Raw genomic sequence first — 72,089 nt, 5'->3', positions numbered from 1 at the left:
AGAGATGAGAGGTTTGCAGAAGAGGAGAATTATAGGGGGGTTTGTAGAGAGTGATGGCTCCTTGTTTGGGTGGGTTATCCATAGAAAGATGTGAGGTTCGCAGAGGGTTTGGGTTTGGAGAGAGAGAGTTACGGGGTTTTGTAAAGGGCACGAGTGAAAAGTAACGCCTTACATGAGATTAGGAAAATATATTAAGAAAAAGAGAAGACAAGCGGTTGCCTCAACCGGTGGAGGTAGTTGCTCTGACGCCAATCTCGACGATCTGCATAGATGATTTGTGACCACCTTATTTGAAAGGTAAACGGTCTTATGATATACATTCCCGTAAATTATTATATGATATTTTAAAATCGAGAAAGTATAGAAGGAGATGATTTACTTTTTGTACAATTATGTGACTATCACTTTTGTTTGATAGATTCCAAATCAGGTGGTTATGGGTGCGATATTGACTAAGTTCACAATTCAAAGAAATTTTTCTCAAACTTTATCACACAACTCAAGCTCTTCAATATGAAATAGCTAGAGGTATTTGTGACCTCCTTGTAACAAACATAAAAAGCCTCATAGTATACAAACCCTTTTAGTTTTTCTACAAGGAGGTCACAATTACTTTTGACCATTGGATATAAAATCCAATAGATGAAATTGCAACACAACATTCAAGAAATTATGTTTTTGAATGTGCCCATAAAACGATACACCCTCAATTACCCAATCTCAAGTCTAACAATCCATGATAGTTGTCAGTAAAAATAATCTCATTATATCCAAAATAAAAGATTGTCTACAAAGAGACCATTTAATTTTTATACAAGGAGGTCACAATAATTATTATTCATTAAATATTAAAATAGGTGGTTGTAAGAGTGTCATTGAGTAGACTCAAATTTTCAAAAGGAATATTCTCAGACTTTATGACTCACCCCGAGCTATTCAATTTGACATCTAATGAGTGCAAATGATTGTGACATCCATATACAAAAATTAAATTTGGTCTCTTGTAGACAATCCCTTAAAATAACTCATTAAAATTAGTACAACAAAATAAGTAAAGTAAAAAAGATACAATTGTAATTATAATTATTTCAACTAAAAGTATACATGGTACTCATTCAATAAATTAACTAAATAAATTTTTTACAATATATAATTATATAATGGGAGTAGCTAAGTTCAAGCCACTTGCTAATGACCAAGATTGAATATATAGACTAATCCAATAGTCACAATTGCATTTTATTTTTTTCACAAATCCAAATCATTTGAAATTTGAAGCGTCTACTTTTGAAATGTATGCAAATTTAATAAAAATATAGACATATAAATCATAAAAAATGAATTAATCAAATATCCCCAAATATTTTAAGGGTATTTTGGTCAATTTAATTTTTATAAATTATTTTTCAATATTTCTACTAGGTGTGACATAATGAAGAGAGTGGACGTTCCAAATTTTATATAATTTGGATTTATAAAAAATATTAAAATTTAAATATAAAATACATTCATAACAGTCAAATCAATTAAGATTCAATCTGGGTCTTTGGAATTATACTATGCCATCAGCCCTTGCGATGACATGATCCTCTCTCTTATATAATTGTACTTTATATGACTATAATTCATAATAATTAAATTAAATTATAATTATTTTTCAATTTAGAATGAGCATTTCATTATTACAATCACATTATTACTATTGTTAACAACATCCATATCTAATTTTTATACTGTAATAATTATGATTACGAACAATTATATCATCAAAATAATAATTAGTAATAATTTCAGCTATCACTAAAGAACTGTATTGTATATAAATAAGAATTATAAATAAAGATTAATAATTGAAAATTAAATAATATAGTATAGTTATTGTAATTAAAATTGAAGAAGCTATAATGAATATTATTATAATAAATTATATTAATTTTAATAATGAGAAAACTATAATAAAATTATATTATCAATTAAGAAATTGACGTGCGATGATCAATAAGCAAGAATCGGCAAGCGAGTTGAGCAGGGCAGCGAGAGTTGAGAAGATAAGAGTATCAAGTTGCGATATCAATAGCGATAGCTATTGAGATTTAGATCAGAGAGAGAGGCCAGAATTAGCGAGAAAGGCGAGAAGCGAGTTGAGCAGAGCATGGTGACTGGTCAGTAGTCGATCAAGCGAGGATGCCTATCGGTAATCCCTCTTAAGCTCTCCGTGGTTCTCTTCACTTTGAAATGGGTAGTTACGGTGACTAAAATTGAAGAAGCTATAATGAATATTATTATAATAAATTATATTAATTTTCATTATAAGAAAACTATAATAAAATTATATTATCATTTAATATTTCTTATAATAAAATTTAAGTTTTATATTGTTAATATATGTTATAATCCTACCATGATGTGACTTATATGTTAGAAGTCATAATCGACATATTTATAATGTCAATAAAAAATCTTTAAAAATAAAAAATACATGTGAAATGGATAATTATAATTTATTTATGTACAATTTAATATTGTATATTTATATGACTATATTGTATATGTATATGACTACATTGTATATGTATATTTATATGAAATAGTTAATTATATAATATTGTATATTTATATGATTATATATTTATAGTATTTAATTATGATTCTAATTATTTGGGTAATAATTTAATAGCGATTACAATATTATGACTATATTATGAATTTGCATAATAATATTTATGTTAATTATAATTATTAATTTTATAATAATTATGAGTTGAATGAATCAACATAGTTAATTATATTATTATTGATGAGCAATATATATATAATGGATAGGAGAGAGTTATTTCATACTTGCTTGTATATTTGATAAATATGAGAGAGTCATATTAAAAATAATTAACTAAAGCCAATGTAGGAATTACTTAAAAAACAATAGGACAAACGAAGAAGAGAAAATCACACTTATCTTGGCACTTAATATATAAAACTAGAGGGTTTAAGTTCATTGCACGTATTATGTAATGAGAGATAGAAGAATAACAAAAGTAATTATCCAAGGTTAAAATGTCATTATTTTACTATTTGGGGGCATTTTAAAAAAACTAAGTCACCGAGGGGTAATCACTGTGGCTATGGAGCAGTACTAAACTACAGTCATGAGGAGATGAAACCCTATGTTTCTACATTGCGGCCCTTTTTGTCATCCTAAATGGGAGAAATAAACATATAAGCTGAAAAGCGAAAAAGATCTGAGTTCAATCATATGCCCAAATAAGTACTCGAACTGATGCAAAAAAAGTTTGAAAAATTAAATTCGACATTCTTTCGATCTTAAACATACAAAAATTTAACAATAATAGAGAAAAAGATGTGACTATAAATTAAATCATGGGAAAAAAGAGCTATGAACGAACTCACTCTGGACAAATATCAAGTCTCTCTTTGCACATAAGTATTCCTCTTTTATAGAAGCTAAAAGGAAAACCTAAATGAAAAAAACCTAATGGCTCTCTCTCTCCCCCACGTCCATCAATCTCTCTCTCTCAATCACTTAACCACCCCATGCCATATCTCCACTTATTATTTCTCCTCCATTCTTTTATCTCCTAAACTACTTTAGGCTCAACTATGTACCTCACGTAACTTTCCACTCTTCTTTCCTTCTTTAAAGCTGCTCTCATGATTTAGGAAGCACTTATAATCCCATGCTCGAAATCATCAAATCCCTTACATGTAATCTCTTTAGATAAAATAAATAAGGAATGATTCTACCAAATCTAAAAAGCTAGAAAATCAGCTGTCATACCTAATTAAAAAAAGGTAAATAAAAGTCTAACTTTTTTTCTATAAAAATAAAATAAAATTCAAATTAAATCTATTTTTAACAACCTAGATGCCATTTGCATCATGGATCCACAAGGAGGTGTCGTCCGACTTGGTCAAATTAGGTCGAAGTCATAATTTGGCAGTTGAATATTCAATCTAAGGCATCCCGAGGCTACCCTCTAATATTTAGGTCAATCAGGGATGACCAAGACAAGGCTCAACGAAGCTCTACAATACATTTGAAACGACCCTTAGGACGGTCAACTTAAACCCAGGAGTCACGCATGAAATCATCACCAAATTCCTTCGGATAAAAGATCCCATAACGGAAAGCTTAAATGAAAAAGTCGGGATTGTTTCGACTACAGATCAGTGAGATACAATCGTCTGAACCTGCAACTTGCCGAATCAGAAGGCAGGTCAAAATTACAAATGAACACCAAGGAAACTGCATCCAATCGGCTTGAAAAGTTTATAAAATAAGGAACAGGAGTTTAAGATAATATGATCCAAATTTGAGTCCAATCTGACTTCATAAAAACTAATTTTCAGGGTGATATGTGGGGGAAGGAGAGATCATATTGTAGAAGTGGTCCATCATCTTCATGGAAATTGCAACCCGCCAAGAAATTTTGGCCAAAATTCGGAGTTCATATCTCCCGATTCTCACAGCCAAATGGGTCCAAAATGCTGTGTGTTGCTTCTTGCTATATGGGATTTTCATCTATATATGAAATTATGAAGTTATGCACTCGGATCGAGGTCAAATCAAGCTAAAATGTTAAGGTGTGCAAAAAATAGATGTGTATCAAAAAGCTTTGCTCACTCTCGGAGCAATATCTCGCGATCCATGCCATTCTAAAAAAGGGGGCCATTCTAGAGAGAAGTTGCCTAAAAGAATAAGACCGCAGAATTTCTATTTTTAGAAAAGAAAAATCACTATAACTCGACGAAACAATGATCGTTGCACCAAAATTTTGGTCAAATGATAGTTTTATGATTCCTCACAAAAATTTGGTAGCAGATCGTCGAATGGTTGTCAAATAAGGGCTTAATGAAAAGGCTTGAAAAAGAATAACTTTTTTGTCAAAAGTGGAAAACTGAAACTTGAAATTATCATATCTCGCCAAATAACTGTAGTTTTCTATCAATTTTATCACAAAACAATCGTGGTACTTTGATCTATGATTTTCTAAAAAAGATTAGGTAGAAAATTGACGCAGATCAAAATTTGATGGCTACAAATTTTAATTTGTATTTTTATTAATTTTATTTTTAAAGATGTGGATAGGGTTTTTATTGTTATTTATTAGGGTTAATTACCAAAAATATGAGTTTTAGGTTAGTTTGATTAAATCCATTTTTATTAAAAGTTTTAAAAATATTAAGGTCCAATTTCTTTAAGAAAATTAAAAACAATATTTTTAATAGGTCCATACTTTTTAATACTTTTTTAGAACGTCCGTACATTTTTTTTAGTAGGTGTATATTTTTCATTGAGAAATAAGAGATTAGGTTGTTTTTTTAAGAATAGATTAGGAAGTGAAAAAGATGGAGTTATCTTTTATTTTAGGAAACCATTTTTTGTTCTCAGAATAATGTGGCAGATCTTAAAAGTCTATGTTTAGTTAGAAGGGAATAGGGATTTATATTTGGAAATTAACGTGTAGGAGGCATTATTACATTTATCTATAAGAGGTATTGGTTTTAGATAAGTTTGCATGGGGCATATTTTTAGGATGAACGTCCGAGTATGATTAAAGAGATAAAAGGCTTTTATCTTTTTTTTTTTTTTTACGGGATATATATATATATATATATATATATATAGAGAGAGAGAGAGAGAAAAAAGATACTATAAAACGCCTATAGGAAAAAATGAACAGTGATTTCGCATACCCTCATCACCATCCAAACTTCATCGTACGGTAACAGTTGTCCGATAATGTTTCATTTTTTAATTTTTTTTACTAATTAGAATGATATGAAATTTTGGAACATGTGTACATCTTAGTGAGGCGCATCTAACAAAAATATAAAAAAAATAATTCACAAAAAAAAATAAAAAATAAAAAAACAAAAAAAACTAAAAAAATAAAAAAAATTACAAAAAGCGATACACCAAAGGATCTAAATTTTGTCGCACTTCACATTTATGACATTTCAAATCAATTGATTCAAAAAAAAGAAAAAGGATGAAAATGTTAAAAGAAAAGCAACATAACACAGTGAATATGAACTTTATCACACATGAGGGAGAAATCTCCTGCATAGACAAGCGCATCAACAAAAATTTAGTCATGAATTGACATATAAAATTAATAAAAAAAAATTTAGAAAGAATAATTATTACATAACAGAAAATAGTTATTAAAAATATTACTAAATTGTGTAAAAGGATTAAAAGAGAAAGATGCAAGAAAAGATGAAGAGTGAGAAAGTTCTCTTTTTCTCAAATCTCCAACTCTCTCTAACCCACGTCCCCATCCCCGGCCTCGGGAAATCTGTAGTCCTTACAAAACAAATATAATAAAATGAAAATGGATTGATAGGATTACCAGCACTTGGATTTGTCCTCAAACTCCAAATGTAGTATGGTCTGCTAATCCAAATAATGTAGGCCACGTGGCTGGTAGACTAAAAGTGAGTCAATCATTGCCCTTTTTTTTTCTTTTTTTGCACTCCATTCCTTAAGAACTCTATTTTATAAAATCTCTACCTCGTCAAATTATAGGAGTCTCACCAAAAGTGTGCCTCGTAACTTTATTCAAACATAAAAGGTTGGGAGTTTTTACAAGCTATCACCTAAAATTAAAACTTCATTAAGATTAATTAGGCTATTAAAGACTTGGTAATATTTACATCTATATACGACTTTTTCAAGTCAATACCACGATATTATTAGCCGACATGTTTATGCACATTTTCATTAAATCTCTTGGATAAACGAGTTTAAAAGTCCATAATTTCCAACATCTCGCATTTGGCCTGGCCCTTTTAGTATTTCTTTAATATCCAATATTATCTTATGTTCTTCGTATGGGATATTAGTATATTGTAGTATGGATCAATACCCATGCATCTATATGGCATTGTCTCCTATCCCTAACAGTGGGTTTCATATATATAGAAAATACCAATATATCATATATTCTATAATTAGATTTCTTTCGACTTATTGGCCTCGTATATAATATGAGTAGTGATATTGTAGGACCCTGCCACAAATAGTGGCATGAGACCCCTATCGATCGCCATCGACCCTAAGCTTCCAATCTCGAGTTGAAATTTCTCAAACCCTAATTGCAAAAAGACCCAATAGAAAACCCAATCTCAAAGCCTGTAAAACCTATTTTTCAAAAGTAATCCTAATAGTATGTTGTAATAGAGTGAGAGAGAAAGGCGATTTCACCTTGTTCGAGAGGAAACATCAGACTCTAAAGCACTAAAGAAAATCCATCCTCCAAATTACAGGAGGAAACAATTTGTCAAAGCTACCATTAAAAACAATAACAAACAAACAAATATTGCAAAAAGAATCATATTAAACAACCACAGCAAGAGTTTAGTGCAGCAAAAACACATAAAGACTTTGAGCGAGCGGGCGGGCGGGCGGGCGGGTGGGCGGGCGGGCCGGGGGGCGGGTGTGCGAGGAGGAGAGAAGTTGCAGGGCTGTGTCTCCGTGGGCCGAGCTAGGTAAGTTGCAGGGCTGTGTCTCCGTGGGCCGAGCTAGGTTGAACCGCGGTGGTCGGTGGGGCAATAAAAGCATTTTCACTTTAAAGACAAGAGAGATAGAGATCGAGGGTGTCCTCTTTAGATGGAGAAAGAGAGAGAGAGAGAGAGGGGGAGCGATAGGATAAGTTGTACGCGAATAGGTAGTACGCTCTCTGAGATTTTTACGGGGAGAGAAAGAAAACGGGGATAATTAAATTTAATAGTTTTAACTCGACATTCGAACTCAAAATGGACAGTGATACACAGGGGTCATCCCATTATTTGTTGCAGGGTCCTATTGGATCATTTCTCCTATAATATTTGTCCCATGTTACCTTTGATATTTCAATAATACATTATCAATTTTGATCATACACATAAATTGGATTTCATGACCTAAATAGATTTATATATGGCATTGTATCATGCTACCGTCATGAGATTGCACATATATCCTACTAAATTAATCAACACCAATACTTGGATTTCTTGGATAGGACGGTATCATATATAGCATTGCCTTATGCTACTTATATGGGATTTCACATATACACCTTCAACTTAATCATATATTGTAATTGTATTTCATGGCTCGAGTGGCTTTGTGTATGGCATGGCCTCATGCCCCTTACAGGGGATTTCACATATATGCCACCAAAGTGGTCATATATCGCACTCAGATTTTTTGACCCAGGGCTTTGTGTATGGCAGAGCCTCATTGCTTTTTACATAGCATTTCACATATAGTTTGCCAATGTGGTCATGTGTCATACCTAGATTTATTGGCCTGAACACCTTTGTATATAGCATTGCCTCATGCTACTTGCATGAGATTTCATATGTAACCCATTAATATGGTCATATATCAAACTTTGGTTTTTTTACCTAAATGAGTTTGTATATGTCATTGCCTCATGCTACCTGTATGGGATTTCTCATATATCTCACCAATTGATGACTACCACATTGTATTTTTTTTACATCTATTTTTTCGCCATAAAAGGGCCATTGCTTTCGCCTGTTCCTCAAGCATATCATCCAACCATTGGTCTTTAATTTCAAAGCTTAGATTTGCTCGTAGGTCAAAATAATAAGAACAATAATAATTTAACAAATTTGTTGGTATTATTATAAACGTAAAGCAAGTATAGTCTCCACTTTGACAGTTAAATAAATGTATTAGCATTTTTGATAGAAATGTTTAATAAGTTTCAAATTAAATATATTATCAAGCTATTCGATAAGCCCCCATTGTTCTTAATATGTTGTTATCTTCAAAATGACAAAACTTAGTCCGAGATAGTCTAGCATGCTAGATTGCCAATTGCTCCGATTTTCTTATTGTGTACTGATAACCATCAAGATACCAAACGTAACTCTAATTTGGTAAAAGACAATTTACTCCCATCATTTTATTGAAAATTTATCACCAATACAATAATTCCGTCTAACATGTTACATCATTAAATATTTTTAATTTTATGTGGACATGCCTATAAATAAATGATGAGTTGCCCATGATTGTTGCATCTCAATGAAAATAATAACTTAGCATTGCATACTCAATGGTATAAACTTAGTTTTTGAATTAAAAGCAAGAATCCTAGGCAAAATAAATACTCAAAAAAAAGTCAAAACTTGGTTAAAAAATAATAATAGTGCTAGTGAACATTATCATCAATGCTAAAAAAATATTCTTACACAACATAACAAATAAGCTTTAAGCTTATTAATGGAAAAGTCTTTTCAATGTCTATAGGCGAAAATGAATAGTGATTTCACCTATCATCATCACCGTCCAAAGTTCATCGCATGGTCACGATTTTTGGGTAGTGTTTCATTTTTCATTTCTTTTCTATAAATCAGAATAACTTGAAATTTGGAGCGTGTATACATCTTAGTAAGGTGCATCTAATAAAAATATAAAAAAAATAATTTACAAAAAATAAATTGACCAAAATGCCTCAGAAACTTTTTGGGGGCATGTTTTAATGTAAAATATTTGTTTTCGTAGATTCACCTATTTTTTATGAATACGCACTCCAAACTTCATACCAATATGATTTGTAGAAAAAAAATGAAAAAATAAAACACTACCGCACAATCATGACCGTGCGATGAACTTTGGACGGTGATGAAGGTATGCAAAATCACTGTTTATTTTTGCCCATTTAATAATACCAACAAGAAGTTGTCGACATTACTCTATGGATGCTTTTTCTCTCACACCAAATGTTATTGCTTGTGGACGAGGCGAGCCAAAGGTGTTGATTAATAGATTTTAACACCAGCAAATAAACAAGAAGTTTCTCGTTTCTCTACATGGGCAGTGCATATCTCTCTCTTATTTGGTTTCACACATGCTAATGGGTAGATGAATGGGCACACGCATGGAGCTTAGGCATCATCGGCATTCAATTGCTTCTCATTTGCAGCATGGGCCATTAATCACAACATGCCCACCATCATTTCCATACCATACCCATGCCTATCTATCTCATAATAAAATTAAAATATTAAAATGTAGATGTTGGGTGATTTCTGGAGCCTAATACGTAAATATGCAAATTTGCCTCAAGAAATACTCAAATACCCAAATTTGCCTCAAGAAATACTCAATACCCCACCATGCCAGGTGATTCTCCTTGGGCATATCTTTTTTTTTTTTGTTGTGGGTAAATTGGTTCCAAGATGTCCGTAGATACATTGTTAATTACATTCATACATCAACCAATAAAATGACCAAAAACCTCTGTTTAATCGGTTAGAGATAACAACAACTTAGAAAGGGAAATACAAGATAGTTTACAACATATTTCTTTTGCATACCAAGGGCCTTCTACTTCGCTTCTCTCAATCTCTAGGTTTGAGGTAAAGAACTATGGCTATATCTATATTTGTGTATATGTTTCTGCATCTTTTTGTCTATCAAAGTTTGGGACTATTGCTCTCTTCTATAGAGTTGTACTAATTAGTTATACCGTAATACCCACTAATCTTGTTATATGCTCATTATGGTAACTGAGTGCACTAATTTTATGGAGATCATATGTTGACATGTGGTTTTTTTTATCAACAAGCAATGCTCCTTGTGGTATCACATATCGTCCGAATAAGTCTGAAGTAGGACACCATATGTCACTCCTGCCATGTAAGCTTATAGCTCACGTTTTGATCGAAAACTTCTGGTAGAAAGTGCTCATACATACTTTACAGGAGCTTTCGTAAGGTTAAAACCTTTGATTTCCTTCCGAAGCATAGAATTTCATTTGTGCTTGTGCCTTATGACTTATCTCTTAAGAATTCATGGATTTAAAGAAAAATATTACCAAAAGAAGTTTTAGGTGCAAATAGCCTATTTCTGAGGTTTTGACTAGAGGAAAAAGTACCCAGCTCATCTGCCAAAGCATATTTGATGGGAGAGGGACTCATTTATACTTTTCTATAACATAATGATAGAATAAAGACATTAAGAGGAATCACAGGAGTTATCCAAATGTATAAATAAGGGGATATGTACCGGGGTTTTAAAAGAGTGTGCTAACCACCTGTGACTAGTTTCAGTTAATAAGTGGTTCTATTTTATTGCTCGTCATATTGTCTTCTTCGCTCATTGATGCATATAACGTAGCCTTGTGTAATACGTTAAAAAATATCTCTAGTCATTCTCGAGATGGACTACCAGAGAAGTTTTAGCTAGTGTCAAATTTTCATTAAAACAATAGAATGTATGGACCAAGGAGTTCTGTGTCGATGCATAAAGATAGAGAGATGTATAGGAACAGCACTCTATTGCATTAATTTTTAAAATATCCTACTGTTAAGACAAAATGGAATGTCAAAGCAGTTATCTAATTTAAAGTATTAAACTATTAAAGAACTTCACACAAATTTTTTTGTAATTGACAATTATTAAATATGATTGACATTCAAACTTACCAAAACCAATTTCGAATGAAAGTTATCATTGTGGAACACGAACTTGTTGGGTTTATGTGGCCTTTAAAGGCATTATGAGTGCTCGTAAAATGAAATGATATAGTGGAACATGAACTCAATAGGAGTATGGTCCCTCGGGGACCATACTAAGCAAACGATGGTTTGCTGATACCGATCTGTGTTTAATGATCTAAGCCAGTCGGTTGGGAAAAACTCATGTTACCTGGGCATGAAGAACAAACCGATGAGGGTTTATGGGTTAGCCCTTGATGAAGTCGAAGAACATGCCAGGATGAGTGAGCCGAGGGACTGTGTGACCCTTGTGTGTAATGGTGGCCTACAGAGACAGGGGCCAAAACCTCATCCATGTACCATCACATGGCATGCATAACGCTATATCGTTCGGGAAAGCTAGAAATCCACCTTTTAGGGTGAAGCATATGCATGTGCAAGAGATACCCCTATGCATCATAGAGTTGTGGTCGCATAAGGGCTTGGTGACCTTGACTTGTCTCTAGGGGAGGATCTATAATCCACAGACTGGGATTGCGACCCCTTGGCTCATCCGCCAGACTTTGGTGACCCGCTAATGAGCCTCTGCTTAGACTGTGGGTCATAAGAAACACTGGGTCGGTTCAATAAGGCAAGTGTGGTCTGTCGTCTATAGCTGAAGGTGGAGTGTCCCATGATTGCAGATTAAATTCCTTAACCATATGAATCAATTTCCCATCAAGTTAATTTAATTATGTTTGTTTTATTATAAAAATTATTTTAGAATTATTATTTAAATTTTAATGAGTCATTTGATATTTTATTTATAATTTTTTTGGACTTATAAAAATGAAGATATTGATTTTACAAAATTATAAAATTCAGATAATGTTTTAGAATTTTTTTTTTGATAATTTAAAATTATATAAAATATCATGGACGGGCACATAGTACACATGAGCCCACCATGTGTCAAGTGGGTGGGACCTACATGTGTGGCACGCCCCACCCATTGGATTCTTTCTTGGAGTTTAAGCTATTTCATGTTTTGGTAATATTATGTTATGGCATGTGGTCAAATAAAATATGAAATATTTTGACCATATATTGACCAAATATTGAAAGTGTATATTGACTTGATATGTCTTTGGAATATTTTGTGAAAGACTATGAAATGAATAATATTTTAATTAGATTTAATTTATCTAATTTATATTGATGGGAAAACGGTTAAGGAAAGAGGGATAATGGTCCATGCACCTTCCATAATGTTGATAACTCATCTATGGAATAGATGGCTCAAATCTCTCACCCCACAAGTCATCTTTGATCGACGGTCTATGTTCAATCTCACACGAAAAGACAAGCCAAGGAAAACCCTAAGAAACCCTAATCTTGTTCAAGCCTATAAAAAAAAGATTGTCTCTACCCAAAATCTCTACACCTTATCTTTCTATCTCTCTCTCTTAAGAAAGTTTCTCTCTCATGTTTGATCTCTCTCCCACATTGTGAAAGAACCTAAAGGTTTAGGTTATGGAGTTATTTTCTCTCCTATCTCTTAAATATGGATTTATGGCTAAGGCTTTTAGGGTTTAGCAAAAAGAGAATCCATCTCTCTCAAAGCTAAGAGAATTCACCTGGAGGTTGAGTTTGTGATCAAAGGGGTTTATGTTCCATTGATGTGGCTTAACCGAAAATTGTTTTCCCGATTCGATATTGAAGCTAGACCGTTGATCCCGCGCCATCTGATGGTGGTGACTTGGTGTGGGATGTAATAAGCCAGCTTGAGGTAATCTCCGGCACTCTTCATTTTGTTTCTTGCAATCTTATCTTTTATTCTCAAACATAGTGCATAGTTGTTTTAATAGCATCAAGTTGTTAAGATCTTGGTTTTATTGTATGTTGATTTTATTTTGAAATTTATCTTATTATAATAAAGACCACATGTAAGTGATCTTTTACCAAAAGAAAGGGGTGAAGAAAAAAAATATATATATATTCCTTGGTAAAAGATCACATAGGTCTTTCTTTCACAACTAACCCATGGTATTTACAGGATCATATTTTGAAAAAAAGAAAAAAAAAAAGTTTGGCACAATTAGGAAAAAAAAAGGCTTACCAAGAAACACAATAGATCAATTCTATGGACATTGAAGACATAGAAATCTATAATGCTTATTGTCAATCTTCCAAGCAAAAAGTTATTCATGAAGACTGACGGCCATCGATATGCTTTAAATCCATTGATCATTACATAATATTAATATCTCTCTCTGAAGTTGCAGAGAGAGAGGAGCAAATTTATCTATTGGAGATAGTGCCTTAGGGCTATGACAAAATGTACCCTTTTACCATAGTGTAGATTCAAGCAACCTAGCTCTGACATCATTTATTGGTCCCTGCAAAACAAGCACAATAAAACAAGAACACATTGATAGACACTTAGATATGTCCCGAGACTATGGAGTACTAATCTAAATCTTGTAAACCAAGCCCAATAGTAACAGGTAGAATGCTTGATATTTCCAACATTGGACAAATGGGAAATTTAGTTTTTTTCAAGGCCTATTCGATTTAAAAAACACCAAACACATAATCTCTTGGTCTGATTGATATTCATGATGTTGGATAGCTTTTAAAACCACAGTATGTTTGACATCATTGATTTTGGACATCTCCAAATCCTTCGTTTGGGTTGTCTGATGTTGCTAACACCAAACATCTCATCCCTTAGCAAGAGACCTATCTAGTGTTAAAAATATTCGATTGCCCAAAGGCAAGGATGTGGAGATGTTAGGTTGTCTGATGTTTCTAACACTAGACATCTCGTCCCTCGGAAAGAGAGCAATCGGGTATTGAAAATATCAGATATCCCGAAGGCAAAGATTTGGAGATGTCAAATATGTGTCGAACACACCATGGGTTTTAGGGCTATATGACTGGTTAGATGCCTCAATCTTGCCCTCCGGATCTAGTTGACCTGGTGGCACGTGTCTCGGGTTTCAAGAAAAACCCGAGAATTGAGACCGCTCTCTCGGGAACCTTGTTAAGAAACAAGGGCAAGCGCCTCAACTGATGAGAGAGGAATTTTGATGTGAGGCGAGACACACCTCACCTGGGTCCATGACTCACTCGGGCTGACTCGCATAGGCGCCCTCTTAGATCACGACAAAAAGCCCCCCAGTTCTTTGACTGATTCGAAATTGCCTCCTTTGGCCTGTACTCTCATGTCTGCGATCACACACACATGGTTAAGTTTACAAGACAAGTCGGCTGAGGGACCCCACCTTGTCGTTGGGCGAATGCACACAGACGTGTACATCCTAAAAGAAGAAGGAAAGAGTAAGAGGATAGAGATTGGGATGGCAAAATAAGAAGAAAGAGATAGAATAGAGGGGATAGAATAGAGGGAAGGAAAGAGAAGAATTTGACCAAGTGGCTAGATTGACATGGTAATTAGACCAGTAAGTGATTGATCCGACGTGGTAGCAATACGGACATGGTAACTCAAACAAGTACGACGACAATACTACTAGACAACAAGACCAACACCAACCAGCCCGGCACAATGGCTAGCCTGTCGTGGCAGCAAGACGGGCATAGTAACTCAAACCGACACGGCGGCAATACAATCGACGATGGGACTATTATGACAGTGTTAATCTTAACCTTCTTTGGTCAAACGAGAGAGAAAGAAGAAAGAAGAGAGAGAAGAAAGAGAGGGAGAAGAGAAAATAGAAAAGGAGAGAAGGAGAAAAAAAGAGAAGAGAGAGTAAGGAGAGATAAAAGAGAAGAAAGAAAGAGAGAGAAAGGGAAGAGAAGAAGAGAGTAAAAGAGAAGAGATGAGAGAGAGGTGAAAAGAAGGGAATAAAAGAGAGGAGGAAGAAGAAAAAGAAAGGAATAGAGAGAAGAAAGAGAGAGAAAGAAGCGAGAAAAGAGAAGAGAGAGAAAGAAAAAAGAAGAGAAACATGGACGGCAATGAGGTTCTGTCGTCCAGAACCGAGGAGAGAGAGGATCGACAGAATAAAACATAGCCGACGATGGAGTTCTGTCGTCCATGACAGGGGAGAGAGAAAGAAGAAGAAAACATGGATGGCAATGGGGTTCCGCCGTCCATGACAGAAGAGAAAGAACGAAGAAGAAAACATGGATGGTGATGGGGTTCTACTGTCCATGACAGAAGAGAAAGAAAGAAGAAGAAAACATGGACGACGATGGGATTTTGCCGTCCATGACATGGGAGAGAGAAAGAAGAAAAAAACATGAGCAGTGATGAGGTTCCGCCGCCCATGATAGGAAGGAAAGATATAGGAGAGAGAAAAGAGAAGGCACGCGCGGCGATAGGCATCGCCGTGCATGTCAGAAGGGACTCAGACACGACCCGACCCGCCACTTTAGAAAAGGGCCCGGTTCAATGTCTTTGTCAGAGAATAGAGAGAGAAATTTCGTGTGTGGCGATGAGCATCGTCATGCATGACATGGAGACAAGAGAACTTGGACAAAGGCTCGGCTCACCACTCCAGTTAAGGCCCGGTTCACTATGCATGTTCCAGGAGATTAAGAAAAGAAAGAGGATGTCATGCTCAGCGATGGACAGTGCATGACTGAAGAGAAGAGAGAAAGGAAAAAACATAGACAACTTGAAAGAGAAGAGAGATTAGGAAAGAATAGGGAATGAGTAAGGAAAAGAAGCAGAGAAAAGAAGAAAGAAGGAGATGAAAGGCACATACGGCGATGGCCCACTGCCATGCATGTTGAGAGAAGAGTGAGATACAAAAAGAAGAAGAGAGAGAAAGATAGAGAGAAGAAAAGAGGAGAGAGAAAGAAAGAATAAGAAAAGAGAGAAGAGATAGAGACACGCACGACGATCGTTACTACTGTGCGTGTTTGAGGCAGAGAGGAGAGAGACTGAGAGAAGAAAAAGAGGAGAGAGAAAGGAAGAAGAGGAAGGGAGAGAAGAAGGGAGGAGAGAGAAAGAGAGGAAGAGAGAGAGGAGGAGAGAGAAGAGAGGAAGAGAGAGAAAAAGATGAAGAGAGGATGAGAGAGAAAGTTACTTTACTGAAGTGTACCAGACTTTTTCTTCTCACTCCTCTCTCTCTCTCCAAGACGCGCCCACAATCTCAATGCAAAACTCTCAAATTTTATTCTTGAAATTGAAATCTTAGGTTTAACATGTATTTATAGAATTGGGCCCAAAATATGTGTGGATGCCCAAAATCTGACCAAATTGATAATAATTACAATTTATTTGAATTAAAATAAAATCTAAAAATAAGTACAAAATGACGGTTTTTCCCCTGCCCAACAATACACAAATTTCCAAAACAGTTATTGCTGCTGCCCTAGAAGGTGCATGATCTTTCATGGATGATTCAGGGTTGCTCCGGTGCCCATTTAGCCGAGAGATGATTACTTTCTCGTTAGGCGCTGCATGACGATCAATTTGATACCAACTTCAAGCCACGGATCGCATTTTTAAGCCATGATCGCGCAACTTAAAATTTGTATGAATCTTGAAAACTTTCGATCGATAGTGTGCTCGTTTCTTGATGTTTCTTCGTTATTTATTCACTGAATTACACTGAGCATGCCGTCACGTTGCAACAAACACAGCTTAATTTCGTGTCCGAACAAAGATTTTGGCATCTTGGTTTTTTTGGCCAGATCTTCAAATCCAACGGTCAGAATCGACAGCAACTTCGACACCTTTGTGTGTCGAATCTAACCATTTATCACGCACAGAGTTTGGACCAACTGTAGCCTCGGACCTTACGTACGCGATGTAACTAGTTTTACGTCGATCGGGTGCGCGAGCACTGTGATATGAACGCTCGAGTTGATCGTGTTACTGTTGATTTTTCTACATCTGTCTTCATGAATTGCCAACTTCTCTCTAGTTTTTCTCCCTGCTCGGGCATTGTCATGGGACGTGCCACATATCAAAACGCTTATCTTGATGAGACGAACACGTTTCAAAACGTTTGGGGTCGATCCGACTCAAAACGGGTAAGATATGAGTACTCAAAGTTGCTTCTCGTGACTGTGCAAACCAGTCTCCTTTAATGGAGATTGGTACAGGGAGGCCGCATGGGAATAGCGTGCGACTTACCCCTTTTTAATGTTTCTCCCATAACTTTGTCCTAGAATATCTATTTAAGCCGAAACTTGACCCCTAAGGGTTTTCGATCGTGCCGGATCCAATGGAGGTGGTCCCACAGCTGTTTGACGTACTGAAAATAGAATTCTAGTTACGGGGTCCGTTTCAAAGTACAAGAGGCTGATTTTTTCGAAAATGTTTCTTTGTTTGCGCTGCCTTAGACATGTTGGATTGCAACGAAACTTGGCAGGTGGCCTTTTGAAGTGCTTAGGAAGATTCTAACCCATTCTGTGGGAAATTTTGAAACTGTCAAAAATTCCACTATATGTCAGGGTTTTATTGATCGGCTTCTCTTTTATTCCGCATCGAGGACCCAAGGTGATGAAAAATGTGTTCAAATAGTTTGCCCCACCGAATGCTGTGCTTCAGGAAAAGCGAGAAGGACAACATTCAGAAAATTTCCTCAACTTTATTACCTTTTTCTTCTTAGCCGCAGGACCATGTGAACACCGAGGAGATATCCACGCAATGTTGTAACTAAGATGCTCAAACGTTTGTATGCATTTTTCGCAGATCCATCTGTGGAGACTTCAGGCGAGAAGAGACTTGAGCTACTGGTGGGGGACATCTCATGGAATGCCCATCATCCATGTCAGAAGCTCTTTTTGGGTTCCAATAGCTGGGGGCTTTCAAAAGCTTGTAGACCCAATTGATCAGAATCCAGGCTTGTCTAGTAGTCTGGTGCCTTGCTTGAGGGCTTTATTCCCAATCAGTCAGGTTTTCTTTTTGTGTTCTCTTGTGGGGGACACTGCATGGAATGCTTATCATCCACGTCAAAGACCTATTTAGCTGTTGATGGGGGACACTGCATGGAATGCCCATCATCCACATTAGGAGATTTTCTTTGGATAGACAGCCAATGAGCCCTTGCTGGGCATGTATGCTGCTACACTAGGTTTGATTTGACAAGCAAGGTACCTTTGGGTCCCTATCCTATCGGGTCCAGTCAAGGGCTTTTAGTTGGCTTGTCCTGATGTTTGGGCCTATCGGCTAGGGAGGGTTTTGGTGAGGCGGCCTCATGGCGAGGCATCACCCTAACGTCTTTTCCTGGCCTTACAGTTAGCCTTTAGGGACATCTTTGGCTTGCCGGAATGACTTTCATATTTTTTGTTGACTTCTTGATAATGCAGTCCTTTAACATGGGACGCTGACCTACCGTCTTGGTGATTCTTCTGACTTCTGGGTCCTTTGACGAACGGACTCAGACTGTCAGATTCTTCTTGAAGCTCGTATTTTTTAATCCTGATATCAAGGCATTCTGACACAAGGGATTTTTCTTTTGAATGCTGGCTGAAGCCGCCTATGCGGCGTGTGCTACATCAACTTGCTTATTGGTCCAAGCGCCCTTTAAAGGTTTTCACTTGAACTTGGGAAGTGGTGCCGTAGAGAAGGTTTTCACTAACCTCCTTTTATTTGGGGCGCTTTTACCTATGCCCTTACGGCCATGTCCACCCTTATTCTTCCATTTTTACTCATGGTGCCCTTTCAGGTTTTCACCATGCCCGGGTTTTTATTTTAACGAAACTCTCTTACTTATGCTTTCGTGACCATGCCCGTCTATCATTTTTACTAATGGCGTTCCCTTGTTCAGGGTATACTAATGGTATACACCATGTCCGTTATTCATTTTTTCTTTTTTTTTGTGAGGGCGTGTTTAGGGTTATGCCTCCGAGACCTGTGCGAAGCATTTTAATGCCATGCGGCTAGGACATGCACTACAGTTTAAGATCATACAGCTAGATAGTAGTGGAGATGGGTGGCAATCTGTGGAGGCCATGAGTGAGTATGGAGGTGGTTCGACTCACTTTGGGGAGATGGTGGGGACCTGCTAGCTGACGGCGAGTATAGGTGGCAGGATGGCTCGCCGTTTGTGAGCGCGAGTAAAACTAACTGGGGAATGATGAATGGTAATGAAGGAAGATGGATTTACTGAGGAGGTGATGAAGGTGGTGTACGCACACGGACGGGTCGGTTACGGAAGGCGTGCATGAAGACGCATGTAAAGGGCGAGTGCATGTGTGTGGGGGCGTGTTTAAAGTCATGCCTCCTGAACCCATGTAAAACAGTTTAACGTCATGTGGTCAGGACGTGTACTATAGTTTAAGGTCATATATCTTGGACCGTGGCTTTGTATTTTAAGGTCATGCAGCTAAGACCATGCAGTTTAAGGTCGTGCAACTAGACCTCTGCTACAGTTTAAGGTCATATAGTTTGGGCCATGGCTTTGCATTTTAAGGTCATGCAGTTAGAACCATACAGTTTAAGGTCGTGCAACTAGAGCTCCGATACAATTTAAGGTCATATAGTTTGGACCATGCAGTTTAGGGTCGTGCATCTAGACTATGGTGTGGGTTGCCATGTAGGTGAAGCTCCATGGGGAATAGAAGCATGGATGGCAATCCGACTCCCTGGGGATAAAATAGTTAAGGCCATACACAAGCAGAGGGCTTAGATGAAGATGGTGGCCCTACTAGTAGTGGCTAACAGAAGCAAAATTTACTGGGGACTAGGGGGGCAAGTGTGACTCCCAGGAGTGAAAGATAAGACTCCATGGAGAATAGGCTTATGGAAGGTAACCTGACTCCCTGAGGATAAGATAGCTTGGTGTGAAACAGACCCACTGGGGATTGAAGAGGTAAGTATAACTCTCTTTTTTTTTATATACACTAAATTCCACAGGGGATGATGGGCTGCAGTACAGGTGTGACTCCTACTAGGAATGATGGCAAAAAATTCACGGTGGTGACCAGGTTCAGACATGCGCAACGCTAGCATGGATGTCAATAACGCGCAGGGCACTAGTCATGGGCGGCAGTAGCGTTGACACACACGGCACTAGCATGGCATCACCAGTTGCACGAACAGCGTTTGAACAGTCCTTGGCGTAGGTCGCGCGTGGTGTTAGTCACAGTCAACATTGGTCACGCACAGCGTTGGTCTGAGTTCGGGAGTCGGGCCTGAGCCCGACCCGATCCAGCTCATTGGCGTTTGTCCTTCAGTGCGGTGTTCGGCGCTGGAGCACGAGCAACGATGGAGCATGAATAGTGGCAACCTGCATATGGGCTTCGAGTCTGAGCCCAACCCGATCCAGCTCATCACTGCTTGGCCTTCAAGGACCTGGCTGGCATTTCCAGTTTGTGAGGGGCCCTTCGGGGAAGTATCATCTATATAAGGGGGGAAACCCCCTTTTTTCACCGTTTTACTAAAAGTAAAAACAACTAGGGCAATCTTTAGTAGTGATAGAGAGAGAGGGAAACTTCCGGCAAGAGCACAGGGAACTCGAGTGAGGGTTGCAGAAAGTCCGATGAGGGTGAAGAGGTTTCCATTGAGAACGCAGACACTTCAGGTGGTTTACAGTGGTCCACCAGTGATAACTCCAGCAAAGAGAGTTTCGGCTGGGTTACACAAGGAACAAATGAGCCTTCGCGGGGCTCGTTGTTGCCAGAGTTGAGGGAAGCAGGGGGTTTTCAAGTGTTTGCTGGCAAGAAAGTTTCGGTTGAGAAGAGAGAACACCGACAAGGGAACGTAGGGAACTTCACGAAGGTCACTATTGCCAGAGTTGGGAAGCAGGGAGTTCTATCGGGACCTACAGAGATTTCGGCAGTAGTTTGGGAGTACCAGAGAAAGGGGAAAAGGGATCCAAATTGTAGCAGGGTGCTACCAGTGGACTTTCGATGGTCTTCGGGGATTTTCTAATGGTATTCCGTCGTCGAGAAGTAGAGGGGAATGTGAAACAGTGGGTTTCCGACGGGTGAGAGGAGTTTCCCAATGAGAAACCGAGAGTCACAGGGCAATGAACAGCCACTAGCGATAGACGAAGGGTCTCGGGGAAGGTAACAGTCGCCATCGACACGTGCGAGGACGTGCGTCTGACCACGTCGAGACAGGCAGTTGTTAGGCGGTGCACCCGGGATTCAAGGTGACACGTGCGCAATTTGTGGTACGTGTGAGGGATTTGAACACGAACGGCATTGGGCTGTGACCAAAACACAGCCGGCGTTAGCCCTTGAGAAGCACAGTCGGTGCTAGTCTTTCATAACATAACCGACGTTGGCCCTTTGAGAACACAGTTGGTGCTAGGCTGTTGAGAACATAGCCGACGTTGGGCCTTAAGAACACAGCCGGTGCTAGGCCTTGACAAACACAGTTGGCGCTAGCGTTTGAGAAACACAGTCGGCGTTGGGCTTCATTCAACCCAAGCGACGGTAGCTTTTGAGAATACAGTCGGCACTGGGCTTTGACAAACACAGTCGGCGCTAGCCTTTTTTAGAACGCAGCCAGCGCTGGGTTTCACGCGCGGTGCTAGTCTGTTCCTTAGTGATTTGCACATGGCAGTGAGATTTTTAAGCTTTATATAATGGCCATGCCTACTTACAGAATCCCTGACCTGAAAAATCTTCTAAGGGGAGGAGAGCTTGGCACTGATGATTTTACTAGGGAGAGCCTAGTTAGGGGTGAACCCATTTGGTTGATAGAACCAATATGCAAACCAGAGTGGCCCCTCATTGTCACTTTCGTTACCGACTCAGTTTGTTTTGAGGTCCGGGAAGGCAATGATGGTAACATCAATATTGAAGAAGGGATGGCCCTCCTTCATTGCATGCATAGGAATGTGGCCTCTGATAAGAATTTGCCCACATTGGGGAAGAGAATGGTGAAGACAAAGGGGCTAATATGGTCTTCTGCCAGTCTTCGGGTGTAAGGGGAGCAACAGTATTTGAATGGGTACTCCTCCTGGACCATCAAGGTGCTAGGGTCGCACAGAAGCATTCTTAAGCATGCCTCTCCATTAGCTTTCGTATAGTGTTCAGGCAGCTATTATGACCGATGCTCGAATACCATCAAGGTATTGTTAGACACATGGAGTCATGCGAGCAATACATGGCTCCTCGGTCATGGTGAAGCAAGGATCTCCTTGCTAGATCTTCATTTCATCGGCAGTCTTCCGTTGATCGGAGCAATGTATGACGAGTTCATGCCTAAGAACTAAGTCATCTCTATTGGTGCTCGCCTAGGGGGAGAGGAACCGCCTGCTAGTCTTTAGAAGATCTTTGAGATTTACCAGTTGCTTTTCTCCAAGTCTAGCAATGGTCCCGTGACCTTTGCCGAATGGCTGAAATTCTTTTGCGGGGATTACCCAGAGGCAGCTGGTCCAGGTATTTCGAGGGGAAAAGGGAAAGCAGTTGTGAAGGGCACGCCTCCAATTTACCAATCCGAGACCAATGATGATGGTGTCTTCTTGGCTGTATACCTAGCCTTGTTTTTATGCAAGTTTGTTCTTCCTGAGGGAGCCGACACGATCCGTCCGGGCACATTCTATGTAGCTTGCGACATGGAGAGGGGGTGCCAGTACACTCTTGCACAACCAGTCCTATGCAGCATCTACCATGGACTGGGAGCCATCTAGAAGGGGAAGGTCTACCAAGGCAAGGAAGAGCAAATGGCCTTATTGGAGGCGAGGCTTTCCCTAGGGACTTCAAGACGTCATTCCCCATCCACTACGTGTACGGGTGGCTAGGAGCCTATTTTCCTGCTACTTATGTCAGAACTCCGAGCACGGGGGAGAAAATGTGCCCCTCTTGATGAGGATTTCCGGGCAGAAGGCTATCTTTCATAGCCCGGGGGATGCAAGAAACTTGTTTGGGAATGATTCCTTGAGTATGCGTCAGGTCGCTTTTCCAATTGGGGGCTTTACTGACCGCACCTTTATTGATAAACTGGGCAAGGAGTTGGATGGTGCTCCCACAACCATCAAGGAGCTCATGTTTATCTTGAGCGTCAAAGGTGGGGTTTTGGCCTATCGAACCCCATACAGTGCCAGACTTGAAGGGTACTTCCTCCATCACTTTGCTCGTCAGCACGGGCTGGATCAGAGTTGCCCCTTCTCTGTGTTCTTCGAGAAGCATCACGACAGAGTGAATACAGGGAGGAAGTAAGAGTTAGGGACTCTTCGAGAATCGTGGAGACCAAAGCATATATGCACCGCGTGGTCCACATGTTTGAAGATGACAAAGGTTAGCAAATATGTGATACCACATTTTGGTAGAAGGGTCGGGGCGACCAAGGCCTATGCACACTGGTGGAGGATTACCAACCAAGGATACTGGGATACTGATCACCCATGGAAAGGGGAGAACTGCCACTGGCGTCAAGATACTAGACAAAGGAGGATCATCAACACTCCCCCTCTTGGCGAGGTCTTTGACTTAGGCTACCTCTGAAACAGGGGGGCACTTGGGATACCCCGAGGAATAGTAGCAGACGACTCCTCACCGCAGCTTCTTGCCATGGAGAAGAAGATGAGGAGCGTTTTTTACAACCTCAACTCTATCTTTCAATGGAGGGAGGGTTGAATGGTCCCTGGTCATGAAGGGCGCCCGTTCCAAGATTTGAACGCACTGATAGGGAGCAGCCCACACAATGATCTTGTTGTACGCTCTTCTTGAGAGTGGGGTTCTGAGGCCGCTACTCCTTCTTCAACAGGAGGGAAGAAAAGGAAACGCCCTGCCCCTACCAGCACTCGTGCACTGCCTCGGGCTGTCAGACCTGCTCGAAGACATAGGAGTGTGAAACTTCCAATCATTTTAGAATCAAGAGGTAGCTCTTCATCTTATGTCTATGGTTCGTTTGCTACCCCTTCCGAGTCACCCTCTGCCCATTCTGCATCATCTTCTGCCTCTCCTGGCCTATTTTCTACCTCTTCAGAAAGTGAGGTAGATGAATCTGGCCCCTCTGAACCTAGTGTCATCGCTTCTGATTGAGAGGTGACGCTAAAACTTGAGGTGATGCCTTTAAGTCCAAGGGTGATTCCTGAGTCCGATCTAGTTCCAATGGAGATCGATGGAGCTGAAGGCCCTTCAGTTATTACTCAAGGAGAGGAACCTGACACTGACAGAACCTCTGACCCTCAGGAGGTTGCTACCCCAACTGAGACTAGGGCTGCGATCATGAATAGTGAGGCCCCAAGCATCTTTCAAGAGGAGGAGCTTATGGTAGCTTATGGTTAGTGAGGCACCTGAACATCAAGAGGTTGTTGCCTCAGAGTGCGTAGGTCATGAAGATGAGGGGGTTGAGCTTTTTGTGGTAGAGGTTCTGGTTGTGGGTGATGCGGACCAAGTAGAAGAGGCTGCGGCTGAGATTGAAGGTCACAGGGAGGAGATAGCCCCTGAACTTGTCGAGGCTGAAGTGACAATTCAGGAAGGTGCAGAACAAGGAAGCAATGCTGGCCTTGAACTTATCGAGGCCATGCCAGAGGGCGAGAGACAAGGGGAAGAGGTTGCTTTGGAGCACTTTGAGACCGGAGTGGTGGCTTCAACAGGCGAAGGTCAAGGTGAGGAGGTTGACGTTGAGGAGACCAAGCAGATTGAGACTAAGGCTGCCTTTGAATCTGAGGAGCCCGAGGCTTTGGGCTTCGCGATTGCTCTATAAGAGCCAGTGACTCTCATGGCTACCATCCCTTCGAGCCCAGCCCTCGAAATCGAAGCTCCTTCCTTGATGGTAGACCCGACAGTACCGTCTAGACCTAATTTCAATGAGGTATCCGGCTAGATTGCAGACATGCTCCGTGCAAGTCTTCAGTGTTTAAGGGAGCAGCCTCTCGTCGAGCTGGGCGAGGCATTGGTTAAACTCAGGGAGTTTGCCCTTGCGACCACTGTTTTGAGGAACGCACAAGAAGTCCTCTCTCATTTTGATGCAACTTTGAATGAATTAGAGACTTGGAGATTGGGAAGATTGCGTCACGAGGCAGAAACCAGCAGGCTGGCTTCCTTGGAGGCATCGATCACACGTAGTCGGGGAATAGATTCATGCACACAGAAGAAGGCTGCTATAGTTGCTCATCAACTCGATCTCAAGATGGAAGGAAGAGATTGTTTTAACAGGATGATAGCCATAAGGATGGAGATGCGGAGGCCGAGGAGCGAATTTGATGATCTCGAGAGGGAGATGAATCAGATGAAGGCCTTGGATGCCTCTTTGGTTGGGGATCTATCGGAGCTCACTCACACTTTCAAGTCGCAAACCGCCTCCATGGAACAGGAGGCTCAAATGATGGTTGAACTGAATGAGCATATTCAGCATGCCGAGGCTTCTTCTGTAGCATCCAGAGCGGAGCTCCATAAGATCATTGATCATTTTTTAGAGTGTCCTCTCTTTTCTATTTCTTTCTCTATATGTCGCCACTTGTAAAAATTTTGGATTTCTGAATAAAGTGCCTCTTTTCCCTCTCTGGTTTTATTCTTTCTTTTTTATTCATTACATGTCATCTCTCGCTCTTAAGTAGGCCACGTCTCAAGGCATTCATTGTTTCTGCCCTTTTGCTAAGGGAAACCCTAAGCCTTGCTTTGTCTTGTGACAAACTGTTGTGGTTTCAATGACCTCAAATGGGGGAGAGGTTGCTTCTTCTCCCCTTAATGTTTGATTGGACAAGAGCTCATAATTCATTTTTCTCATTATTTGATGAGCCTACTTACTGTAAATAGTCCAATCAGGAGGCGCTTTGGCTTCCATTCGAGGTGCATTTACTTCAAGATCATCAAGTGATACGCATAACCTCCAATTGGCTCTAGAGACTGCGAACTTCGCTTCTTAACTCCGCCAGGGAATCCTGGTCTTGAAGGCAAGACATTTGCCCTTTCTTTGACTGCCCTTCTCCCACATAATCAAGGAAATGTAGGACTTGTAAGTGACTACCGGCCTGACCAGACCCTGCGGTGGGATAAGGAGCATCCTCTTTGCTTATGGCAACCGGGGTTTGGAGTACCTTCTGCGGTGGCTGGTGCACCAATTCTGCTTTCAAGAGTGCAATAGGGACATACAGGACTTTTTTATGGTCCGACGTGTAGGTGACCTTTGGAGCCGGGAGCTCTGTCCCCATGATTTCCTCAATATCAAGAGTGATCTCTGGTTCATCTTCTTGCAAAGGTGGCTCAGGACTGGAAGTAAAAGGGGAAGGCCTCATCTTCAGGCAAAGATGGAGTTTCTTCAGGGGTAGTGAATGGGATGATGAGATGAATGGGAGTCAGATGGAGGATTTTGCCTTGTCTTTCCTCTTCTTTGAACATGTTCACCAATGTTCGCTCGATTTCCTCAACATCTTCATGACACGAAGGTTTTGTCTTCCTCACAAGCTTGTGATCACCATCATTTGGCCTTTGGGGTGATACTGAATCTGTGAAGTAATACTTGGCATCAGCATAGTGAGCTTCAGCTACAGGAAATGGTCTTTTATCAGCATATATTGTCTTCCATCTCGACCATACTTGACACATTGGTGTAATGTGGATGGAACCCCTCTGGTCATGGAGCCACGGGCGGCCAAAAATGATGTTGTAGGAGGTGTCGGTGGCGATCACATGAAATTGTGTGTAGTCAATTAATTCAGCAATCTTGAGACGACGGTGGATCGTGCCAGCCAGCTTCTCTTATGACTGGTTGAACCCTTGGACTGTGATATGAGTCGAAGTGAGATCCTCAGACCCTAATCTCAATCGAGTGAGGATCCTCCTTGGGATGAGGTTGACTGTTGACCTTTCATCCAGCATAATTCGAGTGATTAGGCATGCATGTAATTCACCAGTCGCGAAGAGCGGGCAGTTATGAAATATTTCTCCCAATTGCAAGTCATCCTTTGAGAAGGGGATCGGTATACATCCACTCAAGATCGTTGTCCACCTCAATAGGTTCCACCTCGGTCTCGTATACCTCTAGATTGGAAAGAGCATGAACCAGAGCCATACGATAATCCTTGAGAGCATGAGAACATCATAGATGCTGAGAAGGGCTAGAAGCTTCCTCAGGTGCCCTATCACATCGTATTTCACCTTTTCCTCTTCAACCTTTTGTGCTCCTGGTCCTGCCACTAGTTTGGGTGGTATAGTAGGTTGAGGAGCAGGTTTAGGTGGACGAGGTTTATTTTGGCTTGTGGGTTGGCTTGGTTACGCAGCCGGCTTGGTTTGGGTGGTCTGGGTAGGTTGGGTGATAGGGATTTGTTTAAGAGGAGTGGATGTTTGAGGTTGAGGCTTAGGAGGAGTTTGAGTGTATGAGGCCAGAGGCATCCCAGGGAATTGGAGGATGGGTGGATTGTCTGAGGTATTTGGGCGAGGAAGGACCCCAAGGAGCTTGAGGATGGGTAAATTTTTTAGTGAGGGAGAAGTGGTGGACCAGGAAACTTTAAGATGCTTGGCTTCTGAGGTGGAGGTTGTAGTGTTTCCCCCAATCTCAGGCTCATTTGCCCCGTGCCAGGTGATGCTTCTGAGATTTACACCATGTGACAGATTTCTTGAAAATAAAAGCTTTGCCTTCTTGATTCTCTTAGTCTTTGTTCAAAGTCAGACTCAGGAGGCCACTAGGGTTTTTTTGACTTCTTACGCTTCCCAATAGAAGAGGATTGATCTGACTTGACTCGAGCCGCTAAGGAATCAACAACTGTTAAGAATCTAGCTACCTGGGCGTCCTACTTATATTGGTTCCTTTGAGTTCTCTATCGAGGGCCTCGAAGTCTAAACATTCATGGGTCATACCTGTAGAAGACATAGAAGAGGAAGGGGAAGAAGAAGAAGGGTTAGTAGGTGAGGGACTTTTAGGGTCATTCCCCTCGTTGGACTGATTTGGGCAGCTCTTTAAGTCATCACCGGAGTTAGACATGTGCAGAGGGTCTTTTAGGTCTTTCCCCTGCTTAGACCGTTGGGGGGTGCTTTTAATGTCGTCACTCTCATTGAACGTGCCCTGAGTAAAAGATGGCCCAAGGATGTCATCTTGGTGAGGTGAAGGAGTAACGATAATTGCATCAAGGATGAAGCCCTATAAGGTTGCAATGGGGGAAGAGGCCTGAGAAATTCTTGCTCTATCTGTAGTTGAGGAACCTTGTTCCTCGAGCGAGCAGCCCTTGGTACTCGTCTCCTCCTGGTTTCCTTGGGAGGTGCTTGGTCCGTCTTATTAGGTTTGTTAATAGATCTAGCTTGATGAACCGCCTCTCGCTTTAAGGATTTGCGTCTGCTCCACCCGTGATAGATGCTTCATGGTTGAGAGGTCAAGGGTTCAGCAGGATCGGAGGCATCGACATGAGATTCTTGCACTAAACCATTCTCATTGACGGGGTCACTAACTTGTGGGTGTTCTTCCATGACAGTGTAGGCAATGTGACCTCTTTGCACCTTTTTTGCGACTATGGCTTTGAACCCATAGCATTCGCCCAGCTTGTGGCCCCATATTGGTCATACGGGCACCAGTGATTCTCGGCTGAGCAAGGCACTTGGGCTGCCTTGCTGGCTTTAGTGTGACAAGTCCCTGTTGGAGCATCATACCAAACAAAGCCTGAAGGAGATCCGATGGCAACTCATCAAAAGAGTGCAGGCCTTCGCTGTCCTCCTATATTGTCACTGCGTGGGAGGCCATAGTTGCCCCGAATGCTTTTTTAAGCTCTTCGAGCTTTATCTAACCCTTCTGGATCAGAGCCTCGATGTAGTCCTTGAGTGCATAGCATTCCTCTGTGTGGTGATTTATCCTCTGATGATAAGCACAGTAATTCGCATGGGTGTCAAGTCCGGCTTGATCAGGGAACTTGGTCTCAGGCAGGTCAATCATGTTCTGCTCCAATAACATTCAAAGTAGCGTGGGAACCCATTCTTTTTCAAAAGGGTAGACTTTATTCTTATGTCTGGCCCAACAATCATCTCGACTATGGTTCCCCCCCGGTTGTATGATTGTTGCTGCTTGCCTCCTTGAGGCACTATCTTCGTCGTGCCTACGCCTTTTGAGAGGTCCAAAGTCTTAGAGGCAGCCTTCTTTGGATCGCTTACGGTGACGACCGCACTAATCACCCCTTTTTGCTGACTACCCCGGGCATTAGTCCGAGAATTGCCATTGCCCCGGTTATTCCCCGAGCTCTAAGCCTGCTGTCATGACTCGCCATGGTGGTGTGACAAGCTCTCTATGCGAACTGACTTAGAGATCAGCTCTGACATGGAGGTCAGATTGGAGGCCTCAACATGCAGAGCGATCTCCAGTCGCATGTTTCACACATATGTCTGGACTGCTTCCTTCTTAGGCATGGGATCAGGATGTCGAGTAGCCAAATCTGTCCATCTTACTATGAATTGATCCACGAGTTCGTCAGGATCCTAGGTCAAGGTGAGAAGCTCGATGGTTTGGACCTCTCTCTTGACCTCATAGAAGCGCTGGTGGAACAGTTTCTCCATTTCCTCTCAAGTATATACTGAATTTGAGGGAAGACGAGCATACCACAGAAAGGCAGAGCCATCAAGGGTTTCAACAAACTAACAGAGGAGGAGTCTCCCATCAACTGCTGTCTCTCGACATGCTGCTTGGAAATGCGTGATATACTAGTTCAGAGATGTCATACCATTGAACAGGGGAAACTTCCCTTTTTTGTAGTCCAAGGGAAATGGGATCTGATCGATGTAAGAGGGGTATGGCTTTTAGTAAAGAGTTGTACCCTGTACACCTAGGATTTTTCTGTTCTTCAGGTTGTGGGTCACCATAGCGTCAATGTCTACCTGTGAGACGGGGTGAGGGAGGGAATTTTCCTGCGAGGCAGGATGAGGAGGCTGCCTTAGGGCTGCATCATCTGAATGATGGGAGTTGACCTCATGGTTAGTCAAGTGTCGCATGGTTTTCATGCGGTCAATCTTCTCCATCATGGCGTGCAGCATCTGTTCGAACCTATCCATGCGTTCTTCTTGAGAGTCGCTAGGTTCGTTCACAACCATGACGATGACTGCCTCTCCAGGGAGGTCTGCCTTAGGTGCAGTTGAGAGCTTTTGAAGTTGGCAGGTCACACGTGGCAGATCGGTCAACAGGGACTCAGCATGCCCGACTGCACTCGAGTCTTATATGCTGACCGTGTGAGGACCGGTTCTTGACGGTCTTGATATCGTGGCTACTGAGTGGTTGGGTCATCTTCTACGGCGCTAACCACCATGCAGGATTCATGCTCCTCTGCTTCGAGCTTTGTCATCTGAAGAGGGTAGAGGGGGTTCTGATGAAGAGGGTGATCGGAGCTGGGTGCCTTGACTATTTAGTCGCTTCCTTGGTCAAGATTTGCAGACCCCTGTCGCACTTGGCTTTGAGGCTTTGATAGACCTCATGTCAGAACTGCGAGGGGGACTGCGGCTGGTCGGCCCTTCTTGCACAAGAGCGAGCCATCTCCATTAGATGAAGCAATGGGTGTAAGCCAGAAACTGCGGTCAACCTGAGCCAGGGAGAACGAAGGACTTGATCTCCCATCAGGTCTTTACCCTGAGCTCTCTTATGGGCTTCAGAGGTGTGACCGAGATGATGGGGCTGGTTCAAGATGGCACTCTTGGGGAAGGTCTTCAAGTACCAGGGCTTGAGGTGCTTGCCCGAAAGAGAAGGGGCAGGCGAGGGAAGGATCGACTCATGATGACGCTTGGGTCGGGAGCGAGGAGCAGCAGTTTGGGAAGGCGGCACATGTGCGCTCCTTGAAGAAGGATCACGGGTGACTTGGGAGGCAGCCTGGGCTCGAACAAGTTGTCTGGCCTTAGGAGGCTGAGAGTTGCGAGCAGTTGTTTTTAAGGGGACTGGTGCAAGTCTGCCCCTTGCAGGGTGCGCTAGTGTGTGCTTAGAGGGAGGACAAGGTAATCGTCTTCCTTGTACTCGGGATGGCATAGCGACGACATTGCCTCGAGTGGTAGGATGCACATGCATATGTACAGGTTTCGGCCCGAGGAGGCCTAATCCTGGACACTTACTCGAGGTAACACAAAGGCTGCCTCGAGGTGTGGCTCGAGTGGATGACCTACAAGCCTTAGGGTGTGTGCGTCAGGTGGAGGCCTCATAGTCTCTGCCTCGATGTGTCGAGCCTCTAAGATAGAGACCTTAGGTGGTGTAAAAATGTGGAGGGTAGCCTTGCGGCAACCCATTGGAGCAATGGCAACTTCGATGCAATACGATCAGCAAGTGACTTGCCGATGACAGGGTGCGTGCTATGAGTGGCAGCAGAAGTGCTACCAATGCAAAGTGCTTTGGTGGAACTTCCACCAGAGCTAGGAGATGGGGAGCTAGGGACCTTTAAGTCCCCTTCTCACATCCAGGTTAGGACTTGGGAGCTAGACACTGGGTCTTTGCTCAAAAGGAAAGTTGAGAACGAAGTTCGAAGAACTTGCTCCCAGGGAAAGCTCGCAAATGCGGGGATGAGAAAATCCTCGATCTGAATGAATGGGTTAAGAAACCCAGAAGACAAGTGAATGTAATACATAAAAGAAAAGGGGAGACTTAGCCAAACAAGGACGATCCAACAAAGGGGAAGTAAGTTCCCAGTGGAGTCACCAAGCTGGTTAGATGCCTCGATCTCGCCCTCCGAGTAGAGTTGACTTGGTGGCACATGTCTCGGATTTCAAGAAAAACCCGAGACTTGAGATCGCTCTCTCGGGAACTTTGTTAAGAAACAAGGGCACGTACCCCAACCGATGAGAGACGAATTTTGATGTGAGGCGGGATACACCTCACCTGGGTCCGTGACTCACTCGGGCTGACTCTCGTGGGCGCCTTCTTAGATCACGACGGAAAGCCCCTTATTCCTTCAACTAGTTCGAAATAGCCTCCTTTGGCATGTACTCTCTTGTTTTTGCGATCACACACACATGGTCAAATTTACAAGACAAATGGGTCGAGGGACCGCACCTTGTCTTTGGATGAATGCACACAGACGAGTACATCCAAAAAGAAGAAGGAAAGTGTGGGAGGCTAGAGATTGGGGTGACGAAAGAAGAAGAAAGAGATATAATAGAGGGAATGGAAGAGAAAAAATTGACCAAGTGGCTAGACTAACACAATAGCAAGATTAATAAATGATTGACCCGACGTGGTAGCAAGAAGGGAGGAGTAACTCAGACCGGAACTGGGACAATACTACTTGACGACAAGACCAACACCAACCAGCCCGGCACAATGGCTAGCCTGTCATGGCAGCAATATGGGTACAATTACTCAGATCTACACAGCGGCAATACTGCTCGACGACGGGACTACCATGGCAGTGTCAATCTTAACCTTCCTTGATCAAACGAGAGAGGAAGACGAAAGAAGAGGGAGAAGAAAGAGAGGGAGAAGAGAAAATAAAAAATGAGAGAAGGAGAAGAAAAGAGAAAAGAGAGTAAGGAGAGAGAAGAGGAAGAGAAGACGAGAGTAAAAGAGAGGAGAAGAGAGAGAGGTGAAAAGAAGGGAATAAAAGAGAGGAGGAAGAAGAAGAAGAAAAAGAAAGGAATAGAGAGAAGAAAGAGAGAGAAAGAAGAGAGAAGGGAGAAGAGAGAGAAAGAAGAAAGAGACGAAAGAAGAGAAACATGGACGGCGATGAGGTTCTGTCGTCCATGACCGAGGACAGAGAGGAAAGACCAAAGAAAACATGGACAGCAATGGGGTTCTGCCATCCATGACAGTGGAGAGAGAAAGAAGAAGAAAACATGGACGGTGATGGGTTCCACAGTCCATGACAAAAGAGAGAGAAGGAAAAAGAAAACAACATGGACGGCGAAGGGGTTCTGCTGTCCATGACAGAGGAGAAACGAAGAAGAAGAAAACATGGACAGCGATGCGATTCCGCTGTCCATGACAGGGAAGAGAGAAAGAAGAAGAAAATATGGTTCCGCCGCCCACAACAAGAAGAAAAGAGATAGATGAGAGAAAAGAGAAGACACGCATAGCGATAGGCATCGCCATGCATGTCAGAAGGGACTTAGACACGATCTAACCTGCCACTTTGGGAAAGGGCCCAGTTCAATGTCTTTGTCAGATGATAGAGGGAGAAATGTCGTGCGCGGCGATGAGCATCGCCATGCATGACATGGAGACAAGGGAACTTGGACAGAGACCTGGCCCATCACTGAGGTTAAGGCCCGGCTCACTGTGCATGTTCCAGGAGATTAAGAAAAGAAATAGGATGTCATGCTCAGCGATGGACACCGTCATGCATGACTGAAGAGGATAGAAAGGAAAGAATATAGAGAACAGGCAAGAGAAGAGAGATTAGGAAAGAACGGGGGATGAGTAAGGAATGGAAGTAGAGAAAAAGAAGAAAGAAGGAGATGAAAACACACACGGCGATGGCCCACTACAGTGCATGTTGAGAGAAGAGCGAGAGACAGAAAGAGGAAGAGAGAGAAAGACAGAGAAGAAAAAGAAGAGAAAGAAAGAAAGAAGAAGAAAAGAGAAACATAAGATGAAAGAGAAAGAGAGAGATACGCACAACGATGGTTACTATCGTGCGTTTTTGAGGCAGAGAGGAGAGCGGCTGAGAGAAGAACAAGAGGAGAGAGAAATGAAGAAGAGGAAGGGAGAGAAAAAAGGAGGAGAGAGAAAGAGAGGAGAGAGAGAAGACAGGATGAGAGAGAAATTTACCTTATCGAAAGGTACCAAACTTTTTCTTCTCTCTCCTCTCTCTCTCTCTCTCCAAGATGCACTCACAATCTCAATGCAAAACTCTCAAATTTTATTCCTGAAATTGAAATTTGGGCAAAGCCTTTTACAATTAGGTTTAGCATATATTTATAGAATTGGGCCCAAAACATGGGTGGATGCCCAAATTCTGACCTAATTGATGATAATTACAATTTATTTGAATTAAAATAAAATCTAAAAATGGGTACAAAATGATGATTTTACCCCTGCCCAACAATACACAAAATTCTAAAACAATATCTGCTGCTGCCCTAAAACGTAAATGATCTTCCATGGATGATTCAGAGTTATTGTTTGGCCGTTACTTTCTCATTGGGCTCGGCATGACGATCGATTTGAAACCAACTTTGAGATACGGATCGTGTTTTTAAGCCACGATCACGCAACTTGAACTTTGTTTGAATCTTGAAAACTTCTGATCGATAGTGTGCTCGTTTCTTTATGTTTCTTCATGATTTCTTAGTTGAATTACACTAAGCATACCGTCACGATCACGTTGCAACAAACGTAGCTCGATTTCGTGTCCGAACGAAGATTTTTCCATCTTGGGTTTTTTGGTCGAATCTTGAAATCCAACGGCTGAAATCTGTAGTAACTTCGACGCCTTTGTATGTCGAATCTAACCGTTCATCGCGCATGGTGTTTGGGTCAAATGTAGCCTCGGACCTTACGTACGCGATGTACCTGATTTCACGTCGATCGGGGGTGTCAGCATCGTGATATGGCCGCTCGAGTGGATCATGTTACTGTTGATTTTTCTGCAATTGTCTTCACGAATTGCCAACTTCTCTCTAGTTGTTCTCCCTGCTCGAGCATTGTCAAGGGATGTGCCATATATCAAAACACTTGTCTTGACGAGATGAACACGCTCCAAAAAGTACGAAGTCGATCCGACTCAAAACGAGTAAGATACGAGTACTCAAAGTTGTTGCTCGTGATTGTGCAAACCAGTTTCCTTTAATGGAGATTATTGTAGGGAGGCCGCACGAGAATAGCGTGCGATTTACCCCTTTTTAATGTTTCTCCCATAACTTTATCCTAGAATGTCCATTTAAGCCGAAACTTAGCCCTTAAAGGTTTTCGACCATACCGGATCTAATGGCAGTGGTCTCATAGCTGTTTGACACATCAAAAATAGAGGTCTAGTTACGGGGTCCGTTTCAGGGTACTAAAGGCTAATTTTTCCAAAATTGCTTCTTTGTCTGCGTTGCCTTAGACATGTTGGATTGCGACGAAACTTGGCAGGTTGCATTTTTAAGTGAAGATTATAACCCATTCTGGGGCAATTATGAGACTATCAAAAATTTCACTGTATGTTAGGGCTTTATTGACCGGCTTCTCTTTTATTCTGCATCGAGGACCCAAGGTGCTAAAAAATGTGTTCCAACAATGACATCATCAATATCAAATAGACTACGAGAGAGGGGTGTTTAGTGTTTTTAACAAAAGTAAATCCCACTTGTTTGATGTTGGAATATCAGATAGCGGAACAAAACTAGGGAAAAAAGGGCAGGCAAGGGGGTGATCTCCACGTAATTTTGGGAAAATGTAGAGCATACCATAATAATAGGGGGAAATGGTTCAGACGCTAAATTTTCTAATAATTACTGCCCTATAGGAGTTGAGACCTGAAATGTAACATCGACCTTTACTCACCACAAAAAGAAATTTGGAAGTTTTTACAAGCTGGCAGCTATAAAAACTTTCATTAAGATTAGTTAGGAAATTAGAGACCTAATAATATTTAAATCTATACATAACTTTTTCATAGTACTATGATACTATTAGCCAATATGTTTATGCCCATCACAATTGGATATCTAGAATAAGAGAGCTCGAAAGACCACAATCTCCAACACTAATCCTCCCACCTCTCTCTCTCTCTCTCTCTCTCTCTCTCTCTCTCCCCCACCTATTTCACTCCGTCAGTCTATGTCCCTCCCCCTCTCTCATACTCCATCTTTCTCACACCCTCATTCCCTCTCTTTCGGTACCTCCTCTCTCTTACACTCTCTATCTACCCATTCCTTCATTGAGTTTAGACAGCCTCCCCATTCTCTCTCTCTCTCTCTCTCTCTCTCTCTCTCTCCCCCTCCTATTTCACTCCCTCATTCTGTGTCCCTCCCCCTCTCTCTCATACTACATCTTTCTCATGCTCTCATTCCCTCTTTACCTCTATCTTTCCATACGTCTTCTCTCTTATACGCTCTCTATCTTACTCCATTCCTTTATTGAGTTTCTACAGCCTCCCCATTTTTTTTGGATTTGTCAACTCGCTAACTCACTTAGATTTAGAAAAGGGTGCTTATTTAAGACAAACATGGTAGTTCATAAAAACAACATTGGATTAGGATAAGTAAATCCATCCAAATTAGATACAAATATTTTTTAAAATATAACCTTAAACTCGGTCTTTTTAAAATGTTATATCTATGTGACTCTCTATCTTTTCTAATGTCATCTCTCTAAAGCCTAGAAAGCGAATTTGATTTATCTAATTAGAAAGATAGCTTACCTTAAGCTTGCTTTTATTTCAAGGATATATACCCTACCTTATATCTATGTATAGATTCCCTTTCTATTCTCGAAACACATATCCACCTCTTACTCGTGCCTTAAAAATGCAATATATATATATATATATATATATATATATATATATATATATAGAAAAAAGATATGGTGCACCATCTAGCATAGTTAACTTAACTAAAGATATGGTGCACAATCTCGCATAGTTAACTTAACTGCACCCAACGGTGATGACCTTGAATGGACCGTACGTATGGAATCGCCATAATTCAGTTTGGGCACATTTAATGCGGACTCTCTCTCTTCTTCCTCTCCCAGATAAATCGCAAGCTCGTATCCTATTACTCTTTCTCCTTGTTCTCTCTCCTCATGACTCTCTCTCTTACCTTCCCATAGAACTAGAGTATGCTCCTCCTCCTCTTCCTCCTCTCTCTCTCTCTCTCTTCGTTAGAAGCTGCTGCACCATATCCATCACCCAACGGAAGCTTCATCATCAGGTATGAACCTCTCTCACGAGCCACTATCTCTCTCTCTCTCTCAGCTCAGTTCTCTAGCTCTCTCTTTCTCACTCAGCTCGGTTCTCTCGCTCTCTCCCTCTCGCCGCCGAAGGGGTCTCTCTCCCTCTCTCTCTCTCTCTCGCCCCCCACAGGGTAGGAGTGGGTTGAGTTCGTATCGACGTGGAGCAACTACAACGTCCGGATCAGCTACTCGGCAAATCATCTGGCCCTCTATCTCTCTCCCCAGGGGTCTCTCTCTCCATCTCCCCCATAGGGGTATCTCTCTGTCTCGCTCTCTCTCTCTCTCTCTATAAATTTCTTATAACATAAAATGGAACACCTGCTATGATAGTTAGTGTTGTTTTGATATGTCAATTTCTCTATCAAGTGATGTAAATTGATGGTAATGGATAAAGGGTGATGTGGACATTTTTCTCCTCTAGGATTATTTATGTAAATCACATTTGTGTATGGTTGTTCTCAAGTACTTTTGAGTGAAAGCCAACATGACGTATTTTGATATCTATTATGTATATATTTCAAGAAATCAAAAATTGAAATTGATTATCAACGAGCTAGTTAAGTTTCTTTTATTGAAACTAATTATCATTAAATGAAGTACATGCAATGCTTGATGAAATTGTATCTTCATAGTAGAGAAACTTTCCAGTATAGTGTGACTTTTACAAAAATTTTAAAGAAAAGAGTATTAATGTTAGTGATATGCTTCCATTATTCATGACCAATTAATGTGGAACCTTAATTTTGAGTTATTAGAATGTGAACTTTGCGAATAAAATGAGTATTATATAGTTGTGGAGAAACTTCAATGTAAATTTACCCAAATGAAGTCAACAATTAAACTTTATGTGTAGCATTTATTAGTCATAAGTTCATATACAAATTTTGTTTTATGTAGGGTCATTCAAGTACCTAAGATGGACCTATCATTTCAGACAGTGTGTCATCTCCCATATTGTCAGATCAAGAAAACATAGGGGACACCATTGAACCTATCGAGCAAGATCTCATGCTTGCAACCTCCCTCAAGGTAGTCTATAAATACAAGAAGTAGGGAACATGGTTCCTCATCCAAGGGGTTTGAAATAGAAGAACTCCACATTGAAATGAAATTTGATTCTGAAGAATATGCATATGAGTTTTTGCCAGGCATATGCATTGGAACATGGGTTTGACATCCAAAGGGAAACTACACATAATAAGGATGAATAAAGAATAGATAAATAAAATTAATTGCTCTAGAGATGGGTTCTGTAGAGAAAAAGATGCCTTTGGTAAAAAGAATGTTCCTTAGTCAAGGTGGGAATGGCAAACTAAGTTAAGCATAAGATTAAATTCCAGTAATTAGTGGTCGTGACTAGGTTGTAAAGGATCACAACCACGAGCTTGTCACTCCAAGAAAATCTCAACTAATTCATTCACACCGAACAGTATCAAATATAATAAAGTCGATGATAAACTTTATGAGCTCTGTTATGGTGAAAGCTAGGCATATCCATGATATTTTATAGAGCACACTGGGGAGATTGATAATCTCCCATACTGACAAAAAGATATCGAAAACCAAATAGCAAACAACAAATAAAATTGAAAGGAGAAGATGGCAATCGTGCTATGCAATGGTTATGCGAAATGAATGAATCGAACCCTTCCTTTTTCTCTAGATTGAAATTAGATGAACCGGATCATAATATAAGTATGCTATGGGTAGATGTCATGTCAAGGGTGTCATACCACCACTTCTCTGATGTAGTGACTTTTATTACGACATGTAAAACAAACTTGTTGGCATGCCTTTTGCTCTTATACTTTGTGTGAATTACTATTTCAACACAACATTTTTTCGGATTCGCACTTATATTTGATGAGAAGGTGGAGTCGTTTGTATGAGTTTTTAAAAAGTAGCTAGAAGCAATGGGTAGTCGTCAATCAGATGTAATTATCACTGATCAGGACCTTGCATGCATCATTATTGTAAATGGCACATTCTTGCAAAGGTGAAAGAAAAATTGTGCCATGTATTGCATCGCATCCGACTTTTCCATAAATTTTTAAGAATGTGTATAACTAGCCCAACCGTGGAAGAGTTTGAGACAGCTTGGAAATCCCTTACTAAGAAATATGAGCTTTAACATAAATAGCTCATTAGAATATGTAGTTGTCAAATGCAATGGGTTGAATATAGCTCATGCATTCATAGCAGGTGTGTCAACGGCTCAAAGAAGTGAAGGCATAGCAAGTGTGTCAACGGCTCAAAGAAGTGAAGGCATAGCAGGTGTGTCAACGGCTCAAGGAAGTGAAGGCATGAATAAACATTTTAAGATGTACCCATCTTTCACAACAATCTTATATTCTTTGTTGGAAACTACTCTGAAAGTACATGAAAAGAAGATTTGCAAAATGAGGGAGAATGACTTAAAGAACATCACTACTACTTCTATTTTGATGACCAGTAGCTTTATAGACACACAAGTTTTGAATATCTATACTCACAAAACTCCTAAGTTTTTTTAAATAAGAAGTTACAGATTGGGTGAATTACAAGAATAAATCTATTGAAGACAACGATACAAAGTAGAACAAGGGTACGTGTTGTGGAATTCAATAGTCATAATCAAACTGCTTCTTGTACTGGTCACTTGTAAAATAGGCTATGCATTCTTTACAAGCATGTGCTTAGAATTGTTTTGGTGAATAATATTTTTAAGATCCCATGACATAACATAATGAATCAATGAAAAAAGTATGTGATGAAAAGGGTTGTAGCTTATGAAAGCAGCAAGCAAATTCAAGTTATTTCTGAACTAGCCCGGTCCATTCATTATAATGAGGTTTGTCAAATAGCCTGAAAATCGCAGAGCACGCCTTAAAAAGCATTGAACTACAGGAATTGACAATGTTTGATTTAGCCGTTACATGTGCAAAGGTTGATGCCAACATGGGGAGTAGGGTAGAATCATATGATGTTAACAAGACCCCCAATAACAGCACAAGAACTGAGAGTTGCCCTATTCAAAATACCCTTGAGACCTCACGGGTACGAACAAAGGGGCAACCTAGCCATACTAGATATAAATCTCAGTATGAGGAAGAGTCAGCAAAAGTGAAATTGAAGAACAGATATTCAAAAGTGCGCAGTTTTTAAAGAGAGTGGACATGACAAAAGCAACTATCCATCTTTCACTCATTCAGAGTATGCATGAATAATTGCTCCTTTTTTTACTCTTTGTGAATGTAACATGAATTTCTTAAATATTTACGATGCTTTTTCTTCTTACATGTTAAATGACACTATGATAGCCATGGATGGGACCTGTGAAGACGTGGAGCAGGTCTAGTAGAGGTGATGAATCAACTAATGTCGTTGTTCAACTAATGCATTTGCTATTTCATTGTGTTATATTGTGTTGAATGTCTAATATGGTTCATGACTTCAAATTTCTTCTCTAGTTATGTGATGACCTTCTATTTAACTTGACATTCTGTTTCTTAATTTCATAGGTGTTTGTTTCCTTTCTGAATTTACATTTCTTAAGTCCATATTCTGAAAAAGGCTTGTACATGTATCTGTAAAAAAATTGAATTTGTTGCTACAAACAGTAAAAAAATAAACATCGTGGTTTATACCATTTTAACAGTCTACTGCAAACTGCAACATATGAAGATTTCCCCATTTTTTGAATTCTTTTAACCTACACATTTATCTCAGCAATTTAATGGTATTCATGCGGTCAATCTTAAGCCTATGTAGGTGCGCAGGTTGGTTGTTCTGTAAAAAGATTTAGGATCCTTCCAACCCCTTTTTTTGTATTTGATTGAAAAAGGAGAAGAAAGATCGCCATATTTATCATTTCAAAACCGATGATAACTAAATTATGACTCATGATCTGTTCCCGGAGTCATTGTGTTATGAATTTATACAAACTTTGGAACTGAGTTTTTGGTTTCCTTTAGCTATCCATGTTAACAATCGATCTATTGACAGCCTCAATTTTTGCATCAATCTCTGTTAAATGAAGCTCCAAGGCCAAATTTCAAGCCCAAAGTCGAGACCTTGGAAAGGTGTTCCTCTATGTATGCTTCTATATCACATATTCCTCCATGTCCTAAAACTAAAGAATTCCTCCATCTTTCCTAAAACTAAAGAATTCCTCCATCTTTCTCATGCATGCATTTTTTTATGATTAAAAGACCCCTACATATCCAACAGCCAAGAGTTCCTACTATGCATGTGGAGACTGATCTGTGCCATCAGCTAGGATAAGTCTTTCTTTAAAATAAAATTTATGGAATTACGGATGACATGGTCCTGAGGTGATCTTCGAATCTATAATATGCAATTAGTTTCTTCTCTAGTTGGAGATTCAATGGAATGCAATCCTTGAGAGTTAATTTTCTTGCATTGGTTTCACTTAAACAATTTTTTTTTTTTTAAGGAACTTACAAGGGTTAAAAACTATATAATATGTTGCCAAAATTTACTACAGATTAGTGGTTCATGAAGACTGAGGAATTATGCATAAATGGGTTCAGCCAAGGATGAGATTGTTTTGAGGAGAGGAAGATTCGGCCATGGTGCTAGTAAATGAAGAGGTGTTTGTTGAACATGTATAGGCTTTGAGCCAAGGGGACCCCTGTGTCTTCCCATCTGTGATTGATATCAGGTTGGGGTCCCTATTTTGTGTAGAAGTTGTACAGAAATCCATGCAACTATATTGGGTTGATGGAAATTAATGCATTTTGTGTAGAAGTTGTACAAAAATCCATGCTACTGAATTGGGTTGATGGAAATTGAATTGCTTTTAAAGAGTGCAGAAAACGTCTCTCTCTCTCTCTCTTTGCATTTGATTTCAAAATTGCATGAGAAGCATACCTGCACTTTGGCCCCCATTGGCTTTATGTCAAAAAAATCACACCTTGGTATATTACCACCCTTTTAATGTAGTTGTGAAAAATCAATGTATGCTAAGGGGAGAGAGAATGCAAAGGGGTAACGATTAGTGTTAGGTTGGGGCTCTGTGATAAAAAATACAGTTGTGCTACAAAATCTCATTAGAAAATGTAGTTATAAAATCAGAAACTCATATGATGGTTTGAAAATTTATTTCATCATTATGAACTTTGCCCCAGGTTAACCCTTTTCATAATACGCATGCTCATACACATTTTGAAGAAAGAGAGAGAGAGAGGTGATTTGATTCATGACTTGAACCAGACCTACTGTGCAGTTGAGATGAGCCTAATACTCAGCAAAATAAAAACCCTATCATGCATAGGCAGATGATCAACAACTGAAACAAGTGATAGAGAGACCCACAAACCACTTTATGAAAGCCTTGAAGAAATCAAAGAGACAAAACTCAAGACATGGATCTATGAAACATTAGGAGCAGAGAGGTAAATTACATTCTAAGCCCTAGAAGAATGCAAAATTTGAGAGTATGAATTGAAAGAAATAATGAAGAAACATTTATTAGCAGCAAAGTAACAAAACCCATATGCCACCTTTCATCAAAAGGCCTTTATTCATTCTCAATATACAAAAATTTAACAGGGTAGGTGTTAGAAGCTTGGGATCCCAAAATTTGGGACCTACCTTAAATTCAAGAATCTACTTCTACCCAGAACTAGTAAAACAATAGAACTTTATTCTAACCTTTCATCAGTTTCTGATAAAAACACTATATTGCAGTTTATGCATCTCCAATAATCGCCCCCTCTTCCACACCTCCACAAGCTGCTCTTCTTCTCCCACTAGTATAAGCAACCTGAGCCCTAACACTTTTGGCTGATATCATCATACATCTTAACCAATGCTTCAGAAAAACTTCTTAGGCAATCAAAGACTTGGGTCAACCCAGCATTATTAGGCAGCTAATTCAGAATGAGAAATGAAAAGAACAATATATAATAACAGTGCCTTTGATCCCAAAAAAAGTACACGAAATAACTCGAGGCAAAAAAACAATACACATTGCTTCTTTTTTTTATGCAAAATGTAATTCATTTACTGTTAAGGTAGAGAAGTATACCTTACTCCTTTTTTATAAGGAGAAAGAAATATACAACAAGAATCACTAAACTCAGAGCCAATATGACTATGATTATACGTTTCTCGGAATTCCCTTGGGAAATCAAATGTTGTTAATTCTCTAATACCTTGATCAATGACTTGAAGTTAGATGTGGCTCTAATATATTGCAGTCTTGAGAGTATGGGAGATGCATATCAACTAATTGCCATGATTTGCACTTATAGTACCTCCTGTTCGGGTTTTGTTCGCTTCTAGACATGTGCATCCCACATGTCTGGCCACAACCTCTGCAAAGTTTGACTGGATATGCCATGGTGGTGCTTGCTTGTGGATGAACTTGCTATCTGTCCACCTACGCCCAAGTAAAACACAATTTTGTGAATGCCACTATCACACAATCATCAAAAGCAAGAGCCCAATAACTATTCATATCACTTAACATCCAATACAAAAGCATCGGAACTCACAAAACATGGTTATTATATCTGCATTGACCAATACTCTCTTAGCATAACATGTTTTGTTCTAGAGAAAGATAAAGCAAGTAATTCTGACAACAATTATGTTCTCAAATAGTAGAAATTGTGCACTAGAATCTGCTTTCATTTACAAGTAGGTCAGTCACTCTATTTTAATAAACTAAAGCATGGTTCAAGTTCAATTGCAAGTAGGCCAGCAAATACGAGGAAAGCTTACACGACATTCCCAGATCTAATAACAATCATACCCACCATGTAATTGTTACTTAAGTGATACTTTCTGGCTTGGTAAATTGGGATATGAATCTTGATACTAATTTTGATATCTTTAAATACTTCATGGTACATAACCTCATTGTTTTCTTAAATATATATCCACAGTAGAGAACTAACATGGCATCTTTTGAATTGTATGAAACTAGCAAAATTAATATTATCATGTTAAAACCAAGACAGAAGGAAAAGATGGTTAAAATGGATGAGAGAGCCCAAGAAAGTTCACATAAAATGGTAGTTGGAGAGGAACTCGAAATTACAAATTACACAAATAAATTGGCATTATCAAAATATGAACCCCAGCCTTCTACCATAACTTTTCACATTGCAATGGCAGGCTGAAAGCCTACCAAGTATAGACTAAGAACAAAAGCATGCAAATATGTATGATTGATCCGTGTGCACATTGCACTTACATATCAGAGGCCAAGTCAAGAAAGAAATGATGAAAGGAAAAAAATTAAGTGCAAAAATCATTTCAATAAACCAATATATACAACACAAACTGCTGCCATAATATACATTTACGTTGCCGATTGCCGAGGCCTGCTGCCATAAAAATAAGAATTAAAGATTAAATGGCATTATCACAACAAAGCCCTGTAGTATTCAATTTCATTACAAAACAAAAAACCTACTCAATTTCATTGTTTAGAAGAACAATATGAAACATATAAAGAGAGAGAGAAAAGAGGTCCTGTGGGGGCAGGAGTGAGAAAAAGACCCATGTGGAGGCGAGAGAGAGAGAGAGACTCCTGTGGGGGCGAGAGAGATGTACCCAAATTGATTATAGGAGACTCCATGAACACATTCCATTTGACGATTGTAGCTCATCACCGTTGGCCGCAATTAAGCTAACTAAGAGAGATGGCACACCCATCGTTTTCCTAATTGTAATACTACAGGGAAATGACCTTATGAGACCCTCTCACACCCACGTAGACTTTAAATGATCATTATTAAATTTGACACAGATATCTAGAAAAGTTAAATATCATACACATCTAAAAATGTTTTTAAAGATTTATACCAAATTTAATGGTGATTCTTTGGAATCTTACACACATGGGTGTGGGAGGGTCTCATAGGATCATTACTCAATAATATAAACAAAAAATATTTTCATATCTCTTATTTTTATATGAGTAAAGATCACCTTCTTACACCGATATGTGTAGGACTCCAAAGAATCACCATTAAATTTGACACAAATCTCTAAAAAAGTTATCACAGATCTCTAAAAAAAATTATCACATAGGTGCGGGACTTGAGATCTGTGTCGAATTTAATGATAATCATTTGGGATCCTACACAAATAGATGTGGGAGGGTCTCAGAAGGTCATTTCCTTTTTTATATCTTAATAAACTTAAGGTTTGAAGAAATATTTTCCAACCATCTCCTACTTTAAACCTATTTTTTAACCTAAACAAATGTGAGAAGGACATGCTCTTTTTAAACACAATCTCTTTTCTCTCCTCATTTATATACCCCAAACTTCAATCTTTCTCTCTATTATTGCATGTTTCATTTTTTCTCCTCTCAATTTATCCAAACACCTTTCTCTCTCCCCTCCCAGTATCCTCTCACCACCAAGCATCTCTCTCTTTATGTATTTATCCAAATATATCTCTCTCTCCTCCCGATAACCTCTCACCTCCAAACACCTCTCTCTTCCTGTGTTTATCTAAACACCTATCTTCCTTTCCGTATATTTACTATGTACTTGAGAAGAGAGAGAGTGAGAGGAGTAATAGGAAGTTGAGGGAAAGAGGGAGGAGAGAGAATAAAAGGTTAGAGATGGGAAAGAGAGAGAGAGAGGGTGTAAGGAGAGAGGATAGCTTTTAGAAAAAGCATGCCTTTTCATATTTATTTGGCCTAAAAAAATAGGTTTAAAATAGCTCAGGGGGTTAGAAGAAATAAAAATTACAATTTTTATTCTTCAAGATATCTTTTAAAACCTTTGGTCTATTGTAAAAAGAAACCTAAAAATAAAAGGTATCGAGATATTTTCCCTAATATAAATTATTTTAAAAAACAGGGTCGGGTCTACGTATACTCGAATTCGACCTGAATTACTATTTAGATCAATTTTTTGTCCAAAACTTAGATCCATACCCAGACTCGAATAAGATCTGAATTTCAAGTTTCATATCCGGACTAGGTAAATTCTCAGCCCTACTTGCCGATCATGTCGTTCCAAACCTGAATAAAGGAGGAGTTGTGTAAGGTAGGCGGCCAGCGTAAAACTTTGCTATAACTTTCTATGATTTTTTAATCTACATTGTCTACTAATGCTAGGATGTTCCTCGTAAGAAGCAGTGAGAAAAGATCTTGCTCAAGATATGGGTATTGATAGACCATAAAGGTGAAACAAAAATCGCGTAGCCACCCCAAATATTTGGAATGAGTCTCTAATGATAACATCATTGTTTGGTTAATATTTGGAGGAAAAAAAAACGGGTATGGTTTCTATAAGGTTGCAACCTTAAACCATTCAATTAAGGTGCACTTCCAAATTTTATCATAACATATAATTTTGGTGTAAAATATTCTTAGGATTATCAAAAAATCTATTTTCATATCTAATTATAAAATTTTAAACTCCAAAAGTGGATAAAATCAAGTAGATCTATAACTATATGAAAATCTTGAAAACAAGCGGTCTAGATAATGTGTTGCAAGATGCAATATTTATGAAACTTAAAATCTTCTTTTTTTTTTCATATTCATTCTTCTCGATGTCAATATGATCAATTAGAGAGTTTTTCAACATTAAAAGAAGCTTTTCCAATGGAATTTTACGGCGCATCTGTAATTTTACATTTTCAGGTTATAACCTTATATAAACTTTTTCCAAAAAAAAAAAATGGATATCATTGAATAGAAAACTTATGGGAACGAATAGCTTCTCTTATTTCAGTTAAGCATAGTTAAAAAAATTCTAAGAAAATGAAATCCTTTTCTAGTTAAGGGTGTGGTTTGTATAAAATTACAACCTTTATAAAAGTATGGTGCACTTCCAAACTTAGTGTCGAAAATCCTTGGGTGCAAAAAAAATTATAAAATTTAAACTCCAAAATATTATCTATAAACGCATGAAATTTTTTAAAAGGTAGAGTCTAGACAATGTATCGTAAGATATCTTATTTTTAAAGCAAAAAAAAAAAACTTTTTTTTTTTTTTTTTTTCCTATCAAAAACAACTTTTTTTCAAAAGATTTTAGAGATGGACCTCAAGTCTACATTTGAATGTGTAGACCTTATGCAAACCTTTTCCTCTAGTGAAAGCGTAATCGCATTTCGCAAATTGAATATCAGTAATACGCTACTTGTCCCGTTTCTTAGCCCTACGATTTTCGTTTATCTTGTTCTCTCTCTCTTCTTTATTCGATGCTCGGATAAATACCTCTCCCCACTTATCGCGACTCTCTCGGGAGTAGCAGAGAAAGAGCAATGGCATCGGCTATGGCGCTCTCTCCTCTTCCTGCTTCACTTCATCTCTCTAAAACATTTCTTCACAATTCTAACTCTCTCTACTTCAAGTCCTTGCCTGCATCACCTTTGAGTAACGGCACGAAGAGACTCTTCATCTCTCGGGCACTCCAAGAGACAAAAGAAAAAGACAGAGAGGGCGCTCAATCTGCTGAACAAATCACTCAGAAATTTGGTCTCGAGGCTGGATTATGGAAGGTATCTCTCTCTCTCTCTACTTTCGTTTTGCTGCCTCAGCGCCGAGCATAGCCTTGTGTTTCTCTCTCTTCTTTTTGCTGTTTCCGGAATAGATTATTTCCTATAAACTAAGCCTGAAATTTCAAAATATCTGAATTTTCAGAGAAATGGGATAACTCCTCTGGGATTGCCGATATTTGGATAAATATCTGTTACTTCCAGAATTTGAGCGAAATTTTCCTGAACTTTTGTTTCTTATAAAACTTCTTCACGAATTCAGGATGAAATAAGAGGAAATTAGTATATCTCTTCCTCCGCTGGGTTTAATTGATCTTTTCTTTGGTTTCAAGTTCCTTGCTCTCTTTTTTTCCCCTTCTTTTTAAATAAAAAAAAAGGGGATGCGGCATCCCTTAGTTACGGTTTTCAATTCCACTAACACCTTCAAAAACCTAATTCCTAATCTATTTGGGTAGGGCCTTTCTTAAAAACTGGTAGGGGCTTTTTTTTCCCCACTGAATTAGCCAAAAAAAAATCGTTTTCTTTCTTTTAATATTTCAAGGTACGAGGTTAGTCGCATTGTGATTATTAATTTTAACTCAATCAAGTCCCAAAATTTTGCCAATTTTTTCATGAATCTTGAATCTATGTAGAACTTTGATTGGTGTAGCCAATCCCAAATGATTGGAAGGAGGCTCGTTGATGATACTAGAGAAATTTTTGCTTTCTAGTTTCAAGAACTAACTGGGAAGTGGAGTGTAAAAATAGATGAAGCGATCTACGCATTACTTCCCTTCAAATGGTATCGAGAAATGTGGTTTCAATATTGGAAATGTTTGTGATAGCTTTAAAATATCTTTTTATATTTATTTATAAAATTAAAAGCTTAAAAATATTGTAGATCTACAAATCTTTAAAAACTTGAAAATCTTGAAAATTGACTGTAAAAAAATGTGTTACAAAATATACTATTTCCAAAACTTGAAATCTATGTTTTTCTTATGTCTAAACTTCTTGATGTCGAGATGATCAATTTAAAGATATTTGAACATCAAAACAACATCTTCTAGTGAAATTTTTAAGATATTAAGATAGGCTCAAATTTAATTGTTTAGAGCCTCAGCTCTATATAACTTTTCCCTTACTTAAATAAATTTGGTCCTCTTATAACCTGCTACTCGGAGGGCATAAAGAGTCCGTGGTTGTTAGGAACACTATGTTGATGTCCTTTTATTAACAGCAGTTTTTCTTCAGGTTTCACCTTTTTCTAGAGCAAACCTGTTCTGTAACTTCAATAGTAAGAAGATCATTTTTCCGTGGTTTGTATGCCATGATCTAACCCATCCCATAGAGGTTATTTACTTTGAGAATCGATAAAATTCATTGCTTACGGAAAATTCTTTCACGAGGGCTAGGCTGCATTTCTTCCAGAAAGTGTAAAGCATCCATCTTAAAGATAGATGAGTTCCATCTAAAAACAACGGAAACTAACGAACCAAATGTTTTCTTACTAAAATTATTATTTTTAGCTTTTAAATTCTTTTTTTTTTTTTCATATTCATGATCTCCATGTTAGAAATTACATGTCCTCAAAACTTAAGTCCAAAAATCCATTTAAAAAATAGATTTATTAAGAAGCCCGCATTTGTACATATGCAAGCTTAGGCTGCATAAAAACCGGGTCCATTCTTTATTGACTCATAAAAAGAAGGGAAAAGTTTATATAGAGCCGCTCCAAACAATCAAATTGGAGCCTACCACAAAAATTTCACTAGAAGAAGTTGTTTTGATGCTCAAATATCCTCAAATTGATCAACTCGACATCAGATCAGATGTATGGACAAGAAAAAAAAAAAAAAAAATGAATTTCAAGTTTGAAAATAATGTATTTTGTAACGCATTTTTAAACCGTCAATTTTTAAGATGTTCAAGTTTTCATAGATCTATCAATCTACACCATTTTTTAGGCTTTAATCTTTATAAATAAAAATGAAAATATATTTTAAGGCTATCACAAATGTTTCCAATATTAAAACCACATTTCTTGACACTATTTGAAGTTAGGCTCTAATTTGATTGTTTAGAGCTTAGGGTCTATACATACTGCACCCTAAAAAAATAGTGGCCATGAAGTTTCAAATATTCAATCCTAACACCAAGAATACATTTTCACAGCAAAGAGAGATATGGGTCTCCATTTAATTAAGAAACTCCCAGACACATTGTAATATTTACTGTAGTATGAGCAAGAGATGCTAAGTTCTACTTTTTAAAATGAAGATATTCGGATCAAAAGAGGCCAAAGAAGGTGAAGGGAAATCAAAGGCGAATCAAACGAAGGAACTGTTAGCCAAGTATGGAGGAGCATATTTGGCCACATCAATATTTCTCTCACTCGTTTCCTTCGCCCTATGTTACTTGCTCGTTAGAGCAGGGATCGACATACAGGGATTGCTTGAAAAGGTCAGGTTTTTTCCTCTTTATCATACACGCCTTATTTGATTCATCAGTTGCCCAACAACAACAAAAAAAAAAAACGATTCAGCAAAATCAAAATACCATATATGAAATCACTGGTGTACCTTATTTTCTGCGTACCAAATAGATAGGCAAATGGATACACAGGAAACTAACATATGAAAACATGAAAATATGCATCTCAACAGCCTACTCCATGTCTGTGCAGGTTGGAATCCATGCAGATGAGACAGGAGGAAAAGTGGGGACTTTTGCCTTGGCATATGCTGCACATAAAGCTGCATCCCCAATCAGGTTTCCTCCAACTGTGGCCCTCACCCCCATGGTTGCCAATTGGATAAGGAAGAAAGCAAAAGAAGACAAGTAAACCATGCTTTTCTTGCCATTACTCAGAGGTGAACACTGACCATGCTGGGCTAATATTCTTCATATTCATAGGTGTACTCAATAAGAACCTTTAGCAATAGTATTCTCATTTTCTACCATTACAAATTTACTCTAGTATCTGGTTGTATAACAGTTTCATTGTCATGTCCATCTGCTTTACATTCCCTCCAAACCCTCAAAAGAACAAGAGAATCACATACACACCAAGAAACATTAAAGGCTTAAATGCATTTAGATTTGAAATTTTATTCATTCACGAATAATATGACTGATGTTTCACTCACTATACATCGAACCTCTCTCTCTCTCTCTCTCTCTCTCTCTCTCTCTCTCGCAATTGGCATGGACATTACAGCATGCACAGCCCCTTAACTTGTTAAGAAGTTCGAGTATTTCTTCAACTCCACAAACTGGTAGTATTGGACAGGCAGTTAGGACAAGTTTCTAAATACTTCTCCACTTTGGTCCTTACTTTTGAGGAATTGTTGGAGCCTCAACGACCCCAGAAGCAGTCTCTGGTTGAGGGGAACTAATCTCAAACATGTTCGGATCAATCCTATGTCCCCGATCATCCCAATCGACATTAGCTTATACATACAAGGGTCAAGGTCCTTCATATATTATGAGCAGGGAATGTATACAATGAGACCATTTACCTTTTCATTCGCAAAGGTAAACACATCCCAAGTAGTCAGATGTAAAGTTCAACTAGCAGGGGTCAGTACAAAGTCTGAGAAAAAAAATTTACTTCGAGCCTAGTTAATGATACACCAAAGCTGTCTAATTTCACATCTGAATGCTAGGGTCTTTTTAACCTTTTTGTATGAAAAGTAAATGATCTCATAGTTACGTTCCCTTGCAAGTAAAATCTAGAATGAGAAAGAAGCATACCCATAAACCATACATCAAAGAAAGCAAAGCATACCCACACACCAATGGTGTGTCTTGATACATCAAAGAGGCATCCATAGTGCATTCCCAACGATGGACATTGGATTAACCATACCAGAGTACAGTTGACCTCTCCCATCCATCATCAGGATGGACGGCAGATGCTCCTGCAGTATTCCTTATTTATGGTATACTGTTCTTTTTTTTTTGATAGTTTGGTATATGGTACACTCTCTAATAGAAATGGGCCTTTGAATGTGAAAGGATACGGTCAGCCTTCCATATCTCTGTTATGCTGACCCCCGGGGGATCTGACAGAAGCCAGTAATCAGCCTCAGTCTGCAAAAGAAAACCCCAAAAAGAAACACTCGAGGCTATTAAATACAATAAGGTTATGATCATCTTAGGTTTTTTTTTTTTCCTTGGACAAGAACTAGTGTAGACTATTATTAAACAGTAACCAGCATGTCAATCAATAATCAGGCCCAGATTTTTAGTAATGATTTAGATAGAGAGAACCCTCATATGATCATTTCCTATAAAATGATATTCAACAATTATTACAAGGTTTCTTGTAATACTCTTCACGTGTATAATAACATATTATTGTGTGTGAGAGAGATTTCTTTTATTGAGAGAGAAGTGTTTTTTCTTTTCCTTTTATTCCCCTAAATTTTGGGAAGTTAGTGATTGAAGAAATGACTTTTTTTCCCCTAAATTTTGGGAAGTTAGTGATTGAAGAAATGAGTTGAAAGGGAAGGGGGGTGTGTGTCTGTGTGTGAGAGAGAGATTGCTTAACATATCTAGTGATGGAGAACTTACATCAATCTCTGAGGGAACCAGCTTCATGAATCCCCCCACAAAATCTTGGGACCCATCTTGTCCCTCTGCCTCCATCTCCACCCTCCTACTTGTCTCCAGGGTAGTTGGCAAAGATGAGGTTACAACATGATCAGGAGTTGATTGAGGCGGTTGTAATGGTGAGTCTGCGACGCTATTCACCTCTTCTAACTTCTTAAACTGACTAAACATCCAGTAGATGAAATGGTTAAAAGAAATGTCAAGAGAGAGATTGCTATTAATCTTCTACAACATGACTGGGTAGGATGGAGAGAGAGAGAGGGGGGGGTGTGAAGGGGGAGGGGAAGAGAGAGCGATTACCTAACAAGGTAGACATCAATGGGTCCCATGGTACTTCTAAGAAGGATTTGATATCTCCTCTGTGGATATTCTACAGCCTGTGATGACAAAGTTGTATTGGGATCTTATTCTTCGGGTGTGATGAGAATATAAGCAGATTCTTACAAATTCAGCCCTCTACATACCTCATCAGGATCTGGTACTTCTAGAGTAGTGCCATGAGGTGCTTTTATTGCTATTAGGGTCTCATTCTGTCAGGAAAAAAGAAGACAAATCATAAGGCTGTTTCAGTGAAACAACGAGGTGGAATGGAAAGGCTGTGAGAGTTAAAATGGGATAAATTGGTATTAAACTACATGGCCAAGAAGATGAATTTAACCTGAAAGCATGGTAGGCCTTTGATGTCTTCTTCTGTGACATAGAGCCATCTGAACAGACAGAAGAAAATGTGAAACCATATAAAAGACAGCTGTTTGAGTGAGTGTGAGTGTGTGTGTGTGCATGAGCGCACACGCATGCACGTGTGTCAGAGAAAGAAGAGTGAGAGAGAGAGATCAAAATCAGAACATGTTGAATGGCAACAGGAATTGATAACGAACTTTTGATTATTTTCATCCTCACTCAGGTCTCTAAGACTTTTTTGCATTTCTCTGCAAGAAAACATAACTCTATTAAGTAAACTGCATATATATAAGTATTAGTCGACCAACCAACAAACAGAAGAAAAACAAAGCGCTAGAAGATTCAGTTGCACATCTATTAGAAAACCTTATTTGTTCATCTATTCTGTGCTCCTCAAGGTGAAGATTTTGGACCTCCGCCTGAAAGATAAAACATGAAACACCTCTGATTAATACACCACAGTACTGGGGTTCGGAGAAAACAAACGAAATGGGATCAAGAACACTATTTTCTACGGTAAATTCTGTATGACAATCCTCCTACCAGATTACTGAAATTTAGACGCTTGGAAATCTTTTTTATCCATGAAAGTTTAACATTTTGGTAATCTGGAATGCCAATAGCGGAAGGTAATTCAGGCCTTCAGGAAGCAAGCAGATGTATTTACAAAGACGCAAACAGATTCTGTTTAATAATTTTCTTAGACGTTTCCATACATCTCCATTTGTCTTTAAAAACTATTTTGAACTAAATCAGACTTCCCAGTAGATACCCCCTTCAAGTTTTTCTTTTTCAATAGTCAAATACTTAAAAAGATTATCAATAAATCAAATCCTAAAACATACATACCTGTAGAACTGCTATATCCTCATCAACCTCTCCTGGCCTCGAAACATCGAGTCCCCTGCTAAAACCAATCCTACATTAATTACCTAAAGACTCTCCTGGCTATAATAGAAGAAATATGCAAAGTGAATTTAATTTACTTCCAACGTATCCTGTTTTTTAGTTTCTTCTCAATAAGTCCTATTCCTTCGAGAACATTAGTTATGTCATATATTCTCCTCTTTTGAACCTGCAAAAAGATACAAATAAATGTTCACGGTTAAAATTTGCTACGATAGTAATGATAATCTAGAAGGGAGAGATTAATACAGCCACATAGATTACAGAAAACGATTATCCAATTGGGGGGCAAGGGGTCATGATCGTGCAATGAAATGGACAATGAGGAAGTCAGAGTGGACCCATTCTCCTTCATCATGACCCCAATGGACAATGGTTTTCTGAAGTCCACTGGACAAAAGAACACTTGTGCAATCAAGACTTGAGTGGTGTTCAAAGCCAAATAGGTTACAAGTTTGTTACTTCTAAAATTTCTGCAGCTTTGTTCAGATCAAGCACACCATCTTCGGCCTGCTTGATCAAATTGATAAACTTCTTTGTCAATAGGCCTGTTTTGAGATGAGAAAGAAACGGGGAAATAAAAACCCCATGTCAGCAAAGGCATAAAACTTCAACAAACGAATTGCATTGAGGGCAACCTTAACAAATATACCTAGGGAGCTATCATAACGACAAGTACCCACGGGAGTCAAAGTGTTGCTTGCTGGTGAACCTGCAGAGAGAATTAAGGCATCCAGCCAGTTAAACCAAATTACTTTCTTGGAGTAGTTCCCCACTTTACAGAGTTTGGTGCATAGTTAGCAAGACAGGGAATAATAGAATATCGACTAGTGTTTGCAAAATCGAACTGGAACAGTTAACTGGATATGGCCTCGGAAGCGGTTTAACCGGCCTAACCGGTAAACCGGCCGATTCAACCGTTTCAACAGGGCAAGTACCGGGCGGTCAAAAAAGTGTTGAAAAAATAAAAAAGATACAAGTAAAAAATCTACTAAAATATAAAAAGCATATAAATAATGATTAAAACCAAACACATTCTTGAAAATTAATGAAAAAAATAGATTTTAACAAATCGATTTTTGAATTAAAGTGAGTATTAATGACAAAAACAAGTTTTAATCTTTACCATAATGTAAAGAAAAAAGAAAAAATTTAAATCATAATGTAAAGAATATTAAAAGATGCATTACAAACCAAATTCCTTATTTTTGAGAATTTATCTACCTTTTTTAAAAAAAAATACCGGTTGATCACCAAAACCGCCCAAAACCGGAACCAACCACTCGCCGGTTCCAATCTAACCAAGCGGTTAGTGGTTAGATCGCCCCGGTTTTCTAACAATGATATCGACAGATCAAAACATCGGTAATAAATCAGTTTTATTTCAAAAAGTTAAGAGGAAAATCAAGTCATTAATACGGATTGCCAAAAAATAAAGTTAATAGAATCGTGGAATTTGGTTCAAAAAAACATAGTGAAAAAGTTGGATATGTAAATATGATACATGATTATGATTTGCAGCTATTGTATAGATATATTAAAACTATTAAACAATAATTTTGTAGCCTTAAAAGTGTCCTTAGAGTAATACTTGATAAATTCAGCAATAAATTCAGCAATCACAGCACAAAATATATCATGGATTTATTCGGAGCATAAAATGAAATAACAACAACAATACTAAACACAAGAACTAATTAGCAAATAACAAGAACAGTAAACCAAGGTATAGGATTACTTTTCAATCAAAAAAAACAAAAAATACCCTCAATATAGGATTGATGTTAATTAAAAGAAAACACAAAGATCCAAATATGTAAAATGCTGGTCCATCCATAATGCTATATTGTACACTCCAATGAAATAAAAAATACAAAATCAAATATAAAATAATCAAACTCCTCTATACATAAAAAAAGCAACAAAATGCTTAAGCAAATTCAAATCTCACACTGAATTCCTAGCTGCCTAAATCTTTAGTATCATTAAATCTATCTCTTGCTCTTTATAAGGACGCTATGGCTTTAAGGAAGAAAAAGATTTTTCATTGTGTTACTCTTCCTCTAATTCTACCGATTATTTTGAGATATACGATTGTTTTGATTACTTTTTTGGGGTCATATTGTATTTTTTTGTTCACTTTTTCTCAGGGAACTCATTGGTGAAATTTTTGATAGAATTTTTTGTTAAATCAAGATTCTTAATTTATTCCCAATGTTAATGTACTTATCGTTATACCGAAATTCAATAATATTAAGTTAATGAAATAATAAAGTCATAAGGAAGAAATTTTTTTGAAAAGTTTTTCTAAAAAAAATAAAATACAGAGTTATATCAGTTCCATGTTAAAACTTTTTGAAAAACTCGGAGTTCTTAATGGATTTCGAAACAACCATGTTCTAACTTGCTAACTATGGTCCGGAGCAGCAAGAAAGCTTTTTCCTTTTTTCTACTTTTCTTTTTCAGTCTTTCCATTTAATATGGCTTTTTTTGGACAAGTATCTAATATGGGTTTTTTTCTCTCGCCTGCATTTGATATGGGTTCTTTCTTTCGTTTTTTTGTTTTTCTCTCACTTGCCTAAATATTTGGGTGTTTCTTGACATCAATAACCCTCACATGATTTCTCTTTAATGTTCTTCCTCACCTGCATTTGATATGGGGGTTGGGGGTCCAGATTTTGTATATCTTGAGGCCTTTCCCCTGCTGTATCCCTTCCCCTTTATAGATATGGGCGTGTGTAGGGGACTGTTAACAACTTCGGCATACCCTTGGCTTGTTGCCCAATCACTCGATTCAGCTTCATGCTCCTCTGTATCATATTTTCTCTTTAGCTGGAGACATAAACACTAATTTCTTAGCCCATATCATTATTTAACTTGCGACTCTCAATAGGTTATAAACAAAAATAAAGCGTCTATCATTATGAAATAGTTGAGAGTACCAACAAAAAAGGAGCATATGCCAATGGATGGCTTAAAGGACTTGAAATCTCAGCTCACCCAAAACCTGACCAAATTTCATCCAAAGCACTTGGAATTTAGAAACTATTTTCTCAATATTTTTATGAAAAGCCACCTTTTATTTGTTTGATTGTTTAGTTATTTTCAATACCAAAGAAAAGACACCAAGTACTTTATCTTTAAATCTAATATTCATCCATGAAATGGATCATCAAATATCAAATATCTGACCATTTTCCTTTTCTAGCTATGAAATCATTTGCCTAAGGACCAAATTGGGCTGACATTCATTCGCACGAGCCAAAGTTAAAGCTTGGCAAAGAATTTTCATCAGCATCTTGCAGGATGGCAATAATTCTTGGGAGCATGAGAAGGTTAAGGGCGATTTCTAATCTAATTGAGAGACTAAATGAGAGACTAAATGAGTCAAGGAAAATGTAAAAAATCAAGCTACCAATTGAAAATTTTCAGACAGGAAAAACTTTTTACATAGATAGAGAAAAAGCATATTGAAGGTCAATCACTTAAACTTCATTGAAAAGAAGGCAAAAACATTCTTTCAATGGTGCTATTAGCTTGAATGAAGAGAAAAAAGTCGATGTGTGATGATGAATAAAAGATAGGGAGAGGCCTCATTTGGTCCAAGTGATCATATTCAATGACATGAACACACTGCTACAACTGACTCCTAAGCCTTATTTTGACAACAAGTCATTTGAGATACAAGTAAGGGTTATGTTCATGTCGGCTAATCTAAGGAAATATAACCCTAATCTAAGGAAATACAGCCCCTGGTTCCCCTTTTGGATATGACCTACTTCGATTAGTCAAACTCCTCAAGCACAATTTATTAACACCCACACACTTACATTCAATATTGAAACAAAGATGCCTAAATGTAACTGAAGCAAGTAATTCAATGTATACTGGAGGCCACTGACTGCTTGAGGATGTATCAAGAATGATCATTGTGCTTTCAATTAATTATAGAGGAAAAGACAGGGGAATTTGGCCTACACTGCACGAAACTGATGGACACTTGTCAAACTGACCTATTCGATCAAGATCATTCTTGAAAATGTCACGGGATTTCAGATTGACCTGTTCAATCAAGAAAGCTCACGAGATGGCGGCTTATCAGACATGGATTGGGAAAGACTGAATTGGTCAATCTAAAAGCTGCCTGACAAACAGGGACTTAAAGCAAGTCTTAGAGCTCCAATTTGCTAGCACCTCATCTACTAAGTTGCACACACTCACATGGGCATTTGCGATGTGCCAAATGCCGTCAAATCTCTCAAAAGATTGAGCACTTGCAGAAAATGTCACGGATTTGTGACCTAAATATTGCTGGCAACATTTTGAGCGAACAAACGATGGTTGTCCTCTAGTCACTTCCTCTATCCTAGGAATCCAATGGAGATACTGATAATGCTTATTAGGAATATCACAAATTTCAACATCTGGATTTAGAGGCAGGGTGTCTCTCTATGATGGCAGTGTCGACATCCTTACTAGGCAAGGCAGGCTCAATGGTGATAGCAAAAATCTCAAGGGTAGGCCTAAGGGCAAAATGCCCGTGAGGACAAAAGAAATAAAGGCTGACGGTGCCAAAGGCAAATTGAGACAAGGAAAAATACAGCACTCCAAGATATGAGCCAATAATAGCATGCTCCCACTTGTAGGATAAACCAGCCATTTCACTGATGAGTGCATTGAGCCAAAAGAGGTAGCTTTAAAGCTTATGTCCTTGGCTAATTGGACAACGTTCAAACTGACATGTTCAGTCATTGTGCATGCTCTTCAATATAGAGAAGTATGCACAATGATCATTCTTAATCCATGCTTGATAGGCCTCCATCTCGTGACCTTTCTTGATCAAACAAGTCATTTTGAAATCTGTGGCATTTGCAATGACAACCTTTTTTTTTGAAGGAAAGGTTAACATTTTCAATGACAACCTTTAATCGATCAATGCACACAGTGCATGCACTAGAACAGATATATTAGCACCTAGTGAACGGTTCATGCCTCCTTCGGCTCAATGCACTCATGAGTGAAATGGTTGGCCTTTCCTACACTTAGAGCATGCTATGATGAGTGAATGGTTCGTCTTTCCTGCACTTAGAGCATGCTATGACTAACTCATTCTGAAATGGTTAGTCTTTCCTGCACTTAGAGCATGCTATGACTAACTCATTCTTTGAAGCATTGCATTTTCTTGGCAGCCTTAGCCTTTATTTCCTCTTTCCTCTAAGGAAACTTTCCCTTAGAATTATTAAGAATCCTTGCAAGAATAAACCATAATCCATTGTGGAGCTCTTGAACTCATATATTTCTCTAACTCTTATACTCATTATGTCCAAAGTTACCAATCCTTGGAAAGTAGTTGGACAAGTTGGGGGACAACAACGTTGCACCAAAATGGTTATTTCTTGACAAATTGTAGGAAATAACTTAAAAGAGTCAAAGACTACCAAGTGATTTTGGTAGCTAAAGAAAACTAGACGAAAAAATATGGATATGAATGGTTTAAGAAATAATAGCTATGCAAATTTAGCCATGTACTAAATGTGAGAAATCTTCGTAGTTATTGCTTCTAAAGCATTCCCTAACCCAAAGTAGGTGACCTTATCCAAGATAACACAAATATTTAATAGCTTCTCAATTTGGTGAGATTTGTCCAAACAAATGTGGATAGTCGAGAGCACATGTTCTTTATCTGAAGACTTATATAAGGAATCAGGTAAGACTCATTAACGACTTGGGTAAGATCAAGGATTATAAAAAAATTATGAATAAGGGTGGCAACAGCCAGGCCTGTGCCAAAAACAAATGAAAAAATAGTAGAAGAAAAAACAAGAAATAAAGAGGGCCACATTTTGTGGCCCAAGCCCTACTTTTTTAGGGCCGAACTTAGCCAACCCCAATTATGAATTTCTAAAAGACTCACATTTCCAAATCTTGGCCAATTTAAATGTTATAAGATTTAAGCAAATGCCATATTCAAGTCATAGAACTGAGTTCTTAAATGTATTTTGCAAGGATATTCCATTCCCTACTTTTTCCTCTTCTAAGCTCATCCTTACAAGTACCCAAAAAGTAATGTTCACATAATGCCCTGTCCCTCCTAATACCCATGAATACTCACGTCCTTATTGAAATATCATTTGACATGACAGCATAGACCTAGACAAATCAAGTCAAAGATAGTGAAGGGCAAAGCATGAAGCTTATGGAGATTGATGGATGAGACACATCATTGCTTGCCCATAATTTGTAGATTTATCAGTAAGTGGACCCTTGCATTTTCAAATAAAGTCCAGGATGTGGAGTTAAATATCCAAGAAAGCAATATTCCCAGGAATAGGTATCTAGGGCCCATGTTGATCATCCTAATGGACTTCCTCTTGTATTTTAAGTTGAGAATTTACTAACCAACCAGGCTTGGTTGGACCTTACTCGCGCTTAAAACCATATTCCTAACTCAAAGCAATGACCTACAAATTCCTTATCATCTCAAATGGATTTGGGTCCAGACAAATAAACCAGCACATTAAACAACAACAAAAATTTCACAAGCAATGAATCTCCATATGTCACTCAATTCCAAACATCTCATTCATGCTTCACTTTGGGCTCAATAAGCATTTGATGAATTCATGTGTCCCTGCACACTGCAAACATAACTGACAACATATGACATTTAGTGTTTCGAGGTTGTCATAAAATGTTGATCCCCTATATCCAGCCTAATAATTTTGTAACATCTTGACATACTTTCCCAAAGTTCCATTCAAATGGTACAATACAAGTAATTAGCAGCCATCAGATTGACATCCATAAACTCATCTAGGAAGCCCGAGTGACTATTTGAAATTTCTTTCTTTTGATAATTCACTTCTTTTATTTCTTTTCATTATTGTTTATGCATAAAAAAAGGGTAAATCTGTACACTAGTTATAAAAAAATTCACTATCAATAATGGGTTTGTATCTGTATAATAATAAATATAGTTCACTCCTCTAAACAGCTTTGACTATTTGCATTTTTCAAAATGTTGTTCAATCTCTTAGCTAGTTTCCCAAACTTTTCCAGGTACCTTACTTTCCAAGTAGGGGCCGGCAACGGGTGGGGTCGACCCACCAACCCGACAAGTCAACCTAACTTGTTTCCGAGACTGGGTTTCTAGATCCAATGGGTCGAGTCTGGGTCCCGGTCCAGAAGTAGGGGACCCCAACATCAGGTCAGGTCAGTCTAGGTTGACCCAAAAAGATCTGACCTGAATATTTTAGATGTACTATTTATTTATTATAATAATATTGTTATATAACATACTATTATTTAATTATATTTTTTATACGCTATAGAACATAATTTTTAATATAATGTACTACAATACAATATCTTATAGCTGGAAGCTTAAAGGGATTCTTAAGGAGTAGATTTCTCTCTTCCCTCCTATTTTTTTTCATTTTTGAGAGTTTAAGGCATAAATAAGAGAGAGAGAGAGAGAGAGAGAGAGAGAGAGAGAGAGTAATGAAAAATAAGCAGTGCTTGACTCGACCGGGTCCGGGTCCGGGTCCAACGTGGATCTTATCAGGTCGGTTGGGTCGAGACAAACCCGAGCCAAATATATTAGTATAAAATTGCATGTAAATAATAACCCATTATGTAGTATAAATTATATAAAATAAGTTTTTATATATTTTTTATTTGCATACCTGAACCCGACCCAACCCATTCCCACCCCTATTTCCAAATCTCTAAGGAGACCATGTTTCTCTTCATAAAGTATGAAAAATGGTAGCAAGCTTTAAAATAATCACCGAAAAAGTGCAGTTACTAAGTAATGCAAGCACTCCAATGACGCAAACCTTTTACCAAAGTTTGCCCAACTGCACCTTTCAACATGCATCCTTCAAATGTCTTCAGTTTGTATAAAATGAACCCAATGTAATATCCAACTCATGATAGCAAGGAGTTAATTTTATTTATGTAAAAATATTAACAACTTATTTGAGCAAGAAGTGTAGATAATGAAGCCTCAACAATCATATTAGGGATCAATAGGAATGCATGATCTTAACACACACAAGACACTAAAAACATATTCCTTCAAGCAGCGATTGATTAAAAATCTTGCTTGGGCTTGATTGGTTTGTGTTGACGACTGCAACACCACATCCCAAGTTCAATTCCTAAGCACCCCATAGAAAAATGATTAATTAAATCTAAACAAAGGATTATAAAGAAAACAACAAGATCTATTTGTATGTATTGTATTTAGGGCTTGAACTGCTATTTAGTATATTGTCTAATAAAGAATGTGTATGAGTTAGTCTTGTAACCTCTCAACGTGCACAATTGCTATTTGTTAGGGTATGTGGCCTTCAAAGGCCCTGAGAGCATGTAAAAAACTCGTGATTATGAGGGTATCATGCTCTAGTGGGACTGTGGCCCATGAGGGACGAAAGAGGTATGCTTCGTAATGCCCGTTGACTAATCAGGGTTAGGTGGTCTATACCCAGGAATGGAGTCCAAAATCCTTTAGCCTTGGACATAAGGCATAACCATCAAGGGTTTATAGGATTAGCCCTTGTTGAGGTTTAAGAAATACCTAGGGTTGTTTTAGGCAGGGAGGTGGCTAGTCTCTTGTGCGTGGTTGGTGGCTTGTGAGGGGAAAGGCCAAATCCTCAACATGATCACCACACAGCATGTACACATGATAGCTTCATCTAAGGGAAGCAACCAATGAGGGTACTAAGTGTATATGTATTGAAGAGAGCACCCCTTGCACTATTGCACTAATGAGCCTATGTCCATGCGAGGCATGACTTGTCCTCAAGGGGAACCTGTAATTCACATACATATTAGCTAACTTTGATGGACCAATTATGAGCATCTACGATTGATTGCGAGTCATGAGCTCCATTGGGTTCGTTTAAGCAGCCAGCCCAAGGACCACAAGTACTAGCATAGGTGGAGTTTCTTAACAATTCACATTGTCCTTACCTGATGGATCCAATTCACTTCTGGAAATGTTTATTTGTATTAAATAATTTTTGGATCACAAAAAGAAATTAAAAATGTGTTTTATATTTTATTTTGCAACATGATTTTTTAAATCAAAATAATTGTATTTTTCAGCATTAAGAATATAGAGGCATTATAAAAGTACTAGATTGGAATTAAGAAATTTTATTTGGGTATATGGGGCGCATGTGGAACCCACTGGCCATGGATGCAAGTGGGGGTAGGGCCAGATAGTGTCGGGTGTGGGGCCCATTGGGCTCCATAGGCCCACATGCCCCTCTTTCCTAATAAAACCATTTTTTTATCTTGAATTGGATATTTCATAGATAAAAGGAGAATCTTTTTTGATAAGAAACTTTCCTATTTTGATAAAAGAGTCAAAGAGACAAAGGGATGAGGGTTCTAGAATCCTTCCCTCTATCATGATGGTGGCTTTAGGAAATGGAAGGTTGAGATTAAAAGCCTCTCTTCACCGCACAGATCACCATAGATCAATGGTCCAAATTGAATCCTAATATAACATGATATACCCTAGGCTTGGCACCACTATATATAGGGGGTCGAACCCTCCAAATGTAGGCCACCTAAGATTAGCCTCTCTCCATCTCTCCTTTTCTCTCATCCATGCTCTACTCTACTCTACTCTACTCTACTCTACTCTCTCTCTCTCTCTCTCTCTCTCTCTCTCACACACACACACACACAGTTAGGGTGGAAGGCCCCACTGAAACTGTCCTAGGGTGGCAGGCAATACCTAGGAAGCCCAGAGGGTCGCATGCCCCACCCATTAGTGAGCCAAGGGTGGGTCGCCCCACCTAGCCCAAGGACTAGAACCTATTTCTTGGCTATGCTCTCTTCCCCAACTACATTAGGGTATTACCATAGGAGCCTCCCATTTTGAAGGGGATTCCACAGGGACCAAGAGATCCATGTGCCATTGAGTTAGTGATCCGGAGTGGGCTCAACACCCTATGAAGATGTTGAGGCAAATTACAGTTCATTTCAGGAATGGCTTCCCATTGTTCCGACTCAAATTTATTCATTGTATTTTTCAGTTTTTCTTTTTATGAATAAAAAGAGTTATTTCATGGCAGCAAGTGAGGATCCTTCATATGTTTTTTCTTTCTTTTACTGGAATTTTTTATGTAAGTGACACATACATATAGACTTCTTGTTGTAGTTGCTAAAATGTATATAGTCACCTTTCACTAGCCTATAACTTCATTTCTATATTACATAAAAAAACCTATCAACGTCCCTATGAACCATAAGCAGACAATCAAATGGCATATAAAGTAATCACTATAACACAGCATTAGATATGAACTTCTTTACATTTACCTTACATTTTGCATAGCATGTGCATTTAGGTCACATGCAATGATGGACAACATGCATCACCAGAAAATCAAGACCCTAAGTTAATTCGCCAAGCTATAGCTACTAATTAATGACAACTTAACTAACAGTGCACTAAAAAGACTGCAGTGTCCAAAAAAGCCTTTATATGACATCATGGTAATCATATGCTAAGTATGGCAGCATGTTCATTAAGTCAACAAAGAACTATGAAAAATTAATTAGAAATGCCTTCATGGATAAAAGTGCATAGGCACTATTAAGCTCATGCTAAAAAAACACAAAACTCAAACCCATAATATTCCAATTAATAGAGTATACACACATCTACTCGTCAAAAGAAAAAATGAGTGCCAAATTCCAAATAAAATAAAGCACACTACCACATGTCACAATGAGGCTGTACATCAGATTCACTTAATTCAAGCATGGAATAGAAGTAATTTATCAAAATACGACAAAAAAAACGCGAATATGCCTATATCATAATTCCTACTAAGAAGGCACATGCACTACATCTCCTGGGCAAGAACCTTCTCCATATTTCCTCCAATGAACATGTCCCACCACAAACGCATTATTAAAGGAATTTGCAAGCACTACATTCAAATAATTACTTATAGACATCATTTGCTCCTTTTCCTAGCCAAGAACATCATGGCATATCCAGCACACGTCTTTGAATCTTAAGCAGATCCTTGACACTTCAATAAAAGCAATAGCCACTTCATCAGAATACAAGTTAACAAGTCCACAGATCACAACTTAAAACTTCAAATTTAAAGAGGGTACATTGAACAAGGGCCATATGACGTGATAATATTCAAGAATATGAAATGAGAAAGGTATATTATGTTCCTTATGCTTAATAGAAAAATCAAACATCATAGGTGCTACCACTATCTAGTTGATTGATGGATGGTGATATATATATATATATATATATATATATATATAGAGAGAGAGAGAGAGAGAGAGAGAGATATAGAGAGTCCCATGTGAAAGGGACATGACAATAGTGAAACATGCCAGTCTCCCCACCATCATTGATCAATGAATTGGATGCTGATAACAGTCATATCCATAGCCATACCCTATCCATGATCATATAGACTCTGGTGTACTTTCTCTATTAACAATTCTAGCATACATGTGCACAATGAATACCCACCACAAAGAAAATGATGAAGGAAAAAGCACAAGTACCTTGCAAGCTGAGCAGTAGTTTTGTCATCTTGGAATAATTGCATTATGTCTATCAAAAGCTTAAAAAACCCTATGACATGCAATTATGCTATCTATGGTGTGATATTTGACCTGTCATTGGAAAAAGGAACGATGCATCATTTCTAGACCAAAGGAAAAAGAAGATTGAGTCCCAAGAAGACCTATGGTTTCATTTTCTGGTATAACGCAACGTACAGCTAAGGACATGGCTATGACCTCACTTTTGGTGATCTTGTATATGCTTTCGAGGTATAGTTACAGATCCAACATCTAAGTATTTGCATATCATAGTGTGCAGTGAAACTGGAGAGAAGACCTTAGGTATTTTAGAAAGCTCATATTGAAGAACCCAAGAGTAGACAGAGGCTTGCATTCCAACACATGAGATTTGGTAATTAAATCGAGATCATACTGAAGAAAATCATAATACTCAAGAAGCAATCAAGATTCTCCTGAACCACTTCAATTTGAAGATAAGACAATTCAACTCTACTGTGCATAAGGGTGTAGGAGAGTCAATGGAACATGTGAAACATCTTCAAAAGGGCCACCATGTGAGATGTCGTCAATGGCGTAATGAAGGAATGAATTCTTGACATTCATTTGATAGAATCACAAAATGCACCGACATGCCACTAATAGAATGAGCCATGTTTACATTCAACCTCTTAGTAGCCATTTGGGTACAATTGTAGGCAAATCTTATGATCATTGGTAGCAAATACAAATAGGAAGTATAGAGGTGGCCCCTGTTGGTATCATTTGTGAAGAAAGGCATAATCATAGCCAGCTAAAAACATTCATATTTATTGAATAGTCCATAAATTACATAAGAAGCAACCTAGCTGGCCATTCTTGCATTCCAAATGATGTATTGCTCATTTTCATTCAACAATCATTATAAGAATAGAAATGCAAAGGAATAGGCAACATGTTTCTTTCACAACCACTATCCCCTAGTTCAAGTTAAGGTGAATGGAGAACAACCAACTGACCTCTCTCTGAAAATGATACTTCCCGCTATTCCAAGTATAAAACGGCAGAGAATGATCTCTCTTTGAGACTAGATTCTATCACATAAAGAATGATGGCTAGACACCAATCCCCTTTTTTATTTTCAATCGAAGTGCATGTTGCGAAGCCAAAATCCCCTTTTTTATTTTCAATCAAAGTGCATGTTGAGAAGCCAAAATCCCAAGATCATTAAGGATTATCCATGAATAAGGATCACCAACCAACATGCCCTTCCTGATCAATTCCCCGTGATGGCATCAATGCAAACAACATTACAAAAACAGAAAAGGAAAACAAAACAGCTAGCATTTGGAAGCCCTCGCCAAAATAAAACATGCAGAACAAATAGGAGTCTATAGGGTAATCATACAATTTGTTCAATAAATATCATACTTTCGAACAAATACATGTAGAGGACAATATGGGTAAAACCACATAAAAACAAAAATAAAAAAGAATAAGAAGATTGTCTTGCATACTACCATGGGAGGTGCCAATATGTAGAACTCCCAAAGGAAATGTTCAGATAAAACTTGAAAACCATTGGAAAGGCAAACTATCATCATCAATATCATCATTGTCATCATCATCTAAGCTTTATCCCAACTATTTGGAGTCGACTACACGAATCTTGTTCCATCATTCTACTCTATCAAGGGTCATACCGTCAATAATATCTTCTCACTACTTCCATCCATGTCCTTTTAAGCCTTCCCCTTGCCCTTTTAGAGCCTCCCACTTGAACCAATATGCCCCTCCTAACCAGTGTTGTATTGGATCTAATTAGCACATGGCCAGCCCAGTTGTCTACTTCCCCTCATCTTATCACCTATTGGAGCCACCTCTAAGTGCCCTCGTATGTATTCATTCCAAATTCTAGCATTTCTTGTCATCACTCATCCACCTCAATATCCTCATCTCAATTATACTCTTCGTATGGAGATGTTGTTTCTTGACCACCCAACATTCTATCCTATAAAACATAGTTAACCTATAAAACTTCCCTTTTAGTTTCATTGGTATGCAGCGATTACATAAAACTCTGGATGCACATCTCCATTTTTCCCATCCAACTTTAATTCTATGTGCGACATCATCCTCAATATCTCCATTCTCCTGAATTATCACCTCAAGATATCAAAAATAATCTCTTTTAGGTATTTCTTGCTCATCAATCTTAACTACTTCCCCGTTTTCTACTCCTACTGTTACTAAATATTCATTCCATATGTTCTGTCTTAGTTCGGCTAATTTTAAAACCTTTAGATTCTAGAGCATCCCTCAAAAGTTCTAATTTTGCGTTGACACCGCCTCTAGTCTCATCAATCAAAACCATGTCATCCGCGAACTACATGCACAACAGACCTTATCCTATAGATGCCTAGTTAACTCGTCCATAACCAAAACAAAGAGATATGGGCTCAAAGCAAACCCTTGATATAGGCCTAGTGTAACTGAAAATTGACTTGTCTATCCACTAATTGTCCTCATGCTACTTAGCGTTCCCTCGTACATATCTCTCACCACCTTAATATATCATCTAGCGACTCTCTTTCTTTCCAACACCCCACCAAATTAGCTCTCTAGGGACTCTATCATATACTTTCTCTAAATCAATGAAGACCATGTAGAGGTCCCCTCCCTTCTTCCTAAGTTTCTCAATATAAACATAAATATGATTAAGAAAAAAATCAACAAAACAAAACATTTGGAACCATAGCTACTTAGAAGAATCCTTGGTAGATCTTAAATAGTTGTAGTGCCAATGTATAACTAATTTTCAAGCACTTGAATCCACTGTGGACACACTTCCAACAAGATTTACAAGGAATCCAATACGAACCCTTCCAAACATTGTGCACAGACCAAAGAGTGCTGCCCTTGTTGCTCTTAGTTTTAAAGTGAAACATCCCAACCGCTGTACATAAATTGAACACTAAGGGCTGTCAGTTCAGCAATTGGATGAAAAAAAAATTACAAACTTCAGGGCATGAGCTAGACTTTCTTCCCAAAAGTGACATTTCTTTAAAACAAGACCAGCATAACTGAGATGATTAGCACTCGATAATCAGCCAAACAGTTTAGATTGTGAAGGTCCAAAAGACAAGAACAGCATTACTTGGATGACTAGCACAGGATAAGCACCCAGATAGTTTAAATTGAGAAGGTAAAGACAAAAAATCACATTTTTCTAAATGATTGTGGATTTTTCTTTTTGGTGCATAACTCAGCGCCTCAACAATTCCTAAATATGAAATTTGTATTCTTGAATCCAGAAAACCATAAAAGAAACAAAAGAAATGGAGACACAATGAACATATGCAAATTTATTTGCTAAAGGCTAAACTAAGACATGCATATGATGCTAGTGCCTAACAACCACCAGCCAACTGCAAAAGAAAGCAGGAAAAATGGCAATAAAGTAAGATTTACATGATGAAAGGTCCTAGGGAGGTGCACATAGATAATGATATTACAAGTTACAAACACACTACCACCAAAACGACCAGTCTGCCATGTTCAAACAATCAAAAACAATACAAAATTTCATTGGTTAAGGAAATGTGTGCCTTTTGTATAAGTAATAAGGTTTTCCTCAAGAAAGAAATGAACGTATGCTATCGGAAATTCTATACCAATTTATCTCGCACCTAACACCCCACACCTACTTACAAAGCGAAAAAGAAACATTACAAAATATATTACATCCATCCTCTTCATTGTGAGTGTCTAAGAAGCATCCACAACATCGGGAACTAGAAGAGGCAATGCCTAAATAGGAAACACCATCAAAACATTAAAATTAAAGCGGAAGCTCACTAACCATAGATATTCTCATATCAATGAACCTTGGATAACAATTATCAACCTTCTTCTCTCTCTCTCTCTCTCTCTCTCTCTCTCTCTCTCTCTCTCTCTCTCTCTCTCTCTGCCAACAAAATTTTCTTAATGTCCCTCTCTATTTCCATACCTTATAAAAAAGCATGCTGCTCTCCCCCTTGGATTTACCACAAGACTCACTAAATACAACCAAATAAATGGCGATAAACCTAGCTACCAGTTTAAGCCTTCAGTGAAAAGAGAGAAGCCAGTTGCATGAGCAGTATGAAATAAGCATAAGCCACAGATTATGTCTGTGTGTAGAGAAATCAGATGCATAAATTATATTAGAAATACAAGCAAAAATTATATTAAGTAAGCATAAACAGATGCATGTGTGTGTCTAGAGAGAGAGATGTAACCAACAGCCAGCTTGCTTGTTAATTAAAATCTTGACAACTCAATCGGACACCAGAAACACTTCTTTGCTATGGCCAAATTTTTGCGCAAACACATTGTCAATTAAAATTTTGACAACTCAATCGATCATAAGAAACACTTCTTTGCTATGGCCAAATTGTTGCGCAAACACAAACTTTGTTTATTAAGCATAACTAATAAGACCCAATAATCCAGCTTCATACCACATTGCATCTTACTAATAAACTTGAGAAATCTAAGAATTTAAAAAACAACACCTAACGCAACATAACTAAGAGAAGAGAAACAGGAAACGCCAACAAAAATTTTACTCACAGTGAGCAAAAAGAAAAGAAAATGAAGGAAACCAATCAAAGAACCACAACCCAAATTCAACAAAACATTGACAAATTCCTCATCAATCAATGACCAAATTTATTTCTTTCTGCTTGCTAACCAAACAAATCCATCTCAATAATCGCAATACCAAACCAAATTCCCTAAAAGACCCAGCAATTTAATGGTTCTTTCTGTCTCTCTCTTTGAAAACCCAACAACCCAAATCTGCAAAACTTTGGAATCAGTTCCCATCAAAGGATCATTTCTATCTTCACAAAGCCCCATCTCCCATCAAACTAATTCCCAAACGTCTCATCAAAACAGCATATCAAATCAAAATCAAAAGCCAACCCAAAAAAGGATAACAAAGTACTAAAAAACAAAACAAACCACATCAACAAAAAACACCACATCACCAAAACTCAATTATCAAGAACCATAACACCTAAAACACGATCACAGCGACGATCAAAACAATGAAAATACAAAAGAGATGATAGATTATGTAAACAATGGTAATCATAACTCACAGGAGAAGTGACAACAAGGGCATCAGACTCCTCTCTCTTTCCAGCCTCTGAGAATTGATGATAATCACCAGGATTCGCAAATGAAGGCTTCGAAGAAGAGAAGGGAAGGTGTCTTCTCAGTGGTTGATGGATTACAGGGCCCGGTGGCTGGTGCACGCGGTTCAAACCCCTGCCCCCCGACATAACATCACTCTCTCTCTCTCTCTCTCTCTCTCTCTCTCTCTCTCTCTCTCTCTCTCTCTCTCTCTCTCTCTCTCTCTCTCTCTCTCTCTAACCGCTGTGCCTAAACTCTCTCCCCCTCTCCCTCTATGACCCCCACTCTACCCTGTTTCTCCCTCTAACCTCTTTCTAACCACCCTCTCACTAAAGCCTCTTGCTCTCAAAACTCACTGTTTCACTCTCTAGACCGATCTTGTTCACTCCTTGCCCAGGATTGGAGTCATTGAACCAGGGAAAAGGAGGAGAGCTGGGGAGCGAGGGTGTGATAGAAGTGGGTTTTTAGAGAGAGAAAATGTAGGGTTTTGAGAGAGAGAAAGATGGGGTTTTTAGAGAGAGAAAGGGAGGGAAATGGGATCTGAGTGAGGGGGAGGAAGGACGGGGTTAGGAAAGGGTGAAGGGAGAGCAGAAAACGAGGGAAGAAAGGAGGGAATTAAGTTCGGATAGATGTGGAGGGAAGGGAAGGCTCCATAAAAAAAATTTATATATTTTTGTCTTTTTTTTTTCTTTTCGATTTTTTTCCTTTTGGGTTTTGGCGGGTGGCGATAATTTGAGCTACCCATACAAATTGATCAGTCTCATGGACGCCCTTTTAACCCCATTTTCACTTTGTATTATGTGACCACAATGGAAAATGGGGCTATTCTCAACTTCTTAAGTACTCATTTTTGTGAAATTTTAAGTAAAATTGATATGTAATTTCCCTTGACATGTTTTATGCCCGGGTAAAAGGGCTGGGCTGGGCTGGGTAAAAGGGGTCGGTTGGGTAAAAAAGCTGGGTCGTATTAGGTAAACAGCGAATATAAAATTTTATCAAAATTCATCATAAATCTTGAAACTTGTTAAGGCGTTCCCCATAAGCAACACACTGGTGGTGTCGACCTACAGCACATGTTAGTAAGTATGAGCTTGTTCAAATGGAATGATTGAAAAGGAGGTGTAAGATTGTTTTAAGAGGTAAGCCCAAAAAGATATGGTTGAAAGTAATTCGAAAAAATATGGGAATTTATGGCCTCACTGAGGGTGTAGCTTTAAATAGAGTAGAATGACAAAGCAGGATTCGTGCAGCCGACTCTAATTAATTGAAAAAAGGGTATGATGATGATGATGACATATAATTTCTCAATCATTTCTTTTGACTTAATTTCCATCGCAAATATGATACGTCTCGTTTATGTACATTAAATTAAAATTATATGGACCATCTTTTGTCGCCAAGGAGTAGTTCTTCTAAAGATTGCGCAAACAAGAAATTGGGGTCATAAACATTTATATTTTATAAAATGGGATTGTATACTATATGACCATTCATTTTAGGTACAATAATGTCACAATTGTTCTTAGCTATTGGATGTGAAATTTGACATATTGAAGTACATCACAACATTTGAAAAATTTTGTTTTGG

At 38.8% G+C, this 72,089-nt stretch overlaps 2 protein-coding genes and 2 long non-coding RNA genes across 4 annotated transcripts; 2 read left to right on the top strand and 2 right to left on the bottom strand.

Annotated features, from left to right (window-relative positions):
- Positions 1 to 40,368: 40,368 nt before the first annotated feature.
- Positions 40,369 to 41,913, top strand: LOC148779738 (uncharacterized). Its single transcript, XR_016044919.1, has 2 exons — positions 40,369 to 40,444; positions 41,589 to 41,913. It is a non-coding gene; the product is annotated as an uncharacterized LOC148779738 (long non-coding RNA).
- An 819-nt stretch (positions 41,914 to 42,732) lies between these two features.
- On the bottom strand, positions 42,733 to 44,662 carry LOC148779737 (uncharacterized). The gene is made up of 2 exons (XR_016043639.1): positions 44,413 to 44,662; positions 42,733 to 43,487 (listed from the first exon to the last, which is right to left on the bottom strand). It is a non-coding gene; the product is annotated as an uncharacterized LOC148779737 (long non-coding RNA).
- Positions 44,663 to 47,140: 2,478 nt separating this feature from the next.
- On the top strand, positions 47,141 to 50,570 carry LOC18444471 (FAM210B-like protein). The gene is made up of 3 exons (XM_006854644.4): positions 47,141 to 47,581; positions 49,838 to 50,020; positions 50,244 to 50,570. Exons 1-3 carry the CDS (start codon positions 47,345 to 47,347, stop codon positions 50,400 to 50,402), a joined length of 579 nt encoding a protein of 192 aa, XP_006854706.1. The 5' UTR covers positions 47,141 to 47,344; the 3' UTR covers positions 50,403 to 50,570.
- E2F1 (E2F transcription factor 1) lies at positions 50,492 to 71,310 on the bottom strand. The gene is made up of 14 exons (XM_088852456.1): positions 70,468 to 71,310; positions 56,407 to 56,593; positions 54,414 to 54,473; positions 54,224 to 54,309; positions 53,842 to 53,930; positions 53,705 to 53,759; positions 53,222 to 53,274; positions 53,053 to 53,103; positions 52,833 to 52,881; positions 52,639 to 52,704; positions 52,475 to 52,551; positions 52,136 to 52,337; positions 51,583 to 51,652; positions 50,492 to 51,009 (listed from the first exon to the last, which is right to left on the bottom strand). The coding sequence occupies exons 1-14, from the start codon at positions 70,648 to 70,650 to the stop codon at positions 50,891 to 50,893; spliced, it is 1,347 nt and encodes a 448-aa protein (XP_088708582.1). The 5' UTR covers positions 70,651 to 71,310; the 3' UTR covers positions 50,492 to 50,890.
- Between the last annotated feature and the right edge of the window lie 779 nt (positions 71,311 to 72,089).

The sequence above is a fragment of the Amborella trichopoda genome, chromosome 11 (assembly GCF_054954075.1).
Source record: "Amborella trichopoda isolate Santa Cruz 75 chromosome 11, AtrichopodaSantaCruz75HAP2 v2.0, whole genome shotgun sequence".
NCBI lineage: Eukaryota > Viridiplantae > Streptophyta > Magnoliopsida > Amborellales > Amborellaceae > Amborella > Amborella trichopoda.
The sequence above is the reverse complement of the archived record's forward strand: the minus strand, read 5'-3'. Positions and strand labels throughout refer to the sequence as shown.

Coding starts and splice junctions, on each gene's coding strand:
- E2F1 (XM_088852456.1), bottom strand. CDS start 70,650: ATGTCGGGGGGCAGGGGTTTGAACCGCGTGCACCAGCCACCGGGCCCT. Junction 53,275..53,704: donor AGGATATAGCAGTTCTACAG/GTATGTATGTTT, acceptor TTTATCTTTCAG/GCGGAGGTCCAAAATCTTCA. Junction 53,104..53,221: donor AGAATAGATGAACAAATAAG/GTTTTCTAATAG, acceptor GTTTTCTTGCAG/AGAAATGCAAAAAAGTCTTA.
- LOC18444471 (XM_006854644.4), top strand. CDS start 47,345: ATGGCATCGGCTATGGCGCTCTCTCCTCTTCCTGCTTCACTTCATCTC. Junction 47,582..49,837: donor TCGAGGCTGGATTATGGAAG/GTATCTCTCTCT, acceptor TTTAAAATGAAG/ATATTCGGATCAAAAGAGGC. Junction 50,021..50,243: donor TACAGGGATTGCTTGAAAAG/GTCAGGTTTTTT, acceptor ATGTCTGTGCAG/GTTGGAATCCATGCAGATGA.